At 39.5% G+C, this 52,465-nt stretch overlaps 1 protein-coding gene and 2 pseudogenes across 1 annotated transcript; 2 read left to right on the forward strand and 1 right to left on the reverse strand.

The window, feature by feature from the left end:
* The first annotated feature begins 677 nt into the window (after positions 1 to 677).
* Positions 678 to 38,707, forward strand: LOC100348929 (cytochrome P450 2C5-like; annotated as a pseudogene).
* Positions 38,708 to 42,748: 4,041 nt separating this feature from the next.
* LOC100350939 (general transcription factor IIF subunit 2 pseudogene) lies at positions 42,749 to 43,519 on the reverse strand (annotated as a pseudogene).
* A 4,160-nt stretch (positions 43,520 to 47,679) lies between these two features.
* On the forward strand, positions 47,680 to 51,160 carry LOC138845336 (cytochrome P450 2C16-like). Its single transcript, XM_070057557.1, has 3 exons — positions 47,680 to 47,897; positions 50,654 to 50,816; positions 51,003 to 51,160. Exons 1-3 carry the CDS (start codon positions 47,730 to 47,732, stop codon positions 51,158 to 51,160), a joined length of 489 nt encoding a protein of 162 aa, XP_069913658.1. The 5' UTR covers positions 47,680 to 47,729.
* Positions 51,161 to 52,465: the final 1,305 nt, after the last annotated feature.

Genomic DNA, 52,465 nt, shown 5'->3' on the forward strand with positions numbered 1-52,465 from the left:
TGTGACTTGTGAGCTCTTTGACCCTGGCCAAGTCCTCTATTGTCTATGAATCTCTATTGATTTGAAAAACAAAAACTAATATTCTCTGCTTTCTCGAGTTTTCCTTTTAAAATTTAATCATGGAAATCATGCCACTTGATTTACCTAGTGACTTGGTAATTGCTTTTGTTCAATAGGTATGGTTTATGGTTATTTTCTAATGTTTAGTTTTCTATAATATTAGTAGAGTATATCAAATATTTGAAGAGCTGCCATCATTGAGTACTAAGTGTTTAATTTTTGACATAGCTTTAAGGCACATTAACATATATATTGTATATGCATATATAATACATTGATATACAAGTCCTAGCATACTGTGATTTCTTTAGTCATAAATTCTCCACTGGTCATTATAACACAGACATAGAATTTGGCATGATTTTGTTGTATCATAATTAATTCTGTATCATGACAGCACATTGAAACGACCTGTTTTTTTTTTTTTTAATTAACAATACATGGGCACAACCTAATATAATGAAATTACAATTTCCCGAGTGGGCACAGGAAACAATTTGATGGGACTATGTTGTTTTCATCTCTGTCATGGAGGCAAAGTCCACTCAGAAGAGAGGATAGAGTGCACTGTTGCTTGACACGTCAGAGAAGCATATTAGCAAGAGTGGTATAAAGCCTGTGCTTCCCAGCTCACAGGATCCCAGGAAGAAGAGAATGGATCCAGTTGTGGCCCTGGTGTTGGGGCTCTGCTGTTTACTTCTCCTTTCACTCTGGAAGCAGAATTCCGGGAGGGGGAACTCCCTCCTGGCCCCACTTCTTTCCCCATCATTGGAAATATTCTTCAGATAGATGTTAAGGACATCAGCAAATCCCCAACTAAGGTAAGTATTCATTATGCTCCTCCTGTGGCATACAAAGGGTAAACAGATTGACTTTTTAAAATAAAATCTATTCCTGGATGCACATTCTTATAACAGATGATTATAAACCAAAATGCTCCCTATAAGCTTTGATACTTCTTCTACCAATTTCAGGAGTTGAGTAGAGAAATATTTAGGTCCTGCAGATAGAATCAAAATCACTATATCGACAAAAATCAGGAGTATGCTCACCTTCGTTGATTTCAGCCATTTGCCTGAACATCAGTGATAAGTGAAGAGTTTCTGATAGAAATTTCATTCAAGAAATCATCTATTGTATTATACATGTGGTTTCTTTTTTCAGAATATCCATGAATCTTGAACTTCTCGGCAGAATCAATAAAAACTGGCATCACTATGGGTTCTGGATTAGTCTAGGTGAATGAAAGAAAGAAGTAAACATTCAGTGGCCAACTGGTGGCATCATAATTCTTTTAGATTCTGAGAAACCCTGCTGTGTGGCCTGGAATCTTACAGGGTAGAAGAAATTGTTCCTCCCTAGGATGCTGCTTGCATGGTCTTGTCCCTGCCTCTGGTGCTGCTGCTGCTGCTGCTGCTTCTGCTTCTTCTTCTTCTTCTTCTTCTTCTTCTTCTTCTTCTTCTTCTTCTTCTTCTTCTTCTCCTTCTCCTTCTCCTTCTCCTTCTCCTTCTCCTTCTCCTTCTCTTCTTTCTCCTCCTCCTCTGGATGCTCCTCCTACTTTTCACCCCACCATTTCCCTTGTCACCCCTCCCTCCTTCTCCTCCTCCTTTTCTTCCTTTTCCTCTTCTTCTCCTCCTCTGTCTTGTTCTATTCTCTTCCTCATTCTTATTCTACTTCTTCAAGATTTATTTGATTTACTCAAAAGACAGAGTGACAGAAACATTGGACAGCAAAGCAAGAGATCTGGCCAGCATTGTAGCAAAGCCACTTGAGCCTCCTATTGTGATGCCAGCTTCTTTATTTATAAAGTAGTGCAAATAAACTTGTTCAGTGTATTATTTGAGAATTAAATGTAAACTGCATACCAACTACTTCTGCCAGCATATGGTGCAACATAGGTCATTCAGGAGTGGCACCCATAATAGTCACTATCATATTTAGTTATAAATAAAAATATTTGAATCCAAGTCAGAATAAAGATATTACATAGACAATGCTAATTTCCATCTGAATCAGACACACTCTGTGGCTGACATGTACTTTCTTTGGTGCTATTTGTTTCTCTTCCCAGTTCTCAAAACTCTATGGCCCAGTGTTCACTGTGTATCTGGGCATGAAGCCCACTGTGGTGCTGCATGGATATGAGGCAGTGAAGGAGGCCCTGGTTGATCTTGGAGAGGAGTTTGCTGGAAGAGGCAGTGTGCCTATACTTGATAAAGTTAATAAGGGTTTTGGTAAGTGTGTGTGTGTGTGTGGGTGTGGGTGTGTGTGTAACAGTGGTAATAGGGTGGAAAGGATGGAAAACAGAGACTTAAAAAGCTCCCCAGAAGAGCTTGGCCATCTGTGTGGCTGCCTCATGTCAGCGTCTTCCTACTTGCTGGGATCTCCCTCCCTCCTAGTTTCTATTTCTCATTCTGGCAGGAATCGTTTTCAGCAATGCAAAAAGATGGAAGGAGATGCGACGCTTCTCGCTCATGACCCTGCGGAATTTCGGGATGGGGAAGAGGAACATTGAGGACCGAGTTCAAGAGGAGGCCCGCTGCCTGGTGGAGGAGCTGAGAAAAACCAATGGTGGGTGACCCTTACCCCACATCACTGACCTCACACTACACCCTTAATATGCTGCCCTGGGAAACCTTGCAGTGTGGGTATAGCCTTCATCCTAAGTCCTGGTTGCTGCTCCCATGGTGGGAGGGGAGGTTTGGAGCAGAGAAGTGGGGAGTTTGTGCGGATCTGTGTTATGTGTACAGCATGGTTCTGAGTCTATTGTGGTTAGAAAAATGAACTTAATACTCTTCTGTCCCAAGCGGTTTCTATAATTTTTTAAAAAAATTTTTGACAGCAGAGTTAGACACAGAGCGAGAAACAGAAAGTTCTTCCTTTTCTGTTGGTTCACCCACTAGATTGCTGCCACAGCTGGCATGCTGCACAAATCCGAAGCTAGGAGCCAGATGCTTCCTTCTGGTCTTCCATGTGGGTTTATGGACCAAACACTTCGGCCATCCTCCAGTGCCTTCCCGAGCCACAGCAGAGAGCTGGACTGGAAGAGGAGCAACCGGGACAGAATCCAATGCCCCAACTGGGACTAGAACCCAGGGTGCTGGTGCCACAGGCAGAGGATTAGTCTAGTGAGCTGCAGTGCCAGCCAGTTTCTATAATTTGCAATCAGAAATCATGACTATAGTTTTTGAATGTAATTTCTGAAAGTATTGAAGAGCAATATTTTCCCCATAGACTGAATGCTGCTACCTATCGCAGAACATTTCATGGTGGAAACTTGGCAAATGCATATGGTGGCAATGACCCATCAGCCTCTTAAGGGACAAGAACCGCCCCTCGTGGGCGTTCACATCTGCATGCTCGCTTCACTGACATGTCTGAGGTTCCCCAGGCCCGTGCTTAGTGCTGGACACCAGTGGTGCTACGTGTAGATTGTCTCCCCAGGCAATACCTAACAAAGTTCTTGTCACTTACTATGCTCTGCCATCCATATTTTTCTAAATTGCTGCCCCTTGTTGTGTCTACTTCCTTTATTGATTTAAATTTTGAGTAAATATATCCTGTAACATAATACACGTACACTCTACCATAAAATGATTTATTTAACAAGATTTCCAGAGTTAAAATAGCTCTTAATTTCATTTTCCAACGTAGAGAGTGTTTCTTTTCTACTTTGCTTTTCTCCTTCTGTTCTTTAGAATGTGAGTCAGAAATTGCGATTATAATTTTTCTACCACCACAAAGTCTACTACTCCATGATGTGTTGTTCACAATGTGTCTGATTATGAGCTCAGGTAAAAATTGCCTTGTCTTATAATGCTCACTTCTAAGCAAAGTAAAAAACTAAAATTAGGTGTTTTATAAATAATATATAGGTACACACACAAATACCCAGGTCTCAACGTTTTCCAAATGATCCTCTACCTCCTTGAGGTAAAATAAAATTTCATCTAAAAACTTAGATTTCTGTACACATTAAAAAGTTTTAAAAAGTGTGATATAGAAACAACTAACTCAAGTCTCCTAATGTCCTATACTCCACCATGTATTGTGAATACCTCAATTCCAGACACACTTATTGGGGGGTACAGAGTGTCTATAGCTATTTATTTGGGAGAAATTTTCATATAATGCTTGTTGATAACTTGATTATAACATTTGCATTACAGATCTCCCAGCTAAAATGAACACCTCTCTTGTGTTTTCATTTCTTTACCTGTAAAATAATGGCTTAACTTATGGGTAAATTTTAAATTTTATTAAAACATCTTTTTTTGTTTGTTAGCATTGTATGGAACAATATGTTAGAATCTACTAAAAGGAAGCTTTGTTCAAGTATGTTAAATATGGAAAGCAATTAGAGATACTGGATATTCCTTTCTTAAGAATTGATTTGTTGTTTTTCTTTACCATTGAAACTCATTTTAAAAAAGACTCCAATTATTTTTTTTTTATTTTTGGCTTCCTTTTTCTGAGACATATGCTTGAAATAACTCTTCTCCTGACGGTTGATGTACAATGTAATACTTTATCCATTTTAGTATTTTTTTGTTCTAGTACCATTGGTTGAACTCTGTAATTAACACACAATTATTCTTAGGTGTTTAAACTTTAACTGAAAAGTGATCCCTGTTAGGAATTTGGAAAACATTATGTTGAGTGAAATAAGCCAATCCCAAAGGGACAAATACCACTTGTTCTCCCTGATAGGGGACAACTAACTGAGCACCAAAAAGGAAACCTGTTAAAGTGAAATGAACACTATGAGAAACGGTGACTTGATCAGCCCTTGCCCTGACTGTTGATGAGCAACTTGATATGCTATCCCTCTTAGTATTTTTTTTGTTTGTTCTACTTAATACTTTTGGTTGAATACTGTAATCACCACACAATTATTCTTAAGTGCTGAAACTTAACTGAAAAAATGATTGCTGTTAAACATAAGAGTGGGAATAAGAGTGGGAAGAGATGTGCAATTGGGGACATGCTCAAGCTGACTTACCTCAAACGGTAGAGTTAGAAACATACCAGGGGATTCCAATTCAATCCCATCTAGGTGGCATGTACCAATGCCATCTCACTAGTTCCAGTGATCAATTTCTGTTCACAATTGATCATAATGATAGGACTAAGAACCAAAGGGATCACATAAACAAGAATAGTGTCTGCAAATACTAGCTGATAGAATCAAAAAGGGAGGGAATGATCCAACATGGGAAGTGAGATACACAGCAGACCCATAGAGGCAGATGTCCTAAACAGCACTCTGGATTTGGATTCAGCCCTTGAGGCATGCGGATCTGGCTGAAAAGCCCATGAGACTATTTCAGGCATGGAAAGCCAAGACACTCTGCGGAAAAAAAAAACCTAAATGAAAGATCTCTGCTAGTGAGATCCCAGTGGAAAGAACGGGTCATCAAAGAAGGAGGTACCTTTCTCTGAAGGGAGGAGAGAACTTCCACTTTGACCATGGCCTTGTCTAAATATGATCAGAGTCAGTGAACTCAGGGGGCTTCCATAGCATTGGCAGCTCATGACAAGTGCCTAGGGTGATTACTGATGCCATAAACAAGAGTATCAATTTGTTAAGTCAACAACAGGAGTCACTGTGCAATACTCCTCATGTAGGATCTTTGTCCTTAGTGTGATGTACATTGAGATTTAATGCTATAACTAGTACTCAAACAGTATTTTTCACTTTATGTTTCTGTGTGGGAGCAAACTGTTCAAATCTTTACTTACTGTATGCTAAACTGATCTTCTGTATATAAAGAGAATCGAAAATTAAACAAAAATTGTCACTTTACTCCTTTGAGTAAACAAATCCAACTGAAACTTATTTTTTCCTTATTTATTTTTCAAAGTTTTCCTTTAAAGTGAAAGTCAAACATATAGATAAACACACAGAAAGAGCTCAGAGAGAGAGAGAGAGATCTCATCTACTAGTTCACTCCCCAGATTCCCACATAGCCAGGCCGTTAATGGAGCCAGAAGTGGGGTACTCAGTTAGATCTCCCACTTGAGTGGCATGAACTCAACTATTTGAACCATCACTTGATCTCTCCAAGAGTCTGAATTGTCAGGAAGTGGAGTTAGGAGTGGGGCCTAGTGTTGAACCCAGCACTCTATCTGGAATGCATTTCGTCTTCAATTGTATCATAAGCATTAGACCAATAGCTTGCTTCTACTGTTCATTTTTTAGTTTTTTTTCTCATATTATATGCATGCTTTGACATTTTTTCTTTAAAATACATGAATTTACCCATAAGCTGTCTCTTCAGTTCTTCCCTACTGGTTCAACACAACACATAATTTTTCATTATTTGTGACTATTCATTATTTTAGCTTTAAGAAGTTTCCTGGCCCACACTATTTTCTGCACACTATTTCAGTGCTTTATTGTCTACAAACATTGCATAGGTAACTGATTCTAGTTTGAAAACTTGAATTATTAATTTTAAACAGTTTTCATTTTCCTTCTCAAATAGCAGATCTCTTGTGATAAAAATGTGAACATAAAAACATTAAATGTGAATTGAGTATTAGAGAAATATCATTATTTAGCCAGCTGGGATGTAATGGTCAACTTAGGCTTACAGTAAAGCGATGTTTGATTTTATGTGTGCCATTTTTTTTTCTGTCACCGGAATTTGTAGGCAATTTGTAGGACAAAAATAATGTGCTTTATTTGTATATTTTAATGGTGTTTTAAAATTGTTTTCAATCCTTCAGCCTCACCCTGTGATCCCACCTTTATCCTGGGCTGTGCTCCCTGCAATGTGATCTGCTCCATTATTTTCCATAATCGCTTTGATTATAAAGATGAAGACTTCCTTAAACTGATGGAAAAATTCAATGAAAATGCTCGGCTTCTGAGCTCTCCATGGTTGCAGGTGAGAATGAGATCTTTTGTTCCTGAGAAACCATTTATGTTCCTTTATCCGACAGGTAGAAAGATCTACATGAACCAAGATGTGAAGAGAAAGTTCATAGAGTACAGTTCCAGTAGAGCTGATGTCGCTAAACACTGTGAAAGATGATGGAAACTTTTGGTCAGCGCTGTGGCTCAATAGACTAATTCTCTACCTTGTGGCGCTGGCACATGGGGTTCTAGTCCCGGTCGGGGCCCGGATTCTGTCCCATTGCCCCTCTTCCAGGCCAGCTCTATGCTGTGGCCCAGGAGTGCAGTGGAGGATGGCCCAAGTGCTTGGGCCCTGCACCCTACGGGAGACCAGGATAAACACCTGGCTCCTGCCTTCGATCAGCACAGTGTGCCGGTCGCAGCGCGCTGGCGGTAGCGGCCATTGAGGGTGAACCAACGGCAAAAGGAAGACCTTTCTCTCTGTCTCTCTCTCTCACTGTCCACTCTGCCTGTCAAAAAAAAAAGATGATTGAAACTTTTATTTGCACACAAGAAAACGAGTGTCCAAATACTGGGCTAGTGTTTGTGTTCATTATCTTCTTATCCAGTGATTTTTCCACTAAACTCCAAGCCCTATTTCTATAAAGGCGCTTTGATGACTGGACAAAGAATGTCTTTGTCAATGAATGTATATCCACGCCCTTTTATTCTTAAAATATTTATTTATTTGAAAGGCAGGATCAAAGAAAAAGTGAGAAAGAGAAAGAGAGAGAGAGAGAGAGAGAGAGAGAGAGAAAAGATCTTCCATCTGCTGGTTCACCTTCTGAATGCCCCAAAAACCAGGGTTAGGCAAGGCAGCTGCGAGGAACCAGGAATATAAGTGCTTGAGCCATCACAGATTGCCTCTCAGGCCCAGTGGCAGGAAGTGGAGTAGTTAAGAATTAACGGAGCACACAATGTGGGATGCTGGCATTCACTGCAGTGGGTTTACCTGCTGGATGACAATGCTCTGATTTCCTATTATATTTCAATTTCATAGCAAACCATTTAGGTAAAAAAATAAAATTCATATAAAGAAGATTTTACACTATAAAAATTATGTATGATTTTGGGAAATTACTTTTCATCTTTAATTTTTTTGTCAGACTACTCTCCTTCAATATGTCTATCAGCATACAGAACTACCACACATTTACAATAGAAGTTTTCCCATAATGATGGACACCATATTTTGTTCATATTTATAGCTATAACTCCTAAATAGGGTATATATGTATATATAATTAAATAAATCATTGTTTTCTGTTTTAGGTCTGCAATAATTTTCCTGGTCTTATGGATTACTTCCCAGGAATTCATATGACATTTTTAAAGAATAGTGATTATATAAAAAATTTTATTATGCTTTCTCGGCATCTATTGAGATAATCATATGGTTTTTCTTCTGCAGTCTGTTAATGTGGTGTATCACATTGATTGTCTTGCGCACATTAAACCATCCCTGCATACCAGCGATAAATCCCACTTGGTCTGGGTGGATGATCTTTCTGATGTGTTGTTGCATTCTATTGGCGAGAATTTTATTGAGGATTTTTGCATCTATGTTCATCAGGGATATTGGTCTGTAATTCTCTTTCAGTGCTGCATCTTTTTCCGGCTTAGGGATTAAGGTGATGCTGGCTTCATAGAAAGAATTTGGGAGGATTCCCTCTTCTTCGATTGTTCTGAATAGTTTGAGAAGAATTGGAGTTAGTTCTTCTTTAAATGTCAGGTAGAATTCAGCAGTGAATCCATCTGGTCCTGGGCTTTTCTTTGTTGGGAGGGCCTTTATTACTGTTTCAATTTCTGTCTCAGTTATGGGTCTGTTTAGGTTTTCAATGTCTTCCTGGTTCAATTTAGGTAGGTTGCATGTGTCCAGGAATCTATCCATTTCTGGTAGGTTTCCCTGTTTGCTGGCATACAAGTCCTTGTAGTAATTTCTGATGATTCTTTTTATTTCTGTGGTGTCTGTTGTTACGTTTCCTTTTTCATCTCTGATTTTATTGATTTGGGTCTTTTCTCTTCTTTTTTTAGTTAGTTGGGCCAATGGGGTGTCAATTTTGTTTATTTTTTCAAAAAACCAGCTCCTCGTTTGGCTGATTTTTTGGAATGTTTTTCTTGATTCAATCCTGTTAATTTCTTCTCTGATTTTAATTATTTCTCTTCTCCTACTAGATTTGGGTCTGGTTTGCTGTAGGTTTTCTAGATCCTTGAGGTGAATTGAAAGCTCATCTATTTGGTGCCTTTCCAATTTCTTGATGTAGGCACCTATTGATATAAACTTTCCTCTTAACACTGCTTTTGCTGCGTCCCATAAGTTTTGGTATGTTGTGCTGTTATCCTCATTTACTTCCAGAAAGTTTTTGATTTCTCTTTTGATTTCTTCTATGACCCATTGTTCATTCAGGAGCATGTTGTTCAGTCTCCATGTGTTTGCATACTTTCTGGGGTTTCCTGAGTTGCTAATTTCCAGCTTCATCCCGCTGTGGTCTGAGAAGCTGCATGGTATGATTCTAATTCTTTTGAATTTGCTGAGACTTGCTTTATGGCCTAGTATGTGGTCAATCCTAGAGAAGGTTCCATGTATTGCTGAGAAGAATGTAAAATCTTTAGCTGTAGGATTGAAAGTTCTGTATATATCTGTTAGATCCATTTGGGCTATAGTGTCGTTTAAATCTACTGTATCATTGTTGATCTTCTGTCCTATTGATCTGTCTATTTCTGAGAGTGGAGTATTGAAGTCCCGCAGTACTATTGTATTGGGGTCTAAGTCTCCCTTTAAGTCCGTTAACAAATCTTTTAGATAAACCGGTGCCCTGTAGTTAGGTGCATATACATTGATAATTGTTATATCTTCATGTTGAATTGATCCCTTAATCATTATGTAGTGTCCCTCTTTGTCTCTCTTAACGGTTTTTGTGGTAAAGTTTATGGTGTCTGAAATTAAGATGGCTACGCCTGCTCTTTTTTCATTTCTGTTGGCATGGTATAACTTTTTCCAGCCTTTCACTTTCAGTCTGTATGGATCTTTGTTGGAAAGATGAGTTTCTTGTAAGCAGCAAATAGATGGGTTTTGTTTCTTAACCCAATCAGCCAATCGGTGTCTTTTAAGTGCCGTTCATGATGAAAACTCTAAGCAAACTGGGTTTGGAAGGAACAGTCCTCAATACAATCAAAGCAATCTATGAAAAACCCACAGCCAACATCCTATTGAATGGGGAAAAGTTGGAAGCATTTCCACTGAGATCTGGTACCAGACAGGGATGTCCACTCTCACCACTGCTATTCAATATAGTTCTGGAGGTTCTAGCCAGAGCTATTAGGCAAGAAAAAGAAATTAAAGGGATACAAATTGGGAAGGAAGAACTCAAACTATCCCTCTTTGCAGATGACATGATTCTTTATTTAGGGGACCCAAAGAACTCTACTAAGAGACTATTGGAACTCATAGAAGATTTTGGCAAAGTAGCAGGGTATAAAATCAATGCACAAAAATCAACAGCCTTGGTATACACAGACAATGCCATGGCTGAGGAAGAACTTCTAAGATCAATCCCATTCACAATAGCTACAAAAACAATCAAATACCTTGGAATAAACTTAACCAAGGACGTTAAGGATCTCTACGATGAAAATTACAAAACCTTAAAGAAAGAAATAGAAGAGGATACCAAGAAATGGAAAAATCTTCCATGCTCATGGATTGGAAGAATCAGTATCATCAAAATGTCCATTCTCCCAAAAGCAATTTATAAATTCAATGCAATACCAATCAAGATACCAAAGACCTTCTTCTCAGATCTGGAAAAATTGGTGCTGAAATTTATATGGAGGCACAAGAGACCTCGAATAGCTAAAGCAATCTTGTACAACAAAAACAAAGCCGGAGGCATCACAATACCAGATTTCAGGACATACTACAGGGCAGTTGTAATCAAAACAGCATGGTACTGGTACAGAAACAGATGGATAGACCAATGGAACAGAATTGAAACACCAGAAATCAACCCAAACATCTACAGCCAACTTATATTTGACCAAGGATCTAAAACCAATTCCTGGAGCAAGGACAGTCTATTAAATAAATGGTGCTGGGAAAATTGGATTTCCACGTGCAGAAGCATGAAGCAAGACCCCCTACCTTACGCCTTACACAAAAATCCACTCAACATGGATTAAAGACCTAAATCTACGACCCGACACCATCAAGTTACTAGAGAACATTGGAGAAACCCTTCAAGATATTGGCACAGGCAAAGAGTTTATGGAAAAGACCCGGGAGGCACAGGCAGTCAAAGCCAAAATCAACTATTGGGATTGCATCAAATTGAGAAGTTTCTGTACTGCAAAAGAAACAGTCAGGAGGGTGAAGAGACAACCGACAGAATGGGAAAAAATATTTGCAAACTAGGCAACAGATAAAGGGTTAATAACCAGAATCTACAAAGAGATCAAGAAACTCCACAAAAACAAAACCAACAACCCAATTAAGAGATGGGCCAAGGACCTCAATAGACATTTTTCCAAAGAGGAAATCCAAATGGCCAACAGGCACATGAAAAAATGTTCAAGGTCATTAGCAATCAGGGAAATGCAAATCAAAACCACAATGAGGTTTCACCTCACCCCGGTTAGAATGGCTCACATTCAGAAATCTACCAACAACAGATGCTGGAGAGGATGTGGGGAAAAAGGGACACTAACCCACTGTTGGTGGGGATGCAAACTGGTCAAGCCACTATGGAAGTCAGTCTGGAGATTCCTCAGAAACCTGAAGATAACCCTACCGTTCGACCAAGCCACCCCACTCCTTGGAATTTACCCAAAGGAATTTAAATCGGCAAACAAAAAAGCGGTCTGCAGCCTAATGTTTATTGCAGCTCAATTCACAATAGCTAAGACCTGGAACCGACCTAAATGCCCATCAACGGTAGACTGGATAAAGAAATTATGGGATATGTACTCTTTAGAATACTATACCGCAGTAAGAAACAACGAAATCCAGTCATTTGCAACAAAATGGAGGAATCTGGAACACATCATGCTGAGTGAAATAAGCCGGTCCCAAAGGGACAAATACCATATGTTCTCCCTGATCATTGACAACTGACGGAACACCAAAAAGGAAACCTCCTGAAATGAAATGGACACTATGGGAAACGGTGACTTGATCAGCATAGCCCTGACTGTTAATGAACAACTTAATACATTATCCCTCTTAGTAGTTTTTTTGTCTGTTCTACTTAATATGACTGGTTTAATTCTGTAATTAATACACAGTTATTCTTAAGTGTTAAAAATTAACTGAAATGTGATCCCTGTTAAACATAAGAGTGGGAATAAGAGAGGGAAGAGATATATAATTTGGGACATGCTCAAGCTGACTTGCCCCAAATGGTAGAGTTAAAAACATACCAGGGGATTCCAATTCAATCCCATCAGGGTGGCATGTACCAATGCCATCTCACTATTCCAAGTGATCAATCTCAGTTCACAATTGATCATAATGAAAGGACTAAGAGTCAAAGGGAGAACATAAACAAGTCTAGTACCTGCTAACACTAACCGATGGAATAAATAAGGGGAGAGTGATCCAACATGGGAAGCGAGATACTCAGCAGACTCATAGAATGGCAGATGTCCTAAATAGCACTCTGGCCTCAGAGTAAGCCCTAAAGGCATTCGGATCTGGCTGAAAAGCCCATGAGAGTATTTCAGGCATGGAAAGCCAAGACACTCTGGCAAAAGATCTCTGCGAGTGAGATCCCAGTGGAAAGAACAGGTCTTCAAAGAAGGAGGTACCTTTCTCTGAAGGGAGGAGAGAACCTCCACTTTGACTATGAGCTTGTCTAAACAAGATAAGAATCGGAGAACTCAGAGGGCTTCCAAAGCCTTGGAAACTCATGACCGGAGCATAGGGAGACTACTGATGCCATAGACAGGAGTGTCAATTGGTAAAGTCAACAACAGGAGTCACTGTGCACTTACTCCTCATGTAGGATCTCTGTCCTTAATGTGCTGTGTATTGAGATTTAATGCTATAACGAGTACTCAAACAATATATTTCACTTTGTGTTTTTATGGGGGTGCAAACTGTTGAAATCTTTACCTAATGTATACTAAACTGATCCTCTGTAAAAAAAAAAAAAAAAAGAAATTTTCAACTCCCAACTTGACTCTCACTGGGATTAAACATGACAATAGGTCTGATCTGATTTCATCATCATTTAAAAAAAATCATCTATTATTTTTCACTTTTTGTTTTTGTGTGAGCAAACTGTTGAAATCCTTACTTAATGTATAATAAGCTGATCTTCTGTATATTAAGATAATCGAAAATGAATCTTGATGTGAATGGAAGGGGAGAGGGAGTGGGAAAGGGGAGGGTAGTGGGTGGGAGGGACGGTATGTGGGGGAAGCCATTGTAATCCATAAATCGTACTTTGGAAATTTATATTCATTAAATAAAAGTTAAAAAAAGAATAAACATTTATTGAAGAAAAAAAATTTTATTATGGAGAAAGTGAAAGAACACCAAAAATCCCTGCATGTTAACAGTCCTCAGGACTTTATCGATTGTTTCTTGATCAAAATGGAGCAGGTAAATTGTTCACAACAGTTCATTATTTTATTTCTTGTACATTTTGAGGTTCATTGAATAATTTTGTATCTACAAGGGATGTTAAAATGGTCAGACTAGTTTGACAAGCACTTTACATATCATATAAATGAACTGCAAATAGCATAAAAATATTAGAGTATTCATACAAAGTTTGCAGAAATAAAGAATTAAAAGGTAAGTTTATTTTGGTGTAAAAATGGAAGCTTGTGATTTTTAAAAATAATGTACATTTTCATAAATGTTTTGAAGATACATAATGTAAAATTAAATTGTTAAATTTCTAGAATATCTGTGACTTGCTCTTTAGATGAAAAGAATCTACCCAAGGAGGAACATAATGCACATCTCAGGGGACTTGAAAACAATTACAACTAAGAATCACCGACTATCATGCTGTAATATGAAGTGACATCATCACTGACAAGTGTAAGGGAGAGGGGCACATAGCTTAGCCTGGGAGGGATTTATGCATATCTTGCACATTGAAGGAGGTTTTAGAAATCTGCAGTGTAGGACAGGAGAGGGAATTTCAGGTGGAGTGAGTGGTGTGTGGGGGTGTTTAGTGTGCAGTAGGAAAGAGTAGGTCGAAGGAAGACAAAGACTTAGTTCACTGTAACACAGTAAGTTGTGCAGAGGTGGAGAGAGAGGTTGGTGTCTAGCAGGCAACCTGCAGGTGTGGATCACATCATCACTTCACTGTTTGTGTACAAGGCTATTTATTCCCTGTTGCATTACCTTGGCACCCTGTCCAAAGGTCAGTTGGACATAAATCTAAGTTGGTTTATAGGGTGTCAGTTCCACTACATTAACCAATTTCATTGATGAACATATGCAAAAATCCTCAATAAAATTCTAACCAATAGAATTCAACAATAAGCTAGAAATTTCATCTAACCAGACCAAGTAGGATTTATCCCTGGTATGCAGGGATGGTTCAGCATTCACAAATCAGTCAATGTGATACACCACATTAACAAATTGCAGAAGAAAATCTGTATGATTATTTAAATAGATGCAGAGAAAGCATTGGATAAAATACAACATGCTTTCATAATGCATCTTTTTCACGTTAGGCATTAAGAATATACTGGCTTCGTAGGAAGGATTTGGGAGGATTCCCTCTTTTCAATTGTTTTCAATAGCTTGAGAATAATTGGCGTTAGTTCTTTTTTAAATGCCTGGTAGAATTCAGCAGCGAATCCATCGGGTCCTGGACTTTTCTTTGTTGGGATGGCCTTTATTACTGATTCAATTTCTGTCTCAGTTATGGGTATGAGTTTGTTAATGTGGTGTATCACATTGATTTGTGAACATTGAACCATCCCTGCATACCAGGGATAAATCCCACTTGGTCTGGGTGGATGATCTTTCTGATGTGTTGTTGCATTCTAATGGCGAGAATTTTATTGAGGATTTTTGCATCTATGTTCATCAGGGATATTGGTCTGTAATTCTCTTTCAATGCTGCATCTTTTTCAGGCTTAGGAATTAAGGTGATGCTGGCTTCATAGAAAGAATTTGGTAGGACTCCCTCTTTTTTGATTGCTCTGAATAGTTTGAGAAGAATTGGAGTCAGTTCTTCTTTAAATGTGTGGTAGAATTCAGCAGTGAATCCATCTGGTCCTGGGCTTTTCTTGTTGGGATGGCCTTAATTATTGATTCAATTTCTGCGTTGTTTGTGGGTCTGTTTAGGTTATCTATGTCTTCATGGTTCAATTTAGGTACGTTGCATGTGTCCAGGGATCTATCTAATACTGCTAGATTTCTGAAGTTGTTGGCATACCGCTCTTTGTAGTAATTTCTGATGACTCTTTTTATTTCTGTGGTGTCTGTTGTTACATAGCCTTTTTCATCTCTAATTTTATTGATTTTGTTCTTCTCTCTTCTTTTTTTGGTTGGTTGGCCAATGGGGTGTCAATTTTGTTTATTTTTTCAAAAAACCAGCTCTTCGTTTTGAAGATCTTTTGTAATGTTTTTTTTTTTTTTTTTTTTGGATTCAATTCTGTTTATTTCTTCTCTAATTTTAACTATTTATCTTCTCCTACTAGTTTTGGATCTGGTTTGCTATAGTTTTTATAGATCACTGAGATGCATTCATAGCTCATTTATTTGGTGGCTTTCCAATTTCTTGATGTAGGCACCTATTGCTATAAACTTTCCTCTTAACACTGCTTTTGCTGTATCCCATACGTTTTGATATGGTGTGTTGTTATCTTCATTTGCTTCCAGAATGTTTTTGATTTCTCTTTTGATTTCTTCTATGACCCAGTGTTCATTCATGTGCAATTTGTTCCATCTCCATGTGTTTGCATATGCTCTAGAGATTCCTGAGTTGCTGATTTCCAGCTTCTTTCCATTGTGTTCCAAGAAGATGCATGGTATGATTTCTATTCTTTTGAATTTGCTGAGATTGCTTTATGGCCTATGATGTGTTCAGTCATAGAGTAGGCTCCATGTACTGCTGAGAAATATGTGTAGCCTTCAAGTGTAGGACGAAAAGTTCTGTAGATATAAGTTAGATCTATTTGGGCTATAGTGTCGATTGAATTTGCTGTTTCCTTGTTGATCTTCTGTCTGGTTGATTTGTCTCTATCTAAAAATGGAATATTTAAGTCCCCCAGTACTACTGTACTGCAGTCCATGTCTCCCTTTAAGTTCCTTAACATATCTTTTAAATAACCTGGTGCCCTGTAGTTAGGTACATATACATTTATAATAGTTACATCTTCCTGTTGAATGATCCTTTAATCATTATATAGTGCCCCTCTTTATCCCTCTTAACATTTTTTGTGTTAAAGTTTATTTTGTGTGATATTAAGATGGCTATGCCAGCTCTTTTTTGGTTTCTGTGGCATGGAATATCTTTTTTCAACCTTTCACTTTCAGTCTGCATGCATCTTTGTTGGAAAGATGTGTTTCTTGTAAACAGCAAATAGATGTGTTTTGTTTTTTAATCCATTCAGCTACTCTGGGTCTTTTAATTGGATAGTTGAGGCCATTTACATTCCATGTGACTATTGATAAGTAGTGACTTTGCCCTGCCATTTTCCAAAGATATTTCTACTTTGAAGAAGATATTCATACTTTGAACTTCCTGTGATCTTTTTTTTAAAAGACTTTATTCATTTTTATTTGAGAGGTAGATTTATAGACAGTGAGAGGGAGAGACAGAGAGAAAGGTCTTGCATCCATTGGTGCATTCACCAAATGGCCGCAATGGCCAGAGCTACACTGATCCGAAGCCAGGAGCCAGGTGCCACCTCCCAGTCTCCCATGTGGGTGCAAGGACCTAAGGACATAGACCATCCTCTACTGCTTTCCCAGCCATAGCAGAGACTGGATGGGAAGAGCATCAACCTGGACTAGAACCAGTGCCCATATGGGATGCTTGTGCTGCAGGTGGAAGATTAAACTAGTGCGCTAGGGTGCCGGCTCCACTTCCTGTGATCTTTTACTGAGAGATTTTCTTCCTTTACCTTCTTTGTATTGATGGCCGTGTTTCTGTGTTTCTGTGTGTAACACATCTTTAAGCACCTTTTGCAGGACTGGATGAGTGGTGACAAATTCTTTCAATTTCTGTTTGCTATGAAAGGTCTTTGTTTCACCTTAATTCACAAATGAGAGCTTTGCAGGATATAATATTCTCGGATGACAGCTTCTTTTCTCTTAGGACTTGGGCTATATCTCGCCATTCTTTTATAGACTGCAGGGTTTCTGATGAGAAGTCTGCTGTGAGTCTAATTGGAGATCCTCTGAGAGTAATCTGGCATTTCTTTCTTCCACATCTTAGAATCTTTTCTTTATGTTTCACTGCGGTGAGTTTGATTGCAATGTGTCGTGGCAAGGATCTTTTCTGGTCATGTCTATTGGGAGCTCTGTGTGCTTCCTGTACTTGGACATCTCTCTCCAAATCCAAAAATCTGCTAGTATTTCACTAAAAAGGCCTTCTAATCCTTTCTCTTTCTCCATGCCTTCAGGAACTCCCAGAATCCGAATGGTGGGTTTTATTATAGTATCCTGTAGATTCCCAACAATGTTTTTTAGATTTCTAATTTCCTCTTCTTGTCTTTGATTTGACTGTATACTTTCCTGTGCTCTGTCACCTTCAAATAGAAGTAATCATACTTCCTTTTTATTTTTATTGCATTTATTTCTTTTTCATGTGTAATTTTTCTGGCTAGACCTTCTAGGGCTATGCTGAAAGGCAGTTGTGAAAGTACAGTTCCTTGGTGGATTTTTTCCTCCATTATTTCATAGAACAAGATTTTAAGCTTGAAGAAATTATTAAGATTCAGTTTTGTAATTTTTAATATGTCATATCAATATAAGGAAGCTTCCTTCTATTTGTAATTTTCAGAGATTTTTTATCATGCACAGCATTTAAATTTTCAAGTACTTTTTAAAAGATTTGTTTATTTATTTGAAATAGTTACAGAGAGAGAGAAGGAGAGGCAGAGAGGGAGAGAGAGAAGTCTTCCATCCACTGGTTCACTCCCCAATTGGCTGCAAAGGCCAGTGCTGTGCCAATGCGTAGCCAGGAACCAGGAGAATCCTTGGGGTCTCCCACATGGATGCAGGGGCCCAAGGACTTGGTCCATCTTCTACTGCTTTCCCTGGCCATAACAGAGAGCTGAATTGGAAGTGGAGCCTGCGGGTCTAGAACTGGCACCCATATGGGATGCCGGCAGTGTAGGCTAGGGCTTTAACACACTGTGCCACAGAGCCAACCCCTCAAGGACTTTTTAAAAAAGCTGTTGAGATAATTTTTTCTCATTCTAAAAATTTTGTTTTTATACTTATTGCTTTTCTTTTTTTTAACTTTTATTTAATGAATATAAATTTCCAAAGTACGATTTATGGATTACAATGGCTTCCCCCACATACCGTCCCTCCCACCCACTACCCTCCCCTTTCCCACTCCCTCTCCCCTTCCATTCACATCAAGATTCATTTTCGATTATCTTAATGTACAGAAGATCAGCTTAGTATACATTAAGTAAGGATTTCAACAGTTTGCTCCCACACAGAAACATAAAGTGAAAAATAATAGATGATTTTTTTTTAAATGATGATGAAATCAGATCAGACCTATTGTCATGTTTAATCCCAGTGAGAGTCAAGTTGGGAGTTGATAATTTCTTTTTTCTTTTCTTTTTTTTTTTTTTTTTTTTACAGAGGATCAGTTTAGTATACATTAAGTAAAGATTTCAACAGTTTGCACCCCCATAGAAACACAAAGTGAAATATATTGTTTGAGTACTCGTTATAGCATTAAATCTCAATACACAGCACATTAAGGACAGAGGTCCTACATGAGGAGTAAGTGCACAGTGACTCCTGTTGTTGACTTTACAAATTGACACTCCTGTCTATGGCATCAGTTGTCTCCTTATGCACCAGTCATGAGTTTCCAAGGCTTTGGAAGCCCTCTGAGTTCTCCGACTCTTATCTTGTTTAGACAAGGTCATAGTCAAAGTGGAGGTTCTCTCCTCCCTTCAGAGAAAGGTACCTCCTTCTTTGAAGACCTGTTCTTTCCACTGGGATCTCACTCGCAGAGATCTGTTGCCAGAGTGTCTTGGCTTTCCATGCCTTAAATACTCTCATGGGCTTTTCAGCCAGATCCGCATGACTTAGGGCTGATTCTGAGGCCAGAGTGCTTTTTAGGACATCTGCCATTCTATGAGTCTGCTGAGTATCTCACTTTCCATGTTGGATCACTCTCCCCTTTATTTATTCCATCGGTTAGTGTTAGCAGGTACTAGACTTGTTTATGTGCTCCCTTTGACTCTTAGTCCTTTCATTATGATCAATTGTGAACTGAAATTGATCACTTGGAACAGTGAGATGGCATTGGTACATGCCACCCTGATGGGATTGAATTGGAATCCCCTGGTATGTTTTTAACTCTACCATTTGGGGCAAGTCAGCTTGTGCATGTCCCAAATTATACATCTCTTCCCTCTCTTATTCCCACTCTTATGTTTAACAGGGATCACATTTCAGTTAACTTTTAACACTTAAGAATAACTTTATATTAATTACAGAAAAGACCAGGGAGGCACAGGCAGTCAAAGCCAAAATTAACTATTGGGATTGCATCAAATTGAGAAGTTTCTGTACTGCAAAATAAACAGTCAGGAGAGTGAAGAGACAACCGACAGAATGGGAAAAAATATTTGCAAACTATGCAACAGATAAAGGGTTAATAACCAGAATCTACAAAGAGATCAAGAAACTCCACAAAAACAAAACCAACAACCCACTTAAGAGATGGGCCAAGGACCTCAATAGACATTTTTCAAAAGAGGAAATCCAAATGGCCAACAGGCACATGAAAAAAGGTTCAAGGTCATTAGCAATCAGGGAAATGCAAATCAAAACCACAATGAGGTTTCACCTCACCCCGGTTAGAATGGCTCACATGCAGAAATCTACCAACAACAGATGCTGGAGAGGATGTGGGGAAAAAGGGACACTAACCCACTGTTGGTGGGAATGCAAACTGGTCAAGCCACTATGGAAGTCAGTCTGGAGATTCCTCAGAAACCTACTTATTGCTTTTCTTTAAACCATCCATGCATATCTTCGGTAAATTCCACTTGATCAGGACATGTAATCCACAAAGATATTTAAACTGCACCAAAATATGCAAAACAGAAAAGTTGTATTGATTATTTTTAATGTAATGTCAGCTGGCATTAAGCACATTCACTTTGTTTTGTAACTGTCACCACCATTCATGCCAGAATTATTTTATACTACAAAACAGAAACTTCATATCCATTACATAGTAATTACTTACACCCCAGTCCTTGCCAACCTATCATTCTACCTCTGTCTCCTGGAATTTGGCTATTTTAGTGACTGGCTTTTCCTACTTGGCATAGTGTTATTGTTATTATACACTGTATCTTTTTATATTATATCTAGTAACACATTTGTGATTCTGCTATCATAATTTTTATTTAAAGTCACATAGAAACAAAGCACTTATATTAAAAATTTAATAATATTAGTTTTACCATTACCTGTATAGTTACTCTTACTAGAAATATTTATCTCTTAAAAAGACTTTTACTTGTTGTCCTGTGTCCATTTATTTCAATGTGAAAGCTGAATCACCTTAATATTTCTTGCATGAAAAATTTACTGTGAAGAGATCCCTATAACATTGCTTTAATCTGGAATGTCTTAATTTCTGCTTTGCTATGGAAGGTTATATCTTTCCCAAGGAATAGGATTCTTGTTTGACACTGTTTTTGTGTCAGCACCTTAAATAGATCATTTCACCAATTTCTTTTTCTTAAAAAATATTTATTGATTGATTTGAAAGACAGAGGCACAGACAGGAGAGGAAGGAGCATAGAGAAAGAAATCCTTCATCTGTAGGTTCACTCCTAACATGGTGCAAGGCCCGAGCTGAGCCAGGCAGAAGCCAGGAGACAAGAGCTTCATCTAGGTCTCCCACGTGGGTGCAGGAGCCCAAGTACTCATGCCATCTTCCACTGCTTTCCTGGGCACATTAGCAGTGGAGCACTCACAGTGTGTGAGAACTCCATGTAATTAGACATTTAGCTCTGGCATCAGCACTACTCCTGTTCTCTCCTTCATCTGTGGGCACAGTGAACGTCTCAGGTCTGTCTTCATGACCACAGCATCTCTTCACCTCGTACCTCCTGATTCATTCCTGTACATGTCCCAGTCCATCTTGCCTCCCTTCTGGACACAGTGGTGCTGACCTCATCTTTTCTTGAGGAACCCATTGTCATTCTAGGTTTTGCTGCCATATCTGCTTTGCACGATTTTCATTTCTTAATGAATCTGCAAGTAACATTTATTCCATATCAATTTTTGACAGGAGAAGAGAATTACAGACTCTTATTTTGGGCTTATACTACATTTCATGATGCTCCTAACATACTAATAAATTTATCCGTTAAGACTGTGCTTGTGTACAATTAAGAGATAATTTCTTTTTTTATTTTTTTTAACTTTTATTTAATGAATATAAAATTCCAAAGTACATCTTATGGATTACAATGGCTTCCCCCCACCCCAATAACTTCCCTCCCACCCACAACCCTCTCCTTTCCCTCTCCCTCTCCCCTTCCATTCACATCAAGATTCATTTTCAATTCTTAATAATGGCTTAAACCACAGATTGAGTCCATTTATCTCAAATGCAAATTGTTTCAAGTTGAGCAGGCATGGCAATACTAGAATATTTTGTACATAGACTCTTATTCTATTAATTAAATCTTCCTCTCCCACGATGATGTCTGTTTTGTCTCAAAAGTGTTTTCATCACAAAGGAGAAAACAGGCTTCTATTTGCCTCCTTTTGTGAATTATTCATGACATACCTCACTGAAGCGTCTCATAATGGGATTTTTATGCAAGAACTAAGTAAGCGGGTAGTCAATGAGTTTGATGTCACCTTTTCTGTAGTCTACCATATCCAACAGCATGTCGTCTTAATATGGCACTTTCAGTTTTCCCTGTTATCTTTCTTCTTTTTTAAAAAATAATGTGAGTTATTTTGGATTTAGTGTAATAAAAATGCTGGCAAATAATTTGTTAAATTGCACCAAATCACTCTTAGGAAACCCATTTGGAGTTCACTCTGGAAAGCTTGGTAATCGCTGTGTCTGATTTGTTTGGAGCTGGGACTGAGACAACGAGCACAACGCTGAGATACTCCCTCCTGCTCCTGCTGAAGCACCCCGAGGTCGCAGGTACGACACAGTGAGCAGCAAACTGCATTCAGGAGAGAAGCTGGGGAGCCTTGGCTACTGTCCTCCCCCTGGTTTGTGCTAGAGGAGTCTCACTGCTTAAAAACTTCTGTGCCAACAACTGTACTCTGTCCAGTGTAGTGATCAGAATAAAACAGGCCAACGTGGTACAGTGCGGGAAGAGATCAGAGAGAAGTGCAGACAGCATGGCTGGAGGAAGAGCAGTAATGTTCAAGGGCTGTGCTGGATCTCATGGGAGTGATGTGTGGTAGGCACCGCATGGCATTTTCTTTTCATAACAAAAAGGCTCCATTGAGGAATAGGTATAGTCTTGCTGCTACCTTTCCTCATTCTGACAATCTAGTGCTATAAGGCAGGGAAAAGGACAAGGAAGCTTTTCTTATTGAAGCCCAACCTGAAATTCAGTGAGGCTTCCTTAGGTAATTCCAGTCTGAGTAGCTTTCTTAAAGTTTATATGCATAAGACAGTTAGAAGATGCACCCAAAATAATTGGAATAGGAGAGGTCATTAATTTGAAACATCTATCTCAGCATGAGAAATAAATCTAACCATGATATAGAAAATTGTGAATTGAAAAATGGTGTTAAATTGAATCCAAGAAGGTAATAACATCCAAACACATAGAATTTTCTCACCAGGAAACTATATGTGCTCAGAATGATGAAAAAAAATGAATGTTAATATAACCAAAATTTGTGGTCTACATATATCCTGCTAAGTGGAGTGACTGCTGCATGTGCCTGTCATGGGCATGTGTGTGATAGAGATGTAGATGAAAATTCTCATATGTCTTACGAGGAAATAATTAACTATATGTTAGAATCAGTAATAAAGAAATAGACATTTTTAAGAAACATGATTATGAATTGCAGGAATGCTCAAAATGGCTACATTTGCGAAGTAGGAGGATGATAAGAGTATCCTTCCAAATTAACACATATTCCAAAATATGCAAATACATATACACACTCTAAAAGCTAAAAGTAATATGTTTTAACACACACACACACACAAACACCGGATGTAATTCAATTAAAGCCCCATTCATTTCCAAATTTAGATTTGATTTCTGTTTTCCCTTTTGCAAAGGCAGTGTTTTCTTGATTTAATTATATTCTGAATTTTTGGGGAGAAACACTTAATTACTTCTATTTATGTCAGTTTCATGTGTGCCCTTTATATGGCCTTCTATGTATTAATATATCATAATAGTAGGTTTTAGGAGAGTGCACTGTATATTTTAATATAGTAACTCATATTTCCAGGTGTATTTCTGGGCTTGTAGCTTATAATTCTTTCCACATACCTTCATTAAGATTCATGAAAGCCTTAATTGTTATGACAACTGTGCCACTTTTCTTATTTTCCCTGTTATTTCTTACTTGCGTCTTATCAGCTAAAGTGCAGGAGGAGATTGAGCGTGTGATTGGCAGACACCGGAGCCCCTGCATGCAGGACAGGAGCCACATGCCCTACACGGATGCCGTAATACATGAGATCCAGAGATACATTGACCTCCTCCCCAATAACGTGCCCCATGCAGTTACCCGAGACATTAAATTCAGAAACTACTTTATCCCCAAGGTAATCTTGTTTCTTTTACATTGAACCTCAGTGCTCTTAAACTTCTCCCCCGCAGTGTGGTTCCAGTCCCCTGCCAACATCATGTGATTTTCTTATTCTGATGATCTTATACCCAGCACTATTCATTGTTAGTAATTTATCTGTATATTATCCTGTTATCTGGGTTAATGGCTTTTATGTGTTATTTTCCAATTCTTGTGTCTTTAACTTTTCTTAAAAAATGTATTTATTTGAAATCAGAGTGACAGAGAATGAGGGGTGACAGAGATTTTTCCATCCATTGGAAAAATTGTACCCATCCCCAAATGGGTACAACAGCTAGATCTGGTACAGGGAACACCCTGGTCTCCCATGTGGTTGGCAAGTGTCCAAGCACTTAGGCTACCTTTTGCTATCTTTTCAGGTGCATTAGCAGGAAGCTGGATTTGGAAGCTTAGGACAGCCAGGATTTGACTGACATTATGATATGGGATGCTAGGATCACAAGTGGTGACTTAAACTGCTGAGCCACTGTCAGTCGCCTCAACTTCTCATCATTGTATTATTGCACTGGCTAGGATTCCAGAATAGCATTTATCAGAATTGTTGATAGCAGAAAACCTTGATTCATCCCAGATTTTTAGGTAAGGGTGGAGTTTTAATACCTTAGTATTGAGAATGATGTTTTAATTAGATTTTAGTAGATAATATTTATAAGATTGGAAAAGCTTGCCCTTTTCTTATTTATATAAATTTTTCTCAAGAACTAATCTATAATTATACCAAATTCAAAATGTATAATTGGCTTCATTTTCCTCATCTAATACCTGTATTATAAGTAAATATCTGTATTATAATTGGATTTGAATTAAAATACATTGTTTTGGACTATAGTATTATACTCATAACAGACTTTGTTCTGTTATTACCTCCTTTAGAATTTTCAGATTTTTTTATAACAACGTAATGGTAGCCTCATAAAATTTATGTGAGAAACATTTCTCTAACATGGTTCTGTTTTATTATTTTTTTAAATTTTAATTAGTTTTTAACAGATTCAACGTGATTTGTAGATATAATTCTTAGAACATAATGATACCCCTTCCTTCCTCTATCCCTCCTTCATGGCTTTTCCTCCCTCTCTCCTTCCTTTTCCCCTTCCTTCCTTCCTTCCTTCCTTCCTTCCTTCCTTTCTTTCTTGTTTTTGAAATAACTCACTTTAAATTTACATTAAAATAAAAGGCTCAATACTTTACCAAGTAAGTTTAACTAGTGAAAAGTGAAAAGACCCTGATTCAATGGGAATAGACAATTGCTATAAAAAAATTGAACGGGGACATGACCATTTCACCCATATAGTGTAAATTTTAGAGTCATCACAGATCATAAAACTATTGTAGTATAATATTATTGCCGCACATACCTTCCCCCGCCTCCACCTCAGCCTTCCCCAATCTTCTTGTTCTGGCCACTTAATTGTACCCTTGTAATAACTAAGTTCTGGTGGAATCAGATCTGCCTTCATCCAGAAAGAATTCTTCTCTCTACTACTAGGTAGTGTGAAGGATGTAACTAACACTTCCTGCACTGATTCATAGGCCCTAAGGAGATATGAACACAGCTGCAAATTGATGGTAGGTGGTAGCTGATCTTTCTATGGTTCACATATTTCTGGAATCTTGAGAGCGATTTTCATCTTAACACCTTTACAATGGCTTCTGACACCTTTTTATTTTTTGGTATATTTTTAGGCTTTGTAGCTACTATGTTACAAGCTACTCTACTTGAATTCAGCATATATAATTGTTAAAATAAAAATTTATGTAACTAAAGTTGTATTTTCATGGGGAAAATGGATGGATAAGCACGCAATTATTAATGTCATCCTGTGGAAAAGATGGAATTTCTGACTTTAGCAGGAGGTGATATGGCTTGTCATGCTGATGACAGATTTAGTATAAGGGTTAGGATTTCAGTCCACTCTGTTTCAGCAAAGGATACAGTGAAAAAAGACTTCTGTTTCTTGCTATTAGAGGCTGAGGATAATATCATTGAGACATGTTTCTTCCTCTTTAATGAACAAAATGGAAAGCAGAGGGAGGAATGTGTTAGGGGACCTGGTGGAGTGGATTGTTGTACTGGCTGGATGATACCATTCCTCAGGCTCACCCTGTGCCTGATGTCTTTAGAGGGTTTAATGCTCCAAGGGTGTTCCAAGCCCCTCATTCCCTCTGCACAGGGCACTGTGGTGTAGAAATCTGCAACACACATGGATGAGTCTAATCTCTCACAAATCAGTGCAGTGATTTCTTCCACCATGGGCTAGGGCCACTGATCTCAGTGGAGGTAATGGTCTAGGACAGGAGTTAGCAAACATTTTTTGTAATTGCCCAGATAGCAAACATGCTCTATTTTCCATGGCGTGGGGGTTCTGTGATTGCCTTTATAGCATAGTAGTCTTTGCTAGTTTAATTACCTTTGGTAAATTCCAAGGAGTGGGATGGCTGGGTTGTATAGTAGGGTTATATTTGGATTTCGCTTTTGAAAAATGTCTATTTAGGTCCTTGGCCCATCTCTTAAGTGGGTTGTTTGTTTAGTTGTTTTGGAGTTTCTTGATCTCTTTGTAGATTCTGGTTATTAACCCTTTAAGTGTTGCATAGTTTGCAAATATTTTTCCCATTCTGTTGGTTGCATCTTCACTTTCCTGACTGTTTCTTTTGCAGTACAGAAACTTCTCAACTTGATGCAATCCCAAATGTTAATTTTGATTTTGACTGCCTGTGCTACTGGGGTGTTTTCCAAGAAGTCTTTGCCAGTACCTATATGTTTCAGGGTTTCACAAAAAAGCTGTCTGCACCTTAATGTTTATTGCAGCTCAATTCACAATAGCTAAGACCTGGAATCAACCCAAATGCCCATCAACAGTAGACTGGATAAAGAAATTATGGGACATGTACTCTGTAGAATACTATATAGCAGTACAAAAACAATGAAATCCGGTCATTTGCAACAAAATGGAGGAATCCAGAACACATCGTGCTGAGTGAAATCGCCAGTCCCAGAAGGACCAATACCATATGTTCTCTGTGATCGGTGACAACTAACCGAGCACCAAAAAGGAAACCTGGTGAAATAAAATGGACACTCTGAGAAACAGTGACTTGATCGGCCCTTGTCCTGACTGTTGATTACAACTTAATACTTTATCCCTTCAAGTATTTTTTTTTGTTCTACCTCATACTATTGGTTGAACTCTGTAATTAACACACAATTATCCTTAGGTGTTTAAATTAAACTGAAAAGTGATCCCTGTTAAATATAAGAGTGGGAATAAGAGAGGGAGGAGATGTACAATTTGGGACATGCTCAATCGGACTTGCCCCAAATGGTGGAGATAGAATTGTGCCAGGGGATTCCAATACAATCCCATCAAGGTTGCATGTACCAATGCCATCTCACTAGTCCAAGTGATCAATTTCAGTTCACAATTGATCATAATGATAGGTCTAAGAGTCAAAGGGATCATATAAACAAGACTAGTGTCAGCTAATACTAACTGATAGAATAAAAAATGGAGAGAATACTCCAACAGGGGAAGTGGGATACACAGGAGATTCATAGAATGGCAGATGTCCTAAATAGCACTCTGGCCTTGGATTCAGTCCTTAAGGCATTTGGATCTGGATGAAGAGCCAATGAGAGTATTTTAGGCATGGAAAGCCAAGACATTCTGGAAAAACAAACAAACAATCAAACAAAACAACAACAACACAACAAACCTAAATGAAAGATCTCTGCGAGTAAGTTCCCAGTAGAAAGAACAGGCCATCAAAGAAGGAAGTACCTTTCTCTGAAGGGAGGGGTGAACCTCCACTTTGACTATGACCTTGTCTAAATAAGATAGAAGTCGGCAAACTCAAAAGGCTTCCATACCTTTGGCAACTCATGACTAGAGCCTAGGGAGATTACTTATGCCATAAACAAGAGTCATTTTGTTAAGTCAACAACAGGAGTCATTGTACACTTACTCCTCTTGTAAGATCTCTGTCCTTGATGTGTTGTTCAATGTGAATTAATGCTTAACTAGTACTGAAACAGTATTTTACACTTTATGTTATGTTTGGGTGAAAGCTGTTGAAATCTTTACTTAATATATGCTAAATTGATCTTCTGTATATAAAGATAATTGAAAATGAATCTTCATGTGAATGGAATGGGAGAGGGAGCAGGAGTTGGGAGGGTTGCGGGTGGGAGGGAAGTTAAGGGGGGGAAAGCCATTGAAATCCATAAGCTGTACTTAGGAAATTTATATTTGCTAAATAAAAGTTAAAAAAAAGAATATTAGTCTTTGACAATGTGTAAATGAATGAGGATACTTCTTTCAATTTTTATAGAAACTGAAATTTATCTTGTAGTTTTCTTGCATCAAGAGTATTATTTTGCCTCTTTTCAATTTAATCAGTCTTATCACTCAGACCATAGAAAAACAGGGGAGATACTGGAATTCTGAATGTTGTTTAGTGATGACATTACTGTCCAGTAAAACTATCTGCAATAATGTGTGGTCTATTTGGGGATTTGCCTCCTTCTGAACAAAGTCTGCCTGTACAAGGTGTCAAAAATTTACCCTTACCTTCCTCTAGAAGTTTTATTGCTTTAGCTCTTATGTTTAGACAAGTTGCTCATTTCAAATTGATTCATATTTATGGTATAATGATTATGCTTCATTTTTTACTTTATAAATGTCCAATTATTTTAGTAATGTTTATTGAAAATACATTTATATCTTCATTTTTTATTTTATAAACTGTAATATATATAAATATATATGTATGTGTATATATATATATATATATATATACTTCAAAAAGTTTGTGGAAAAAGAAAGCAAAAGATAATGTACATTTTCCATGAACTTTTTGAAGACACTTGAACTTTCATCTATGACATGTTAACTTAGGACTGGTTATGACAATTCAACTTCCTAAATATCCCCCCAACAATGTTAGCTGTGATTGATAATCCTTGCCTGAAATGATAATCCTGCACTGAATTGCTCCAAAATTTTGATGTTTCTAATTTCATCATCCTGAGTTAGGATTAAACTATAGTAAAAATCTCCCTCATTCTTAAAATGAAGACAAGCAATGTGCTCTACAACGATAAATGGTCAAGGGTTCCATACTTGCTACTGCACTTGCTTTTATTAAAGAATTGGTGATTTTTAAGCAGGTCAGATGTTTATTTCTATATGTCCTGTGAAAAGTTTTCCAGACATTTCACAAACCAACCAACTTCTGTCTGAAACCACACATGTGAGATGTGTGAAAACTGAGCTGAAGGACAGCAGCATGTGGCAGTAGGAACCAGAGTCCAAGCTTGATGAGGAGAACAGTCACAGGTTTTGGCACCCACCCACTCACACACTCACATCTTCAAATGCTGTCACAGGGCATTTTAGCAAAATCACTGCCACTGCCACAAACTCATCTCTGCTCTTTACTTGGTCTGTGTGGCTGGGGATGTCACTGCTCTTCCTGGGACTTGAGCTTCCTCTTCTATTGATCAAAAGCTCAATAGAATAGTAGTCTGGATGGTGCCACGGCTCACTAGCTAATCCTCTGCATGCAGCGCTGGTACTCTGGGTTCTAGTCCTGGTTGGGGCACCGGTTCTGTCTCTGTTGCTTCTCTTCAAGTCCAGCTCTCTGCTGTGGCCCGGGAAGGCAGTGGAGGAAGGCCAAGGTCCTTGGGCCCTACACCCGCATGGGAGAGCAGGAGGAAGCACCTGGCTCCTGGCTTCAGGTCATCACAGTGCACCAATGGAAGGAAGACCTTTCTCTCTGTATCTCTCTCTCCTTGTCTAACTCTACCGGTCCAAAAAAATATTGTCCTAAATGATTTTCACTGTTTTTTTCACCCAACATAGTGACTTCATTATACTTGGATTATCTGTGTGTGTTTTATCCAGGGCACAAACATCATAACATCCCTGACATCCGTGTTACATGATGAAAAAGAATTTCCTAACCCAAAGGTATTTGACCCCGGACACTTTCTGGATGAGAGTGGCAACTTTAAGAAGAGTGACTACTTCATGCCTTTCTCAGCAGGTAATAAAATTCATTTCCACGCAACTTCAGAGGAGAAGATATCTTTTTTGATTCAAATTTTTACTCATGTAAGTTGAACAAACTTCATGTATTCCATATGTACAGCTTTAACAGCAGAATGATACTACTCACCCTACACTCTGTCCCTCTCATACTCTCACCCTCCCTCCTTCCTTGTCTGTGCTTTTAATTTTTATGATGATATACTTTCAGTTTATTTCATGTTCACAAGATTAACCCTCAACTGAGCAATGAATTTAACCAGTAGTATGTAGAAAAACCACTTTCTTCAACAGTATTGATAAGGACCATAAACAGTAATCAAATCACATAATGTGATTTCTGTTCTTATACATTACATATTTTTTGTACTTTTTGTACACTGTTAACACAAATCAGGGAAAACATATATTTGTCTCTCTGGAACTGGCTCATTTCATTAAGCATAATGGTTTCCAGTTGCATGTATTTTGCTGCAAGTGACAGGATTTCAAGCTTTGTTATTACAGGTTGAGTAGTATTCCACAGTGTACATATATTTCATTTCCTTTATCCAGTCATTAATTGATGGAAATCTGAGTTCTGCAGAGTTTCCCCTATGTTCTCTAGTAATTTTATAGTATCAGGTCATAGATTTATATTCTTGACACATTTTGAGTGGATTTTTGTATAAGGTATAAAATAGGGGTCTTGTTTCATACTTCTGCATGTGGAGATCCAATGTTCTCATGACCATTTGTTAGAGAAACTGTCTGCTCCAGGGATTGATTTTAGCTCCTTGTCAAAGATAAGTTTGTTGCAGATTCAGGGACTTATTTTTGGAGTTTCTATTCTGTTCCATTGCTCTACGCACCTGTTTTTGTTTTTTGTTTATTTGCTTGTTTTTGTTTTGCATTTAGCAAGCTGTTTTTTATTATAGCTGCCCTGTAACATTTAATATTCTTTGAAATCTGGTATTGTGATGCCTACAGCTTTGTTTTTTTTTTTTGTTGTTGTTGTTGTTGTATTGTGTTTTTTTTTTTAACTCTTATTTCGTAAATATAAATTTCCAAAGTACAGCTTATGGATTACAATGGCTTTCCCCCCCCATATTTTCTCTCCCACCCACACCCCTCCCATCTCCCACTCCCTCTCCCATTCCATTCACATCAAGATTCATTTTCAATTATCTTTATATACAGAAGATCAATGTAGTATATATTAAGTAAAGATTTCAACAGCTTGCACCCACACCGAACATAAAGTGTAAAATACTGTTTCAGTACTAGTTAAGCATTAATTCACATTGAACAACACATTAAGGATAGAGATCCTACACAAGGGGTAAGTGCACAGTGCCTCCTGTTGTTGACTTAACAAAATGACACTCTCGTTTATGGCATCAGAAATCTTCCTAGGCTCTAGTCATGAGTTGCCAAAGCTAAGGAAGCCTTTTGAGTTCGCTGACTTCTTTTTTTTTTTTTTTTTTTTGAACAGGCAGAGTGGACACAGAGAGAGAGAGACAGAGAGGAAGGTCTTCCTTTGCTGTTGGTTCACCCTTCAATGGCCACTGTGGCCAGCGTGCTGCAGCCGGCGCACCGCACTGATCCGAAGCCAGGAGCCAGCTGCTTCTCCTGGTCTCCCATGTAGGTGCAGGGCCCAAGCACTTGGGCCATCCTCCACTGCACTCCCAGGCCATAGCAGAGAGCTGCCCTGGAAGAAGGGCAACCACGACAGAATCCGGTGCCCCGACCGGGACTAGAACCCGGTGTGCCGGCGCCGCAAGGCGGAGGATTAGCCTATTGAGCCTCGGTGCCGGCCTATGCCGACTTCTATCTTATTTAGACAAGGTCATAGTCAAAGTGTAAGTTCTCTCCTCTCTTCAGAGAAAGGTACCTCCTTCTTTGATGACCCATTCTTTCTACTGGGAACTCACTTGTAGAGATCTTTTATTTAGGTTTTTTTTTTTTTTTCCAGAGTGGCTTGGATTTCCATGCAAATACTTTCATGGACTCTTCAGCCAGATCCGAGTAAGAGAGCGAGTAGATGTACAATCGGGGACATGCTCAAGCTGACTTTCCCCAAATGGTGGAGTTAGAAATGTGCCAGGGGATTCCAATACAACCCCATCAAGATTGCATGTACCAATGCCATCTCACTAGTCCATGTGATCAATTTCAGTTCACAATTGATCATAATGGTAGGTCTAAGAGTCAAAGGGATCACATAAACAAGAATAGTGTCTGCTAATAATAACTGATAGAATAAAAAATGGAGAGAATGATCCAACATGGTCAGCGGGATACACAGCAGACTCATAGAATGGCAGATGTCTTAAACAACACCCTGGCCTCAGAATCAGCCCTTAAGGCATTGTGTTTTTTTTTTTTATCACATTGTGGTTTTTTTATCACATTGTTTTAGCTATTTGGGTTCTTTCGTGTTCTCATATGAATCTCAGCATTGTTTATTCTAGATCTGAACAGAATGTCTTTTGTATTTTCATTGGGATTGCCTTGAATCTGAAAATTACTTTGGGCTGTGTGGACATCTTGATAATATTACTTCCTACAATAAATGAACATGGGAGAGGTTTCCATGTTTTTGTGCTGTCTATTTTTTTCTTTTGTTATACAATTTTAATTGTCAATTTCTTACGCATCTTTGGTTAAATTTATTCCAAGATACGTAGCTATTTCTGTATTTTGTATTTTTTGTAGCTATTGTGAATAGGACTGATATTATAAGGTCTTTCTCAACTGTGGCCTTGTCTGTGTCCAAATATTAGATTTACATATGTTAATATTATACCATGCAACTTTACCAAACTCTCTTATGAGTTCTAATAGTCTCCTAGTGGAGTCTCTTGGTTCCCCTATATATGTAATCATGACATCTGCAAACAGGGATAATATGAGTTCCTGGTTTCAAATTTTAATCTGTTTGATTTCTTTTTCTTGCTCAATAGCTCCAAAATTTCCAGAACTATATTGAATAGAAATGGTCAAAGTGCCGCCTCCTTGTCTGGTTCCATATCTTAATCAAAATGCATCCAACTTTGCCCCATTCATATACTGCTGACTGTGGGTTTTTATCATATATTTCCTTATTATGTTACAGAATGTTCCTTCTAATCCTAATTTGCTTATGGTTTTTATCATGAAGGGTGTTTTATTTTATCTAATGCTTTCTCTACATTTATTGATATAATCATATGGTTTTTACTCTTCAAATTGTTAATGTGATGCATCACATTTATTGATGTTGAACCATGCCTGCATACCATGGATAAATCTCTTTTGGTTCATGCCTTTCCAATTTCTTGATGTAGGCACTAATTGCTATAAACTTCCCTCTAAATACTGTTTTTGCTGTATTCCATAAGTTTTGATATTGTGTTGTCATCTTCATTCATTTCCAGGAATTGTTTGTTTTTCTTTTTGATTTCTTCTGTGACCTGTTGTTCATTCAGGAGGGTGCTGTTCAGTCTCTACGTGTTTGAATATTCTCTAGAGTTTAAGTTGTTAATTTCCAGCTTCATTCTGTTATGATCAGAAAAGATACATGGTTTGATTTCAATTGTTTTGAATTTTCAGAGATGTGCTTTTTGGTCTATCATATTGTCTATCCTAGATAAAGCTCCAGGCACTGATAAAAAAAAATCTGTATTCTGGAGCTATGAGATTAAATATTCCATAGATATCATTTAGGTCTAGTTGTCCCACAGTGTAGATTAACTCTGTTGTTTCTTTGTTGATTTTTTTGTCTACTCAATCCATCCATTGACAAATGCAGAGTGTTAAAGTCTGCCATTAGTACTGGAGTCTACATCTCCTGTTAGTTCCATTAACAATTTTGAAAGAGTTATTTATGTAGTCAAAAGGCAGAGTTACAGAGAGAGGGAGACACAAAGAGATAGAGAGAGCCAGAGAGAAATCTTCCATCTGCTGACTCACTCCTCAAATGGCTGTGATGACAAGAGCTGGGCCAGTCCTAAGTCAGGAGCCAGGAGCTTCTTCTGGGTGCAGGGACCCAAGGACTTGGACCATACTCTACTGTTTCAAAAAGTGCATTAGCAATTGGGTGGATCAGAGTAGAGCAGCCAAGCCTGCAACCAGAGTCCATATGGTATGCTGGCACTGCAGGCAGCAGCTTAACTTGCTATGCCACAGTGCCAGACCCCATTCGTTTGAAATAGTCAGGTACTCTGGCATTGCATGCATATGCATTTACTACAGTCACATCTCCATGTCGAATTGATCCCTCATTACAAAATGCCCTTCTTTGTCTCTTTTAACACTGTTTGTGTTAAAGTCTATTTTGTCTATTAGGAAGGACACTTCTGCTCTTTTTTGCTTTCCATTAACAGTGGTTAACTTTTTTCATCCTTTTATTTTCAGTCTTGGTGTATCATTGTTGGTGAGGTGTGTTTCTTGCAGGCAGCTAATGGATGGGTCTTGTTTTTAAGTCCATTCAGCCAGTCTGAGTCTTTTAATTGGAGAATTTAGGCAATTTACATTCAACATTAATATTGATAAGTAATGCATTGGCCCTGCTATTTTCCAATAAATATTCCTTGTTTGTTTGGATGTCCTTTGCACTTTTACTGGGAGATTTTCTGCCTTCATGTTCTTTCATAATGATGACTATTTTTCTCTGTTTCTGTGTGTAAGGCTGGATGAGTGATGACAAAGTTTTTGATTTTTTTCTGTTATGGAAGGTCTTTATTTCACCGTCATTTATAAAGGAGAGATATGAAGGGCACAGTATTCTGTGCTGACAGTTTCTTTTCTTTTGGACTTGAACTAAGTCTCTCCATTTTCTCCTACCCTGTGGGGTTTCTGAAGAGACACTGACTGGCAGTTTAATTGGAGATCCTCTCCTCTGAAGGAAATCTGGCATTTCCCTCATGCAGATTTTAGACATTTTAGAATATTTCCTTTATGCTTTGCTTTTGAAAGCTTAAGCAAAATGTGTCATAGAGAAGATCCTTTTCTGATTATGTTTGTTAGGAGTTCTATGTGCTTCATGTACTAAGGATGTCCCGATCTTTCTCCAAATTAGTAAAGTTTTCTGCTATTATTTCACTGAATATGCTGTCTAATCCATTGTTTCTTTCCACACCTCTAGGAACTCCAAGACACACAAGTTAGGTAATTTGAGAGTATCTCATAAATCTCAAACACTATTTTTAGTTTTTCTCATTGTTGTTTCTTTTTCACCTCCTTCTTTTCCTCCTCTTCCTCCTCTTCTTCTTTTTGGTCAGACTAGATATTTCCAAAGATTTGTCTTCAAGCTCAGAAATTCTTCCATCGGCCTCACTAAATCATTGATTAAAGTTTTCCAGTGTGTTTTTTTATTTGACATGTTGAATTCCTGATCTGATTTTTCAGCTTGATTTTTCCTCAATAACTTTATTCTCAGGCAAAATTTTTCATCCATGCCTTGTATGGATTTCTTCATCTCACTAGCTTCTCATTGTGTTTGAGTAACCTTATGATCCTGCTTTTGAATTTCTTTTCAATAATTTAATCAATCTCTTCATCTTCACATTCTAATACTGAAGTGTTGCTGTGTTTCTTTGGGGGAGTTATTTTTTCTTCCTTGTTCATGTTTCTCATATTTCTACATTCAATTTTAGGCATTTTTGAAACACTTGTTGTTTTTCTCCTCTGAGAAAAGGTAGAGTGAAAGAGAGGTAGAGATAGATGGAAGATACGTAGAGATTTCCCTTTAACAGTTCCCTTCACCAATGACCACAAAAGCCAGGAAAGCCTGGGTCAGGCAAAATCCATGGGACAGATACTGCATCTGAGGCTCCCATGTGTGTGGCAGAAGACCAGGCACTTGAATCATTTTGTGCTGCATTTATAGGTATATTATTGGGAAACTGGATTGGTTGTGGAGCAGCCAAGACTCAAACCAACTTACATATGTGATGCCAGCATCTCAGGTGGTGGGTTAACATGCAGTGCCACAATGCCTTCCCCAAGAACTTGATAGCTATTTGGTATCAGCTGGAACTACATACTTCCTCCACTGGAGCTGATGTATTTCCTCTTTGTACACAATCAGGAACACCACTCCCAATGTCCATGAACTTTCCCTGCTCACAATACATCCTCACTATTGACAAGGTTACTGGGGCTCTGGATTGTTAACACATTTCTTCCACACTGAGAAATCTAATTTATAGGTCGAGTGATTTCTTCCTCTAGATGCATACTGGTTGCACCTAAGAGTTCTTCCTAGAAGCTAAAACTGGTTAAGAATTTCCTCACACACCATGATAGATATTTAACTCCACAATAGAAATTCTTCTATGTGGTGCCCTTCATGTGCAGTGTCATGCATAGAGATAAAAGTAAAAGCAAGCCTAGAACATACTCAAAGATCTCACAGCCAATTGCAACAAGCTGAGTAAAGATAAACGGAATGCGTTATTTTTAATGCTGTGAGAGAAGGATGCATAGTCTGCAGAGGGTAGATAGGAAGTATGTGGAGAGAAGATATCTGGTTCTGGCTCTCTCAGACCCAACTGTGAGGCATGGATTGGAGTACCCAACAATCTAATAGTAAAAGTGAAATTTCATCTGCCCCAAAAGAAACAGACATAATGGACAGAAGAGAATGGCAGCACAGTATTAAGGAGAAGGAATGAAAGAATCAGAATTGTCACTCTAGCTGAAGGATGTTAGAACATCTGCTAAATAACCATTGATTTGTGGAACCAGTGGAAATTCATCAGGATACTCTGAGATGATTCCAGAGCACCCTTCTAGTTTTCCAGTAATTGTCGCATGTCTTGGATGTTGGATGTATGCATCTTCAATATATGTGTTTCCTTGGCCAAGGACTCACTTTCCTTTATTCTTATGACTGTTGAGGTCTACTTTGTATATGTCATGGTAGATACCATGTTGGCAGGATACACTTTTTCAAGACTCACATGTCAGGCCAAATCAAAATGTGACGAATCATGGTTCCTGGTGATACATACTTTAATGAAATTAACAATATTAAGTTATGAGTCCACATAGAGAGCACAAATTTTTATCTTTAGTCATTTAAATTGTGCAAAGTACAAAGGGAACCTGACTTTGATCCTGAATGTGATAAAAGAATTTTTTTTTTAATTTGAAAGAGCAGTATGATGCAAAACTTGAAACTTGATTGTGCTTTGGAGATTGTTGAAGAATGTACATAGCTAGAACTAAAAAAGATAGTGGGAAGGAAAGATAATGGAACATCAGATCGAGAATAGGAAAGCAAATGATGTAGTTGTCTCTAAAGAAAACTACATGGGGGTGGGGGTGGCTATCGCTATGGCACAGTGGGTTAACATCCTTGCTTGAGGTGCAGGCATACCACGTGTGTGCTGGTTCTGGACCTTGCTGTCCTACTTCTGATCCAGCTCTCTATATGGCCTGGGAAAGCAGTAGAAGATGGTTCAAGTGCTTGGGTCCCTGCATTCATGTGGGAGACCCAGAAGAAGCTCCTGGCTCCTGGCTTGTGATCGTACAGTTCCAGCCATTTCGGCCAATTGGGGAATGAAATATCAGATGGGAGACCTGTCTGTCTCTCACACACACACATATCCTCTCCTTCTTTTTTTGACAGGCAGAGTTAGACAGTGAGAGAGAGAGAACGAGAAAAAGATCTTCCTTCCTAAGGTTCAACCCCAAATGGTTGCTACGGCTGGCGCGCTGCGCCAATCTGAAGCCAGTAGCCAGAAGCCAGGTGTTTCCTCCTGGTCTCCCATGCGATTGCAGGGCCCAAGCACTTGGGCCATCCGCCACTGCCTTCCTGGGCCGCAGCAGAGAATTAGACTGTAAGAGGAGCAATCAGGACAGAATCCGGTGCCCCAACCTGGACTAGAACCCGGAGTACTGGTGCTTCAGGCAGAGGATTAGCCTAGTAAGCCACAGAGCCGGACTCTCTGTGTAACTCTGACTTTCAAATAAGTGAAAAGAATCTTTTAAAAAAAAAACTACATGGAACAGTTATAACGTGGTACTAATCAATGAAGTTGTTCTCATGGAGATGCTGCTTAATAAATATTTGTTAATGGAAATAGTTGTTAAGATCACATGTCAGTTGTGTAGCCAGTGTGTCTAACTTCTGTTCATCTTTCTGGACAATCAGTTTTCGTTCATCTACCCATCCATCCATTACTGTACATTCTCTTTGTACAGTTAAAAATACTGTATTTGTTACATTCACAGTTACACACTGGAAGTGATTACCCTCTCTGTTATTTTCAGGAAAACGGATCTGTGTGGGAGAGGCCCTGACTCGCATGGAGCTGTTTTTGTTCCTGACCTCCATTTTGCAGAACTTTAAACTGCAATCTCTGGTTGAGCCAAAGGACCTGGACATCACTGCAGTTGTCAATGGATTTGTTTCTGTGCCACCTTCGTTCCAGCTTTGCTTCATTCCTGTTTGAAAAGGAGCAGACTGGCTTCTACTGTGCCATCATTTCAAAGGCATTGCCCATCACCTTACTGCATTTGAGACATCTTCTTTAACTTTTCTCACATCTTACTATTCCCTTAAGATCTAGTGAAAACCTAACTTCTGTGGGTGATCCCCTGAGACTGCCTGCCCTGACCATGCAGGAGGTAGAGAGGACATGGTAGTGCCATGCCTCCTGGGAGGGACTCCACAGCCTGGCTGCTGGCAGGTGGTGGGAGCCCCAGGCACATTATCCTCCACTCCTGCCAGTCAGGTAAACTGCTCCCAGGTTGGTCCAAGCCCATCAGGAAAGCTACTGTAGCCTATGTGACCTTCAAGATGATTGGAGAAGCACAGTGGTGCCAATATGGCCTCTATCTTATAGAATTAGTGCTGCCCTTAACTGGTTACACCCCTTCTGCCTGCCCTTTAGAAAGTGTGCATGCTCACTAATAAAGTGGATGTCTTTACCGAAATTTGTCTCAAGTGCTTTTTGTCGCAGAGCGCCATCTCCCCATCCATGCCGACAGCATACAGGCCTTGTGAGATGAACCCTTAAACCTCCATTAAAGTAGTTTCATAGGGTCATTTTGTAAGAATATCTACTGTTCCTATATTTGCAACATTTAGAGTGATTCTCACATAACCCTACTATATCAATGCCAATTTACCATACGTTAATCAATCTAAGATAGAAAAAAATGGTAAGAATAGACCCATTCTCCCCTCTGCATCTTCTAAATAAAAACATTACTACTTGCAGGGTCAGTTCTCTGGATTCTCTTCTTTAATTCAGGAAGTGAGTAAGAAATGAAAGAAGATGGAATCCCAAGAGGCCACACACCTCTTCATTACAAGTAGAGAGAGGGATGAAAGTGAAGAAAGCAGAAAGGAGTCTTGTCTGGGTGTCACCTAGAGTTATTGGAGGTATTGCTTGAAAGACAACTATTCTGGCCAGCGCTGCGGCTCAATAGGCTAATTCTCCACCTGTGGCAGCGGCACTCAGGTTCTAGTCCTGGTCGGGGCGCCGGATTCTGTCCCGATTGTTCCACTTCCAGTCTGCCTCTCTGCTGTGGCCCAGGAGTGCAGTAGAGGATGGCCCAGGTCCTTGGGCCCTCACCCACATGGGAGACCAGGAGAGGCACCTGACTTCTGGCTTCGGATCAGCGCGGTGTGCCGGCCGCAGTGGCCATTGCGGGGTGAACCAACGGAAAAGGAAGACCTTTCTCTCTGTCTGTCACTCTCTCTGTGTCCACTCTTCCTTTCAAAAAATAAATAAATAAAAGACAAACAATTCTAGAAACTGTTAAACCTATAGGGAAATATTGAGAGGATCAGCTAAAGTGAAGATGAACATTAAGTTTTACAATTTATGTTACATTTTTATTTGTAATATCCTGTTCACTTTGATAAAAAAATATAAAAAGCTATAATGTTATAACTAGTACTGAAACAGTATTCCACACTTTGTGTTTCTGTATGGGTGCAAACTGACGAAATCTTTACTAAATATATACTAAATTTACTTAATATATACTAAATAGATCTTCTGTATATAAAGATAATTGAAAATGAATCTTGATATGAATGGAATGGGAGAGAGAGCGGGAGATGGGAGGGGTGTACGTGGGAGGGAAGTTATGGGGTGGAAAGCCATTGTAATCCATAAACTGTGCTTTGGAAATTTATATTTACTAAATTAAAAAAGAAAAAAGAAAAAAAAGAATAAGAAAAAAAAATTTTTCAACTAAAGAAAAATAAAACTTGGAGAGCAAGCACTGTGGAGTAGCAGGTAAAGCTGCCATCTGCAGTGCCAGCATCCCATGTGGACACTGGTTCAAGGCCTGGCTGCTTTACATATGATCTAGCTCTCTACTACGGCCTGGGAAAGCAGTGAATGATGGCCCAAGTCCTTGCGCCACTGCATCTGTGTGGGAGACCGCGAAAAGCTCCAGGCTCAGGAGTGCACTCCTCCTCTTACCTTTACACCACTGCTGTTCAGCCCCCTCCTGATCTGTTATAAAAGACCATGGTGCCCACCTCTAAGAAGTTGTCTAGATTATCCTCACGTACTACTACAAGTCCCTGGAGTTTATCCTAATGTCTGAAACAGACTGGGTTAGGAAACTGCCTTTTTAAATCGCTTATCGGAGCTGGTGCTGTGGCTTAGCAGATAAGGCTGCCAACTGCAGTCTGGCATCCCAAATGGGTGCCGGTTGAGTCCCGGCTACTCCACTCCCAATCCAGCTCTCTGCTATGGCCTAGGAAAGCAGTAGAAGCTGGTCCAAGTGCTGGGGCCCCTTACCCATGTGGGAGTCCTGGAAGAAGCTCGTGGTTCCTGGATTTGGGTCGGCACAGTTCTGGAGTGAACCAGCAGATAGAAGATAAATCTCTTGCTCTCTCTCTATCTCCATGTGTGTGTAACTCTTTCAAATAAATAAATAATGAATCTTTAAAAAATAAAATCACCTATGCCTCTACAGAGCAGGATCTAATGGACTATATGTCTTTATAGTCTCCCTCAAACGTTCTAAGAAGGCAGGGAAATTTTTCTGTGGCTTGTGATCGATCAGGGAGAGTTTTGCACAAAGCAAGCTTGGGCGTAAAAGACCCCAACTCATTTAAGTAAAATTTTTCCTTCCTCTAGCTTTGTGGTGCATCTTTTCTTTATGTTCTGGGGATTAAAGGAATCCCAACGGTATAGGAGGCATAAAATGCCTACTGTAGATGGTTTGTTTCCTAGTCGGAATGAGAGGATAAGAAGGAAGTCTCACGCCATCAAGAGGAAATATTGACAATTTGATGCAAGAGAATATAGATAGCCAATTCAATGGAATTTAGAATATAACATGTGGAATGATTGAGAAATTCAGCAAGGAGATAGAGAATGTAAATCATTACTTGAATTTGAATAATTCAATGAATTTCCCTTTCATGAAGACCAGTGTGATCTCAGGAGGCCCACCTAGTCAAATCAGTATTATCTAACCCTGTTATGATCCCTCATACAATCACATTTGCAATGCCCCTCTTAGCATTTACAACGACATATTTAGAAGTTCATAGCTTCAAAGAATTAGGACATGAGCACCTTTGCTCAGGAGACGAGATCATTGTTCATATTATCCTGCTATTATTATATCCATTTAGCAGCATACCCTAAGATGATGCTTTCTATTAAATTATTCATTCAAGTTCACTCAGCTTTCAACAGGATGAGGAAGTGGTTGCAGGCCAATCTGACAGGAAAGCAGAGTTGCTAACCACTTACTGTTAACTCCTATAATGTTTAATCATTTTATTTAGTTTCCTCCAATTCAATCCATGATGAATCATCAGCCCTCATGGTTGGTGCAGGTTTGTTTATAGGTGGGGCTCAGCTCAGTAACCTCCATGGTGTGGTGTGATGCAACTAGCCATTGTGTCACATGGGCCTCTGCACCAGACTGGGACATGAAGCATGGACTTCATCCTGTTGAGGATCTGCACTTGTGGGAAGGGCAGCAAATGCTGAAGACATTCAGTGCAGATTCACTGGTGATAAGGGAGCATTTCTCACTGCTTCAACCATGTCCATGGTTGAAGTTGAGTGTGCTGTCATGATTCAAGTATTCACCTCTTTCTGCATTAAGACAGCATTTTTTAGAGTGGTCATCACAGCAAGACAAAAACCTGGCATTAGCATATCAACATTAGCTGCAACATAATTGAAATTCACAATCTGTTTTGTTCAAGTTTACAAGAAAATGAATATTCAGAAGTGTCTGCTTACATGGACAGGTCCACACCCCTGATACATCGGGTTATATGCAAGGTAGCAAACAATCCTGGGAAAAGTTCTCACTATTCAGAAAACAACAATTTAATTCAACTTCTGCAAGAAAGATCAGGGCTCTGGAATATGAAACCAGTTCCAGCAAAACACAGAAGTCAAAACACAATAGAAACTACTAAGGGCAACTGATGAAAAGCTCAGGATTTCCACAGCGAGCTGTGGGACTAGAGTGCAGAATCAGGCCACTTCTCTGCTGCATCAAAGTAGAGCTACCGGGATGTGAACTGGCACCCTAATGGGATGCAGGCACTTCAGGAGGAAAGTTTACGTGCTATGCCACACCGCTGGCCGTGCTATCTGGTTTTTATGTCTCATCTTTGCTTCCCCCCTCCTTCACTCACCCAACATTTTTCCTTTCTCTTCACAAATGTTCACTGAAAAACAATTGACCAAGAGAAACAAAAGTACCAGCCATGTTACTGCTAGAGACACAGGCGCTCAAGTGTTCAGAATCAAGGCTGTGGCCTCAGTGTCACCCTGCAGGGGGCCCACCAGCCAGCTCCCCAGGCACTAGCTTAATCTTTTCTTTTTTCCTCTCATACTGTCCATATTCTAGCCTCAGCTCCCACATATTCTTGTGGATCTCTTTTACATTCTGAATACCAACTTCTCTCAAGGTTTCCTTCAGGTAGCCCACAGGCTGTTTTGTGATGTCCACCAGGTCCCTCAGGTTGGACTACTAGTGCTTCTCAAAGGCTGAAAACAGCCTGGCTAAAACTTGCTGTCATCAGCTTGGGCTCGTTTTCCATCTTGTTTCACCTTTCATAGTCAATGTTGTATTGATGATTAGCAACAGGTTTGTAATTGGTTGTTACAACTATACCCAGTTGTTGGGATGGTCTTACTGCTTTGGGGGAGTCCTCTGTTTGCCATCTCTTCAATCTCATGTAATTCTCACTGGCCACATGTTGGCACTCAGCTCTTTATTCCAGCTCCTTCCTGAGACAGCCTCTCCAAGAGCTCTCGGTAAATACTGTTTACCATCCAGCAGTTTGCCAGACACACGGATGATCTTGAGGAGCACTGACTACAGCTGGTTTCACATCAGAATCATGAATATTTGAGAGATCTTCATCCAAAGAAAAGGACACCACAGTCCTTCCTTGATTCTTGGCATTCTGCAGTTTCTCAACTTCTCCTCTTCCAGGGATTTAGCCCGTTGCTGTGGCAAATATTTAGAAACCTTGACCAGACACACTCCAGTGTGCTGTTTGCACCAGTCACATCGAGTTCCCTGTACCATGAGTCTGTTGGGGGTGGAAGTGAGTGAACTGGAGCAGCGGCCTCAGGACCTTGGGTGCTGTGGAGCAATTATCCTGAGCAAAAGGCTAGCGCGGTGGAAGCTGGACTGCAAGGAGACAGTGCTGATCACCTGCCAAGATTATAGGAAACCTGGAACTGAGGAACACTGGAGGTTTCCATATTAAAATATGAATCTTGGGGGGAAGGAATGTAGTGTGAAGGAATCACTATGTTCGTAAATTTGTATGTATGAAATGCATGAAGTTTGTGTTCCTTATATTTAAAAAAAAGAGCCAGAGAAGCAATGACTTTGAACAGCCTTTGTCTTGATGGTTGAGGAATAGTTTTTTTTTTTTCCTTCATACTATTTTGAACTCTTTGCTCAACATAGAGATAATCATATGTGTATAAATTTAGTTGAACATAGATCTCAGTAAAAATGAGAGTGGGAATAAGAGAGAGAAGAAAAAGAAGGGTGGGAGGTCAGCATGGTGGGAAGAACTCACTGTTGTAACTGTGAAATGTATGAAATTTATAACTGTAAATCTGTTACTCCTTCATACATTTGTATAAACTAACTTCTAAGAGTACAGTTTAAAAACTTGCCATGGGTTTCCAAATACCTATAAGCACAGTGGTAAAAATAGCATTTTAAGAGGTAAAGTGAGCAATTGGACAGGATTAAGTATTAAAGTGATCACATAGATTGAATTAAGTTTTTCACAATAAAACCAGATAGAATTAAAAAGGAGTGAATACTCCAACATTGGAAGCAGTCCACACGGCAAACTCACAGAATGAACAGCGGGACTTGAAAAAAAGCCAATATGGATGCCCTAGTGGAGTTGGCGGCTTTACCCACTAAGCCACAGCACCAGCCCTGGAAAACTGGGATTCTAAGACAATCTCACTTACTGAAGTATTTGTGACACTATTTGTCACTGAAGTAAGAATTGATCATTCCTGAACATCAATATAAATTTGGACTAGTTGATCTCAGAGATCACTTTTATCTTTGGATTATATATGATCGTGGGACTAGTGTTTCTTGTAGAACTTAATATTTCATTTGGGACTCCTGACATCCTTGGACGGGCCTGAGTTTCAGTCTCAGTGCTGCTCTCCTTTCCAATGTCCTAATAATGCAAACTCTGGGAGGCAGCAAGAAATGACTCACATTCTTGGCCCATGCTACCTATGTGGTTGACTTGCATTGAGTTCTCAGCTCTCAATTTTAGTCTGACAGAGCAACAGTCACTGTAGGCATTTGAGGAGTAACCCGCAGATAGGAGGTCTCTGTCTCTTCTTTGTTTCCCAGTCCATCGCTCTACTTTTCCAAAAAGATTATCCAGGATTTTTATAAACACTATGTGTATATAAACAGTCCAGGCAGCACATCAACTCATGGGAAAGGAGGAGAAGGAGAGTAGGGTCACGTCACTTATCTTCAAGGAGTAATGAGATTGCTGTAAAAAGAATGACAGTGCTCATTGAACCCAAAACAAATTGGTGTGGTTCTGTTAAGAGTTTAGAACTGGCCGCTGCCGCAGCTCACTAGGCTAATCCTCCACCTTGTGGCGCCAGCACACCGGGTTCTAATCCCGGTCGGGGCGCCGGATTCTGTCCCGGTTGCCCCTCTTCCAGGCCAGCTCTCTGCTGTGGCCAGGGAGTGCAGTGGAGGATGGCCCAAATACTTGGGCCCTGCACCCCATGGGAGAGCAGGATAAGTACCTGGCTCCTGCCATCAGATCAGCGGGGCGCGCCAGCCACGGCGGCCATTGAAGGGTGAACCAATGGCAAAGGAATACCTTTCTCTCTGACTCTCTCTCTCACTGTCCACTCTGCCTGTCAAAAAAATAAAAAAATTTAAAAAAAAGAGTTTAGAACTATGTGAATTAGGCAGAAAATTTCTTCTCTTTCTCCTGAATGTTGCATGAATCAAGAAGTGGAACTGTTCAAGTTCTAAACTGTATTGAACCTGATTTTGATCAATTATTTTGGTAATTATTCACCAAATTTATATTGATTATGAAATTCACAGGTTAGAGTGAATCACACAATAGTGAATCAAAGCATACTCTAAAAATGTTGGTGAATCCAGGTAAACTGAAGGCCTTGTTTCGAGGAAGACAGCAAGACATGGGACACACGACGTGAGTTCAGAAGTCTAACATCAGCAGTTTGTGTGCCTTCAGATATGGAACAGAATCTCCAGACCAAGTTTCCTCATCCCTCAAATTGAATGATTTTACCTTAGGAAAAGGTAACAGAATCCAAAGAATGTGTAGGGTGTGAAACGCTTTGTGAATTGTCAGAATCTCTCTATACATGGCCACTAAAACATTCTCTAAGTTGTTCTCGACAAGACTTAATTTTTACAAATACAGTTCAGAAATAATAGCACTAGCCAATTTACAGAAACATCTGATGATACTGTAAAAACATGCCTTTGTATAAGTATAGTCATTGGTGATCTAGTGACGTTTGTCTTTCATTGAGGTTTACCTTCTGTGAACACAGTGTCTCCTCCTGTTCATGTCAACAAGTTGTGGTTCTTTGAGCTGTGGGTCCATTGAATGATTTCCCTTCCTCTCCTCCTCTGTTTCATCTGCAAGTGCATTCTTTCTATTATTTCCCTGAATTACTGCATTATTTCTCTTTTCATTTCAGACCATGACAGACCCAAACCAACAGAATCATCCTTAGCTGGAGTTGAACATGAGGTGAGGATAATTTCACTTTCCCAAGAGTTTCCCTCAAATTCTCTGAGATTGTCTCTTTCCTTAGTTTCAATGACTAAATTTTACCTCTACAGTGAATCAACAGGAAGAACCCTGTCTTTTCCTGTTCGTGTGAGCACATGTGATTTTTTTATCCTTGGCATCAATTAAAGGAGTTCCTATTGGTTGTGATGTCTGCTTTATTATGAACATAGTGTGTTGTTTATTAAGAGTCACTAATATTTTATTTTAGGTTTCCTTTGTTTGTTGAACTTGCTCTGGAGGCTGCCTGTGTGTAGGGCATAGTACACAGATGGGCATCAGAAGATCTCATAGAAATCTCCCAGAATAGACACTGTGACGTAGAACTTCAGCTGCTGCTTTTGACACAGGCATTCAATGTCAGAAGCTTGGGTTTAATTCCTGGTTTCACTGTTTGAACTGGTTTATGCTAGTGCTATACAGGAGGGTTTGGGGGCACTAGAAGATTTCTCAGCTCTTAGACCCCTTTCAACGATGTGGTAAATTGGATTGACTTCTGGGTTTCTGATTTGACCTGTCTCAGCCTTTGCTCTCAGTGGAATTTGGGGGAGTGAAGCAAGATACAGGAAATTGTTCTCTAACCCTGTCTAATCTCTCCGTCTCTTTCTCTCTCGCTCGCTCTCTCACTCTCTGCCTTCCAATAAAGAAAAATAAAGTTTTCAAACTTAAATTAAATTTTATTTAAAACAACTCTCCAAGCCAAATTGGACATAAAAACACAAATTCCTTTCTGTGACTTGTGAGCCTGTGACCCTGGCCATGTCCTCTGTTTCCTATGAATCTCTATTCATTTGAAAATTAAAATTAATATTCTCTGCTTTCTCAAGTTTTCCTTAAAATTTAATGGCAAAAATTATGCCAATTGATTTAGCTAGTGATTTGGTCATTTCTGGTCATTCAATATTTATAGTTTATGGTTACTTTCTAATGTTTAGTTATTTATAATATTAGTAGAGCACATTAAATGTTTGAATAATTGCCATCATTGAGTACAGAGTGTCTCAGTTTTTGACATAGCTTCAAGACACACTCACATATATATTGTATATGCCTGTATAATACATTATAAATGTCATAGCATACTGTGATTTCTTTTAGTCATAAATTCTCAACTGGTCATTATAACACAGAAATAGAATTGGACATGATTTTGTTGTACATAATTAATTCTCTATCATGACTGCACATGGAAACCATCTGTTTTTTTTTTTTTTCCAATTACCAATACATGGGCACAACCCAGTAAAATGAAATTACCATTTCCAGAATGAGCACAGGAAAGAATGCAATGCGACTAAAGAATATCTTCTTTTCATGTATGTCATGGAGGCAAAGTTCACTCAGGAGAGAGGATAAAATGCATTGTTGCTGGACCCGTCAGAGAAGCATATTAGCAAGAGTGGTATAAAGCCTGTGCTTCCCAGCTCACAGGATCCCAGGAAGAAGAGAATGGATCCAGTTGTGGTCCTGGTGTTGGGGCTCTGCTGTTTACTTCTCCTTTCACTCTGGAAGCAGAATTCTAGGAGAGGGAAGCTCCTTCCTGGCCCCACTCCTTTCCCCATCATTGGAAATATTCTCCAGATAGATGTTAAGGACATCAGTAAACCCCTGACTAAGGTAAGTATTCATTATGCTCTTTCTGTGGCATGCTAAGGGAAAATAGATAGACTCTTGTCGCTCCCCGTCTTCGTGGAGGAACGACACTAAACCCTGCCTAGGCTTCATATCCGAGTCACGGCACCATTATGTCGCTCCCCCTCTTCGTGGAGGAACGACACAGGGCCCTGCGTTGTTCTTTCGTCTGCTCGGCCCTCCCCGGGTTTGCTGTTGGTTCTTCCCGGGTTGGCTACCGTCCCTTCCACCTCCGTGGAAGGGCGGTTCCCTCTGCCACTTTCTCTACTTCCGCGGGGGAGCAGCACACCGCTGGCTGGCTCTCTCAGGGGCTGCTCAGGTGTTTCTTCAGATAGATGTTCCTGGTGCATGTTGTCTCTCTCCTCCTTTATAGTCCTCTTCCACCAATCCCAACTCTGCTACCCACACGCTGAGTATGCTGCTCTCCTCCAATCAGGAGCAGGTCCTGCTGCTTATTGGTTGAACTGGAGGCAGCTGTGTAGAAGCTGTTTCCTCCTCTCCCAGCGCCGTATTGTGGGAGAGCAGATGCATAGAATAAGTCTTAATTCCAGTAACTTAGTCTAGTCCAGAGTTGCTCCCCACAGACTCTTTTTAAAATAAAATTTATTTCTGGATTCAGATTCTTATAACAGATGATTATAAATCAAAACGCTCTCTGTAAGCTTTGATGCTTCTTCTACCAATTTCAGGAGTTAAATAGAGAACTATTTAGGTCCCTGTAGATAGAATAAAAATAACTAAGTGACAAAAATCAGGAGTACTGCTGACCTTTGTTTCTTTTCATCCATTTGCCTGAACATCAGTGATAAGTAAAGAGCTTCTGATAGAAATTTCATTCAAGAAATCATCTATTGTATTATACATGTGGTTTCTTTTTTCAGAATATCCATGGAAATTGAACTTCTCTGCAGAATCAATAAAAACTGGTATTAAGCTATGGGTTCTGGAGTAGTCTAGGTGAATGAAAGAAAGAAGTAAACATTCAGTGGCCACCTGGTGGCATCAGAATTCTTTTAGATTCTGTGAAACCCTGCTGTGTGGCCCAGAATGCTACAGGATGGAAAAATTGTTCCTCCCTGAAATGCTGCTTGCAATGCCCTGGTCCTGCCTCTTGTGCTGTTGCTGTTTCTTCTTCTTCCTCTTCTTCTTCTATTCCTACTCCTTCTCTTCCTTCTCCTCCTCCTCTTCCTGCTGCTTCTCCTCCTTCTTACCCTCTCCTCCCCCTTGTTCCCCCTCCCTCCTTCTCCTCCTCCTCTTCTGTCTACTTTTCCTCCTTCCCTCCTCCTCCTCCTCCTCCTTCTTCTTCTTCTTCTTCTTCAAGATTTATTCGATTTACTCAAAAGACAGAGTTACAGAAACTAAGTAGAGATAAAGCAAGAGCTCTCCTGACCAGCACTGCAGCTAATCAGCTTGAGCCTCCTCTTGTGATGCCGGCATCACATATGGGCGCCTTTTCAAGACCAGGCTGCTTCACATCTGATCCTGCTAACTGCTAATTATCTTGGGACAGCATCAGAGCATTGTGAAATTTCTTGGGCCCCTGCACCAACGTGGGAATCTGCAAGGAGCTCCTGGATTCTGGAATCAGCATGGCCTATCCCTAGCGCTATGGCATTTGGGGAGTGAAACAGCAGATTGAAGATGTCTCTATATATCTCCAACCCACCCCCGGCTCTCCTCCACTTTCTGCAACTCGGGTTTTAATTAAACAAACATAAAAACGAGATGCCAGGCTGGGGCTGTGGCATAGCAGGTGAAGCCGCTGCCTCTAGTGCTGGCATCCCAAATGGTCTGCTATGACTTCGGAAAGCAATAGAAGATGGCCCACGTACTTGGGCCCCTTCACTGGCATGGGAGACCCAAAGAAGCTCCTGGCTTCAGATTGGCCCAGATCCAGCCATTGCGGCCATTTGATAAGTGAATCAGTGAATGGAAGACCTCTTTCACTCTCTTTCTTTCTGTCTCTCTCTGCCTCTTTGACTCCTTCAAATAAATAAATAAATCTTTAAGAAGAGAGAGATCCCATCTGCAGTTTGCACAAAGTGCTGTAGTGATCAGGGCTGAGCCAGGTCAGAGCCAGGAGCCAGGAACTCTTCCTGGGTCTCCCACATGGGTGGAAGCTTTTTTTTTTTTTTTACAAGATTTATTTTACTTATTTGGAAGGAAAAGTTACAGAAAGAGACACACAGAAAAAGACATCTTGTTTGTTCTCTTTCTGTCTTTTATATGCCAGTAGATTTGAAACTGGGCTGGGCATTAGACTTACTTGGGGTGACTTTTAAGGACATACAACACTAGTGACATCGGGACCCTACTCTGTCAGGATCCTCATGAGAAGAGCTTGCCATGTGATCCTGAAGTCATCTGGGTATTGATTTCAAGCCACAGAGTTTGAATAGGCAGAAAGTACTCTCTAATTACTGGCTGCAGGAAACTGGAGATTAATTTTGAATTCTAGTCCCAGTTTCTTTATTTATAAAATAGTACAATTAAATTGTTGAATGCATTATTTTAGAATTACATGCAAACCTCATACCAACTACCTGGGCCATTGTATGGGTCATCATAGGTCATTAATGAGTGGCAGACTAATAATAACTATCATATTTAGTTATAAATAAAACTATTTGAATCCACGTCAGAATAAAGAGATAACATAGACAGTGCTAATTTCCATCTGAATCAGACACACTCTGTGGCTGACATGTGGTTTCTTTGGTGCTATTTGTTTCTCTTCCCAGTTCTCAGAACGCTATGTCCCCGTGTTCACTGTGTATCTGGGCATGAAGCCTGCTGTGGTGCTGCATGGATATGAGGCAGTTAAGGAGGCCCTGGTTGATCTTGGAGAGGAGTTTGCTGGAAGAGGCAGTTTTCCTATGCTTGATAAAGTTAGTAAGGGACTCGGTAAGTGTGTGTGTGTGTGTGTGTGTGTGTGTGTGTTAAACAGTGGTAATGAGATGAAGTGGTTAGAAAACAGACTTGAAAAGCTCCCCAGACAGAGCTTGGCCATCTGTGTGGCTGCCTCATGTCAGCGTCTTCCTACTTGCTGGGATCTCCCTCCCTCCTAGTTTCTGTTTCTCATTCTGGCAGGAATCGCTTTCAGCAATGCAAAAAGATGGAAGGAGATGCGACGCTTCTCGCTCATAACCCTGCGGAATTTCGGGATGGAGAAGAGGAGCATTGAGGACCGAGTTCAAGAGGAGGCCCGCTGCCTGGTGGAGGAGCTGAGAAAAACCAATGGTGGGTGACCCTTACCCCACATCACTGACCTCACAGTGCTCCCCTGAATATGCTGCCCTGGGAAACCTTGCAGGGTGGGTGGAGCCTTCATCCTGAGGTCTGGTTGCTGGATCCCATGGTGGGAGGGGCCATTTGGAGAGAGGAGTGGGGAGTTTGTGTGGATCTGTGCTCTGTGTGCAGCATGGTTCTGCGTCTGGTGCAGATATGAAAGTTCATTTAGTACCCTCCTGTCCCAAATCAGTTTCCTTTATTTTCCAGTCAGAAATCATGAAAGTAAGTTTTGAGCGTTATTATTTGAAAGAAGGTTTTCTCCATAGCCTGAATGCTGTTTCCTATTGCAGAACGTTTCATGGTGGAAAGTTGGCAAACGCATATGGTAGCAATGACCCATCAGTCACTTATGGGGCATGAACCCCACCTCGTGGGTGCTCCCATCTGCATGCTCAGCTTCACTGATATGTCTGAGGTTCCCCAGGCCCGGGCCTAATGCTGGACACCAGTGGTGCTGTGTGCAGTTTTGTCATCCTAGGCATATCCCAACAATGTTGCTTTCACTTACTATTCTCTGTAATCACTCTGTTTATAAAAATTGCTCTCCCTTGTTGAGTCTACTTCCTTTATGGATTTATTTGTTTTGAGTAAATACAGCCAGTAACATAATTCTGCACATACACAAACATGAAGTGATTTGTTTAACAAAATTTCAACTGTTGATAATAGCTGTTTATATTGACTTTCCTTAGTGGAGTGTGGCTTTGTTTCTGCTTTGCTTTCTCTCTGTGTTTATTAGATTTTGTTTGAGAAATTGTGACATATTTTCCTCCACAACCAGGTCTACTGCTCTGAGATGTGTTGCTCACAATGTGTCTGATTATCACTTCAGGTTCCAAATTACCCTGTTTTATAATTCTCTCTTCTAAGCAAAGTGAAAGATTGAAAATCAGGTTTTCTGTAGGTAACACATACATACACACAAATACACAGTTCCCAGGGCTTTCCAAATTATCCTCTACCTTGTCGGGGTAAAAAAAATTGTCTAAATATGTAGAGCGCTGTAAATGTTTAGAAAGCCTGACAGAGAAGCAAGTAACTCAGGTATCCTAATGTCCTTTTCTCTACCATGTATTCTGACCACTTTTAATCAAGATGCCCTTTTGGAGGGGACTGTGAGGTGTCTATAGCTATGAATTTGTGAGCTCTTTACCTATTAAGTTTATTGATCATTTGATGGTAACATTTGCACTGTACAAATTGGCCATCTAAAATGAAAACCTCTCCTGCATTTTTATTTGTTTATCTGTAAGATGAGAGAC

Source organism: Oryctolagus cuniculus, chromosome 15, assembly GCF_964237555.1.
Source record: "Oryctolagus cuniculus chromosome 15, mOryCun1.1, whole genome shotgun sequence".
In the NCBI taxonomy this organism is placed as follows: Eukaryota; Metazoa; Chordata; class Mammalia; order Lagomorpha; family Leporidae; genus Oryctolagus; species Oryctolagus cuniculus.

Excerpts from the sequence above, each read along its gene's own strand:
- LOC138845336 (XM_070057557.1), top strand. The coding sequence starts at position 47,730 with ATGGATCCAGTTGTGGTCCTGGTGTTGGGGCTCTGCTGTTTACTTCTC. Across the intron at positions 47,898-50,653 it reads TCAGTAAACCCCTGACTAAG|TTCTCAGAACGCTATGTCCC; the intron begins GTAAGTATTCAT and ends TTCTCTTCCCAG. Across the intron at positions 50,817-51,002 it reads TAAAGTTAGTAAGGGACTCG|GAATCGCTTTCAGCAATGCA; the intron begins GTAAGTGTGTGT and ends TCATTCTGGCAG.